This window comes from Megalobrama amblycephala, linkage group LG9 (genome assembly GCF_018812025.1).
Source record: "Megalobrama amblycephala isolate DHTTF-2021 linkage group LG9, ASM1881202v1, whole genome shotgun sequence".
Classification (NCBI taxonomy): Eukaryota; Metazoa; Chordata; class Actinopteri; order Cypriniformes; family Xenocyprididae; genus Megalobrama; species Megalobrama amblycephala.
The window spans coordinates 22849507-22917288 of NC_063052.1; the positions used below are offsets into that span (position 1 = coordinate 22849507).

At 38.8% G+C, this 67782-nt stretch overlaps 1 protein-coding gene across 2 annotated transcripts; it reads left to right on the forward strand.

The window, feature by feature from the left end:
- Positions 1 to 7802: 7802 nt before the first annotated feature.
- On the forward strand, positions 7803 to 56510 carry cratb (carnitine O-acetyltransferase b). 2 transcript variants are annotated; one of them, XM_048202181.1, is made up of 15 exons: positions 7804 to 8286; positions 8523 to 8738; positions 9294 to 9412; positions 9870 to 9923; positions 10219 to 10384; positions 28271 to 28445; positions 28752 to 28842; positions 28988 to 29075; positions 30129 to 30229; positions 31783 to 31902; positions 51812 to 51934; positions 52032 to 52167; positions 52264 to 52326; positions 52402 to 52539; positions 55710 to 56510. In XM_048202181.1, the coding sequence occupies exons 1-15, from the start codon at positions 8236 to 8238 to the stop codon at positions 55911 to 55913; spliced, it is 1845 nt and encodes a 614-aa protein (XP_048058138.1). In that variant the 5' UTR covers positions 7804 to 8235; the 3' UTR covers positions 55914 to 56510. The 2 variants fall into 2 exon arrangements, with proteins under 2 accessions (XP_048058139.1, XP_048058138.1); XM_048202182.1 differs by lacking the exon at positions 30129 to 30229 and having other exon boundaries at positions 7803 to 8286; positions 31787 to 31902.
- Positions 56511 to 67782: the final 11272 nt, after the last annotated feature.

The following is a 67782-nucleotide window of genomic DNA, read 5'->3' on the forward strand; positions in this document are numbered from 1 at the left end:
GCAGTCGCCCGTCAGATTCTCCCACCCTGAGCAGCGTCCCTCAGCAGATGCAAGTGACCTCGTCTCATTCGGTGGATCGGATGAAGAGCCGCTAGACGACTCCATGTCTCTCGCGGCTTCCGAAGCAGAAGGCTGGGCTGGCGAGTCGGACGACCCCGCCCCCCCGCCTCCGCTGGAGCCCATTCAACACGGCTCGGGCATGGACGCCAAACTTTTCCGCGTTCTCTCGAAAGCTGTGGAAGAGCTAGAGCTGGATTGGGCTCCGCCGGAAGAGCCGTCACGGAGCCGCCTGGATGAGTGGTTCCTGCCGGGAAGACGCCAGGCCCCTTGCCAACGTGCTGCCCCGTTCTTCCCCGAGGTACACGAGGAGCTGACAAAGTCATGGCGCGCCCCCTACTCTGCCCGCCTGCACACCACGCACCGTTCAGCCCTGGATGAAGCAGTGGCAGCTCACCTCTGTCCTCCCGCGGCTGTGGGCTGGAAAACAAAGAGGGCCCTTCCTTCAAAGCCCTGCAGGACTACCTCCACCCTGGCTTCGCGAGCCTACGCCTCCGCAGGCCAAGCTGCCTCGGCGCTCCACACCATGGCCATATTTCAAGTGTTTCAAGCCAAGCTTCTCCGCTCAATGGACGAGTCCGGCTTTGATGCACCCGCCTTCAGGGACCTCCGCAGCGCCACTGACCTAGCTCTGCGAGCCACGAAGGCCACAGCCCAGGCCATTGGAAGGTCCATGGCCAGCCTGGTGGTTTTAGAGCGCCACTTATGGCTCAACTTGACCGAGATCAAGGACGCGGATAAGATGGCCTTTTTCTCGACGATTGGCTCATTCTGGCCCACTCGCGAGCAGAGCTAGAACTTCACAGATCTGTGCTCCTCAGCCATCTAAAATGCCTGGGACTCAGGGTCAACCTGTCCAAGAGCTCGCTGCTTCCCAGCCAACATATTTCGTTCCTGGGAGCGGTTTTCGACTCTGTCCGCATGACGGCAGTAGTCTCGCCAGAGCGCGCTCTGGCCATTCAGCAGCTCGCGGCTTCCGTCACAAACAAAGCCTACCTTCCTCTGAAGCTCTTCCAGAGGTTATTAGGGCTGATGGCTTCCGCCTCCCCAGTTCTACAGCTCGGCCTTCTTCGGATGCGGCCTCTGCAGTACTGGCTGAAGTTTCGGGTCCCCCGCCCACGCCTGGCGGCATGGCCGCTTCTGTCTCAAGGTCAATCAGGCCTGTCTATCAGCCCTGAATGAACCCCGAGTGGTTCAAGCGTGGCATACCCCTTCAGGCGGCGTCGCGAAGGACGGTGCTCTCGACAGACGCATCCAACTCGGGTTGGGGCGCTCTTTGCGAGGGCAGACCGGCCTTTGGCTCGTGGTCACACGAGGAGAGCCATCTTCATATCAACTGCCTCGAGATGCTGGCAGTGATACGTGCCCTTCACTTCTTTCAGGCTCACCTGACGGGACGCCACGTCCTAGTCCAATCGGCAGCATGACTGGAATGGGCTCTACCCAGGTTTCTGTCGCTCAGGGCGACACACATTCCTGGAAAAACCAATCTGGGAGCAGACATGCTGTCTCGGAGCAATGTCCCCTCAGACGAGTGGATGCTCCACCCCCAGACGGTTCTCAGGATATGGGAATTCTTCGGGAAGGCAGAGGTCGACCTCTTCGCCTCAGAAGACAATTCTCATTGCCCAACTTATTTCTCGAAGAAGGACGACGCGCTGGCCCACCATTGGCCCAGCACCCTTCTTTACGCGTTTCCCCCAATCGCTCTGATTCCTCAGGTTATCAGACGAATCAGGGAAGACAAGCACAGAGTCCTCCTGGTGGCCCCGCTCTGGAGGAGCCAGGTTTGGTCCTCAGAGCTGTTCAGGCTCTCCACAAGAGCCCCGTGGCCCATTCCTCTGAGACGGGACCTCCTCTCTCAGGCGAACAGGACGATTTGGCACCCACAGCCAGAACTTTGGGCTCTGCACTTATGGTCCCTCGATTGTTGAAAAAGGCTTCAGTGACGGGGAAAAAGGGAGACTTTTCCCCATACGCAGTACTCGTTCCGTATCTCAGGGAACCGAGGTTACGTTAGTAACCGAGTACGGTTCCTTTCCTCGCGTCTCAGCTCCACGCTTTCAGGATGCGAGGGAAGGACGCAAGGAAAAGATGTGAGGACGGAGGAATTGAATCAAGTGAAATGATATATCCTCACTCCATTTAGCGTCACCTCAAAGCGTCATCAGCTGCACTCGAGGGATCTACCCATATGTTGTTAAAAGTTTGGTTATTTAAAAAAAATATAATAAATATTAATAAAGCAAGATGTCCCATTGAAATATGTGAGATATAAAGTTTATTTAAACTGTAAAAGTAAAGCATACATTAAAATTGTTGTTGACAGATATAGAGGAGATGTATGCGTGCGTCAGGTTTCTCGGCGAGAAAGACTTCCGCAAAGGATGCACCTGTGTATCCTCGCTCATGACTCCTCAGGAAGCCTCCTCACTCCTCGTTCCTCTTTACCGACTCAAAAGGCCGAGTCGGTAAAATGATCCAAACTTCCCATCACTACGAACCAGTCAGGCTTCGAACGTCATCAATGACGTCACTGATCTAAAGCGATACAAGTTTCGATACGCGCTTCACTGAAAGCTTCCGGGATTTCTCGACACGCTCCGAAGCCTCGGCACAGACCGTAACATCACTAGTTTCAGGGGATATTATCAGATACTAGATTAGATAATAGATTAAAACAGCTTATTGTAAAAACTATTAATGCAGTTTTAAATGCTTCTAAACGGGGTTAAATACAACTTTGGGGCTTGTGGTGGGTGAAAGTGGTAAAATGAGAATATCCTTATTAAATGCACAACCCAGTTGAAAAAATACTATAGTAAATAAATAGTAGGCCTATAGTGTTTTTGAACCATACTATAATAAATTGTAGTCTACTGTATATATTATAGTATTTACAACACTTTGTTAATGAATGCTACAGAATACTGCAGTATAGTGAACTGATACTGTAATACTGTAGTATACTTTAGTTTTTTTACTACAGTAAACTCTAGTGTATACTGAAGTATAATATACCCTATAGTTGTAGAAAACTTAGTACAGTATTGGGTAGATTAATTTGTTTATTACTATAGTTGTTATATTATCATAGCAACTATAGAATTACCACAATTAAATAATTCAAGTACTTTACTATAGTATGGTTCAAAAACACTATAGTATTTACTATAAATTACTATAGTATTTTTTCACCTTGGAATAAAGAAAAAAATCCTTATTTTAGAATGTATATTTGAGAATGTATACATTGTTATTCTGTTGACTGTCTGTTTATTATGTGTCAGCTCAGCTGATTTTTGGATTGATGGGGAGAGGGAAGTTTATAAGTGAGATTTAAAAACAAAACAATGCTTAAAAGCAGCAAAAAAAAAAAAAATCATACTAGGCTAAATGGGAAATCATACTAAATATCAAAACTGTATATTTGTTACATGTGCACTGTTTTGGACTTGTTTTGGACTTGTTGTTCCATTTCCCGCCACTAGTTTATCACCATGGTTACTGAGCACTCCATTCATCACATTCAGCTGTGTCTAATCACCCTCCTTGTTATCCCTTGTATATAAGCCCTGTGTTTCTAGTCTTGTGTTGTCCGGTATTGTTCATGTGTAGTTTGGTGTATGTTCCTGTATTCTCCTGTGGATATTCTAGTAAAAGACTTGTTATACATTTCTCCTCGTCGTGTGCTTTATACACCAGCTAACGTAACAATATTATATACTATTACTGTATTTAATTTCTACCGGTTTTGTCTCCTTTTATCTTGCTTTCAATACAAGCACAAAGGGGATTCAAATCCTGAAGACTCCATGCAATGATGCTTTACCCTCGCTGCCAGTCTCTGCTCCTTGGATTTTGCAAGCTTTTCCTTGCTCCTTATTTTTAATAAACCTTTAATAAACATGAAAAAGTACCCAGTGTTGGTTTTTGTGAAAAAGGGCAGATACACCTGTATATGATTAACACACCACTTAGCACACAATCTTTAGTTCTATTTAGATTGCTCCTGCTGACTAGAACATATTTTCTCCTTTCCATGTCAGTAAAACATGCATTCATACTGCTTTCTCTGAACAACTGGATCATCCTCATACAGCACTGCAAACCATAGCGGAGACTACAAGAACATGTAGGAAAGGACAGACAAAATGCTTGACATGCAGTTCATTAGAAATGTATAAATCCATTGTACTGAATCAGTGCAAAAGTCAATGTGTGTGTATAATCATGTTTTGTTTTACAATTGAATATATTGCATATTAATTTATATAGTAATAAGTGCATAAGGATTATAAACATTAAGTTTAATTAAATTTCACTTAATTAAATTTTACATTTCACTTGTTTGCAGTGAGTTTTTTTTATTTTAGACAATCATCTGTTACCTGCAGGTCTCATGTCCCTGTGAAACCATAGTGAATATGACATGATTGCCCTTAACTAACATACAAGTTTAAAAACTTAAAAATACATCAAAACAACTGCAACACGGTCTTTAACCAAGGTAATGTTAGCCAGAAATATGTTAACAAGGCAGGCAACACTGGTTGACCACACTAATCCTCAAATATTAGCAGGTTTTTATCTTTTGAAAACAACATTGCTGTAATTACATACACATACTACATTCACATGTCTGTGTATTACATAAATATTGTAAAACGATGCATTTATTGACTACAAATTACCAAAAATCACGGTTCAGTCTCTCTAACCCAGTGGTTCCCAACCACATTCCTGGAGGTCCACTAACACTGCACATTTTGCATGTCTCCTTTGTCTGACACACCCATTTTAGATCTTTGAGTCACTACTAATGAGCTGATAACCTTAATCAGGTGTGTTTGATTCAGGAGACATGCAAAATGTGCAATGTTGGTGGGCCTCCAGGAATGTGGTTGGGAACCACTGGCTGCGTCCGAAAACTGGAAAATGCTGCCTTCTGAGGACACATTTCAATGTAGTAAGGCATCAAGGCACGTCCGAATCCAATGTTAGCTTCACTTCCTGTCTCATAAGATACCTTCCTCAGATCGCTTTTTGAAGGAAGCATGGATGTATCCTTAGCTGCCTTTGATATCCCACAATCCTGTGCTTTCCATTCTGTGACTAGAAAAATAAAGATGGCGTCCGAAAGTTGCATTTGCTGCTCAGTTTGTGTATAAATGTACGATTTTGACCAACATATTTCAATTTGGATATCATTTCTATCGAGAAATTACTACTGTAATAATAAATATTTGTTTAGTTCTCACCAAAGCTCGCGCTATATTGATGTAGGTCATTAAACTGTTACGCTGCCTCAGAAGTCTTTTTTTTTTTTTTTTTTGTGAGGTACCTTCATGCACAAACGCTGTGGTACAAGTCATTAGGCTTGTTCGACTTGATGCAGCGCCGCAAAGACCGATCGGCGGCTGACTTGAAGCAGTGCATGACGGTAAGAAATGTTGTCCGACTTGAGACAGTGCTGACGTCATGTGACTGTGACGTATGGCTTTAAAGTACCGCGAGAGCGATTCGAGATCAGCCGCCTGAGGCAGCCAGCGCAGTTTCTCAAGAGGTGTGTTCGACATCGGCTGCAGCTGGATGTAACCGATCGGCGAGATTAGCCGCGTGCAGGCGGGGAGGAGCTGAAAACGGAGACGTGAAGTCGGACACTTTCTGCTTCCCGTAGTGACGCTCGCACTGCGTTTGCATCGGTTTGCATACTTTATCACAGCTGAAGTGAAATAAATGCAATATTTGACTAATACACTGATGTTTCAGAGACCTTTTCATTCAAAACTTTATGTACTGCTTACAGCGTCTGTTTTTACAAGAATAAAGTTCAACATAAGAATATGTTATTTAAATAACAATGTAGTGGGGTCTTTGTTTTTTATCCGTTTTATTTTGATAAACATGACACAATACAACATCGCGACTACATGAAAAGAGCTTTAACTGTTATAAAAACACAGATTTTTGAGCATTAGTGGAGCTGAAGGCGTGACAATAAACAGAGAGTCGAGTGGTTATGACGCAATCGTTAGCCTATTTTTACAAAAACTGTTTCTACGGGGCCATAATGTAACATAGAAGGTAATGGAGCCCTTTATACATTGTCGTGTATCTTTAGAAATAAATAATGGACAAATGGAGTCTTTAAACGCCTCAGATGTAAAGTTATTCGCTGTCAAAGTGACGCCAAAATGAATGGGAGTCAATGGGATGCTAACGCAAGTGAAGTTCTGCTACAAGATGGCGGCACGCGGCCGACTTCAACTTCCGGTCGACTTCCTTGGGCACTGGTGAGCTCGAACACACCTAAGAGGAGCTGCACGAGCGCTGATGACGACACAGCTGTTTCATGATTGGCCGGATTCACCGCATGACAACGATCACGTGTGTTTCATGTTTATTGTCACACCTTTAGCTCCACTAATGCTCAAAAATCTGTGTTTTTATAACAGTTAAAGCTCTTTTCATGTAGTCGCGATGTTGTATTGTGTCATGTTTATCAAAATAAAAAGGATAAAAAACAAAGACCCCACTACATTGTTATTTAAATAACATATGCTTATGTTGAACTTTATTCTTGTAAAAACAGACGCTGTAAGCAGTACATAAAGTTTTGAATGAAAAGGTCTCTGAAACATCAGTGTATTAGTCAAATATTGCATTTATTTCACTTCAGCTGTGATAAAGTATGCAAACCGGTGCAAACGCAGCGCGAGCGTCACTACGGGAAGCAGAAAGTGTCCGACTTCACGTCTCCGTTTTCAGCTCCTCCCCGCCTGCACGCGGCTAATCTCGCCGATCGGTTACATCCAGCCGCAGCCGATGTCGAACACACCTCTCTTATAAGACAGCGAGGCAGCAAAACAGCTACCTAGGTTTTCGGACGCAGCCACTGCTCTAACCCTATCATTTTGAATTGCCGCCGAAGCCCTTCCTGGAACTATCTGAAGTCTACGCGAATCACGTGACGATCAAGCGTTTTGAACTTTTGCAACTCTCTCTATGGCTCTGCGTTGCACGAGCGCCCACTGCTGACGGAACTCGTGCATATGGTTTAAATGAAACGCATCAAACTCTTGATCACTTGAAATTCACAATGGAGCTGATTTATTATTCAAACAACTTTTGTACTTATGAATTTGTTTTATGCACCATTCTATATGCTCATTAGTCGTTGAAGAAAATATATACAATTCTATAGGCACATGCTGTTAAAAAATTACACAAATGAAACAATATAAATAGTATAAACTTTGACTGTGAACATAAGGTAGCTACAAGTATTATGCGATTGAATCTCAACACAATATTATACGCTATATATTTTAATTCTCAAAATAGTTAATATATCATACACTTTTTCCCTCTTTTTTATTGCATGGAACACACAGAACAGAAGAATAAGAATACTAATATATCATACACTTCAGTTAAGCGTGATCTGCTGTGATGTCACAATCAAATTTAATTGTGGGGAGCTGCTTGAAGTGTTCATCGGAGTAGACTCGATCGCTCCCTCGGTCAAAATCGAGGGGACGAGGGTCTGTCCATATAAACTTCCCTCCTCCACTTCACGAAGTGGAACGCACAAATGGCGACAGTGATTCCTAGTGTTTAGTGAAGTTCACGAGTGCTTGTCTAAAATTGGAATGGAACGCAGCCCCTTCTTGAATGATGACGCAGAGGAAACTCTGACCAATAAGAGGACAGTTTTACTCTCATGTGACTTACATAAACATTTAGGTATGTTGCCTTGTTAAAGCGAATCAAACCAAGAAGAAAATGCAATATTGTAACAAATTAAGTCCCTGTTTTCGACAAAAGTAAGCCATCTACAAACGCCTTTAAAAAGAATCTGAATAGGCCTTGGCTAGTTGTTTTTGCGCACATATACGAAAGGATACGGCAGTACACACTAAACACTGCACACGTGTTCTAGCGTCCACACCCAAAGTGCGTGCTGGAGATCACGAACTTCAGCCGAACTTTGACGACTCTTAACAGACTAAACACATCAACTGCCACAATAGTTTACTGCCGTTTTCTTTTGGGCCGAAGAATAACTAGTTAGTTATCTTGTAATATCATTGATGACGATTCAGAGTCTTCGTGACGTTCGTGCTTTAATTACTAGTTTGCTATTCCATCGTGAGCAACGAACAGCGTAGAACAATGATTTTAGAGAGAATACCTCCAAGAATATGCTCTTTATTAATGCACAGGGTAAGTGTTGTGTAGTATTGTGCATATCATTCTAAGCATTTGTTTGTTGTGGGTTAGCACATGCACGTTTGACGTTATGAAGTATAAAACATTTATTTATTAATATACACATGTAAACTTCTCTTCCTCCAGAGTAGAGGGGGTTTACAAAACGTATAAGAGAAGTGACTCTTAAGTATATTTTAAGTGAAAACTCAAGTTCCTCACTTTCAGTCATCATGTGTCACGTTCGTCAGGCTGTGCTCAGACAGGCCCACTCGGCGGTTCCGCCGCAGCCGGTGCCTCCGCTCGGCCAGACGCTGCAGCGCTACCTAAGGGCTCTGGAGCCGCTCTTACCGGCAGATGAGCTCGAACACACCCGCAGGATCGTGCAGAAGTTTGGATGCACTGGAGGTCTAGGCGAAAAACTGCAGAGGGAGCTGATCAAACGAGCAAAGCATTCACACAACTGGGTGAGAATAGCACCAAATACCGCAGCGACACAGTTTAAATGTACCTTTTTCATACGTTGGCGCACAAAAATAGTATCTTCATCTAGTAGTGGCAAGTTTTTTTGGGGCATTTACAATGGACACATGGTATTCTTGAAGTACCATGGTATTCTTGAAGTAGCCTACCATGGAAATACCATGGGGCATTATTCTGATTCTTCATGGCTATATAACAAAATATCATAGTAATATCATGATTTTGGGACAGTATAGTACGGTGGTACTGCAACTGCACTACTTTATGTAAGGGTCATGTTTGTTTGTTTGTTTGTTTGCTTGCTTATAATGTGGGCCTTTCATTTCATAAATTGTGGATCCTCATTTTATTTCTTTGTCTTAACTCTTCCATCCAAAAATCAATTAAATTATGGGTTTAAGCATCCACAGGCAGTGTCTCAAGGCATCATAGCCTTTTGCAGCAGTTTTGACTCTGATTGTGTATACTTTTAAGGGTGAACTAACAGGCTGGTTTGTTTGTTTGATCTGGTGTGTTTTGTGTGTCTTCACTTTATGCAGATCTCTGATTGGTGGGTGCAGTGGGCATACCTGGAGTGCAGGCAGCCTTTGGCAGTGCATTCAAATCCAGCCATCTCTCTGCCTAAACGTGACTTCACAGACTGGAGAGGTCAACTAGTGTATGTGACAGCCAGAATCTACACACACACACACACACACACTCACTCACTCACTCACTCACTCACTCAAATAAACACCCTTACAGAACCATATAAATGTCAAATTGTGCTAAAATAATTTATTGGACAGTAAGTTCAAAGCATTTAAGTTGTTTTATCTGATATATTGAAGACATCATTTAACCACCCCACACTTTTAAACCAATGCGCTTACACCCCAAAAAACAACCTGTTGTCTTTTCTATTTCTTTTCTCCAGCTTGCTTCCTAATCCACTGGTCTAATAAACCTGACATTGTATATATTACAAATATTGTTGGCTCTTTGTCAAATTGCTTTATTCCTCTTTTGTAAGTCGCTTTGGATAAAAGTGCCTGCAAAATACATAAATTAGTATTAGGGTTGCATATTTAATTCATATGCTTTATATCTATATGTCTATACTGTTTCTTGTGCAGGTTTGCATCAAAGTTAATTGCAGGAGTGTTGGACTTCAAAGCTAAGGTGGACAGGTTTGTCTCATTAATTTATGTCTGGCGTCTATGGACAACATTACAGTACAGTGGCATTTACACATTCATGTCCAAGCACCTGTGCTAATTTAATCGCTAACCTTGAACTCATGCTTGTCTGCATGCTTCAGTCAAGTAGTGCCAAACACCAGAGATTAATATCAGGCTATTATTTTTGAATATATCAAACTGTTGCTGTCTGTACAGTACCTCCATATGATTATCTTTATCTTTTTTTCTTGATTTCCACTTGTCCTCTCTTGCTCTCTCTTGCTGTCTTTCTTCCATCATCCAGTGGGAAGCTAGCGGTAGAGTATATGCGCGGACAGCCACTATGTATGGAATTGTTTCCTCAGTTGTTCTCCTCCTGTCGAATCCCAGGACCCAAACATGACCATGTGGTTCACTACGGACGTCCACGGCGTGGCCCAGCTCACATTACTGTGGTCAGGAACTACCAGGTAACCTACATTTCGTAAGATGATATGATCAAAACATATATAGTCATGATTCTACAACTTCCATATGTCTTTGTTTTTGTCACATATCTGGACAGGGCAGGGGCAATAGGATATCAAAAATATCACACAAGTATCCCGATGTTGATTTCAACAGTCAGATTATTGACAGTATCCAGGAAATTGGCAAATGATAAATCTAGGAAGTTGCCAGATATATTTTACATAGCCCCAAATTTACCATGCACATATTTATTTTATTTTATTTATTTATTTTAATGTTAGTTAAAATAGTTAAAGGAAAACTCTAAAGGTATTATGGCTAATACGCTGATTGTGTCTATTTTCATTATACACACACACACGCAAGAGCATGAATAAAATATTTTCTATAGTAGTTAGCCTACAGCCTATTTAATTTTAAATTAAAACGGTTCAAAAAATGTATGCGACTGCTGTGGTAAAAGATGCATTCCCTGTCAGACATAATTTATCTCTATTTTTGTAATTTTGTCAAACATTATTTCTTGATTACACATCTTAATTTAATGTATTTATTATTCCTAAGTTAAAGAGATAGTTCACCCAAAAATGAAAATTTGATGTTTATCTGCTTACCCCCAGTGCATCCAAGATGTAGGTGACTTTGTTTCTTCAGTAGAACACAAATGATGATTTTTAACTCGAACCGTTGCCGTCTGTCAGCCGTATAATGCGAGTGAATGGTAACACAATTTATAAGAGTCAAAAAATATGCATAGACAAATCCAAATTAAACCCTGCGGGGTTTAATTAACTCTGACAACGGCAGTAATGTCTAGCACTCATAGAAGTATATGCACGAGACATCACTGCCGTTGTCAGAGCGCGATCAGACCTCACTAAGCGATTGCTGAACGCAGTTGGACATAGTGGTGTATTAGAGGTAAAAAATGATATAAATACTGTTCGGTTTCTCGCACAAACCGATCGTTTCGTGTCTTAAGACATCAGTGTGCCGCCATGAGCCGCAGGGTTTAATTTGGATTTGTCTATGCATATTTTTTGACTCTTAGAAATTGTGTTACCATTCACTCGTATTATAAGACTGACAGACAGCAACGGTTGGAGTTAAAAATCATCATTTGTGTTCTACTGAAGAAACAAAGTCACCTACATCTTGGATGTGCTGGGGGTAAGCAGATAAACATTAAATTTTCATTTTTGAGTGAACTATCCCTTTAATGTTGCAAGTTAAATTTTTTTTTTATTCATGCTATTCATTTTGTTCTGGAGACGAAAAAATTAAACTGCATCCCTTAAATTCAGAATAGGCAGTGATTTCTCCTGTTTTAAAAACAGTATCAAGTAGTGTTGCACAATATACCGGTACTAGAAAGGTATCGCGATACACTGCTTTTAAAAATGGTCTGGTTCTTCATTTTATTAGTACGGGTACTTTGAGTGCCAGCTGTATTTCCTAATGTGCGACAGCAGGGGGCAGTGTGCGTGCAGCGCGCTGCTTCTAAGGCAAATTGAGTGAGTGTTTATTCCTCTCAACTGCGCAACGGCTTTTATGGTGACGGAACAAGAGGTATGGTTGCAAATACAGGTGCTCTTGCAGACCGTCCACAAATTGTTGAGAAAGCAGATGCACGAAGTGAAATATGGCATTATTTTACTTACATTGCCGACAGCCAGGGCAAGCCCACGGACATCACAAAGCCCGTCTGCAAAAGATGTTACAAAATAGTGCAAGCGAAGGGAGTCAAAAGAATCTTGCCGTCAAATATCCCGATTTGTACAAAGAATTTAAAGAGCGGCAGGTTAGTGAATGTGATACCAGCATTATGTTTATGCTCTCAAACATTAAATGAGTGTTATTTATTTATTTTACTCATGCAAGCAGACCTCCGCAAAGAAGTGTATTATTGAGTCTAAAATTTAATAAGTGATATCTGGTTGCAAAAATAAAATTAATTTAAAAATACATAAATATGTGAAGGGTATATACAGTTATTTTAAACCAATTTATGCTTTAATAACATTGCTCTAATTATTCACAGTAATATAATTTTTACAATAATCTTACTGTCAAAAACACCTAAATGTATAAAAAAAAAAAGCATAACAGCAAATAATTTACAATTTTATTGAGCATGAAAATAATAAACATAAATTATATTAAAGGATTACTCCACTTTTAAATAAACTTTTGCTGATAATTTACTCACCCCCATGTCATCTTTCTTTCTTCAGTCGAAAAGAAATGAAGGTTTTTGATGCAAACATTCTAGGATTTTTCTCCATATCATTCATTTCAATGGGCACCAAACGGTTGAAGGTCCAAATGTTTCAGTGCAGCTTCAAAGGGCTTTAAACGATATCAGACGATGAATAAGGGTCTTATCTAGCGAAACGATTGGTCATTTAAAAAAAAAAAATACAAAAAAGTTTTATAAGCACAAATGCTGGCCTTGCTCTTTTCTCCGATGCGCATTCGTGACGTCACGTAATACGCAATTACGTTGAAAAGGTCACGGTTGACGTAGGCGGAAGTATCGAGTCAGTGTTTACATTACAAATGTGCGGAAGGAGGATTGTATACACATATTCAAATGTCTTTGTGTCAGTTTATTGTTTAACCCTTTGAGCGGTACGTTCCCACATATGGGATGTTTATTTCTGTGCCCCTGGCCGTACGGTTCCACATATGGGATTTAGAATGTTCAGCGACGTCACATAACTGCTAGCTCTGGCTGCGAGACGGACGTGCGCTCTCTTGTCATCACAGCTATGCAGTGTTTTCAGCCACATAATGTTTCTTTTAAGGTTTCAGACATTTAAATACGCATAAGCACCATTAAACAATACATTTGGCGTTTATAAAATACACACTGATGTCAAACGTCAGTGGAAGCATCAATAAACAGTGAATTCAAATATAATTTGCCGACATTTATTCATATCAGACACACATAATGGGTCAAAGTAACTATAAAGTTTACTCTCTTATTCTTCCAGTTCACCAGCCACTTACCTGCATATATTTCAGGAGAAACTGATGTATTCACCTGCTGTAAATCAGACTGACAGAACTCTGTGAACTGCAGTGCAAACTAAGATGGCGGCGCCCATCTCGCATTATAGATCAAGATTAAGATCATTTATAAAGGTTTTTAAATGACAAAACACACTCACTCACACATATTTGAGAATCGGAATATCATATAGTTGAAGACATGTAAGCAAGTTTGCGAATATTTTAAATAAAGGAAAAACAAAATAATAGTGATCCATCTCTCATACAGTGTTACTGTGGCTACGTTCAGCGCTCGTGACACGCACGCGTCGCCATGGAAACAATAAGGGCAAACGTTCTAAAATAAGGGTCGTCTTAAAAAAAAAAACTCACTCTGGCGGTCAGTTAGAATTTTTTAAACTCACGCTTGAAAGGTGTGCGTATCCTGGGTGTTTTAATATTAAAAAGCCTAAAAGAAATTTTTGTCAGGAAAGAAATTTGTGACTTTTCAGAGATTTCCTATACACAATCCTGAGCAAAACTGAAACTGTGGTTGCTACGCCTACGTCAACCGTGACCTTTTCAACGTAATTGCGTATTACGTGACGTCACGAACGCGCATCGGAGAAAAGAGCAAAGCCAGCATTTGTGCTTATAAAACAAACTTTTTAAAAATTTTTTAAAATGACTGATCGTTTCGCTAGATAAGACCCTTGTTCATCGTCTGGTATCGTCTGGTGTCGTTTAAAGCCCTTTGAAGCTGCACTGAAGCTGCCATTTGGACCTTCAACCGTTTGGTGCCCATTGAAATGAATGATATGGAGAAAAATCCTACATCAAAAACCTTAATTTCTTTTCGACTGAAGAAAGAAAGACATGGACATCTTGGATGACATGGGGGTGAGTAAATTATCAGCAAAAGTTTATTTAAAAGTGAACTAATCCTTTAAAATCCTTTAAGTCTAGCTCTAACTTCATGGCATCCAGAATTATCAGCCTGCACACTGGTGAAGAAAGAAGTTCTGTCATATGTTATTTATTTACTTTTCCTGCTGTTTTAGGTTTTTGCCATAGTATCATTTAAGTATCGGTATTGTGATATTTAAGTTGGGTATCGTATCGAAGTCAAAATTTTGGTATCGTGACAACACTAGTATCAAGTAGTCTTCTGTTTTGATCTGCATTTTAATAAAAGTTAAACAGAAAAAATAAAATGGTAGCAACCTATATGCACCTGTTTCTGAATATATATTGATTTAAATAGTCTACAAAATGAATAAAAAAAACAAACAAACAAACAAACATGACAATTGTAAGTTTTTTTATATATATATATATATATATATATATATATATATATATATAATAATTACACACACACACACACACACACACATATACATGGGTGACATTTCAAATCAAGTCTTTTTGTACCTGCCTCAGCAAATTATTTGCAGAAATTTTAAGCAAAGAAGTTTAGGTTTACTTGTTTATTTACTCATTTATTTAATAATTTATTTAATTTTGTTAAAACGAGAAAAACGGCACAAAATGTGAATCATGTGTCCATCATTTTGCAAGCAATTGTTGATAAAGAAAAATCTATTTTTTTTTCTGCATCGCTATATTTAAAATATTTCCATTTTAAACCATGAAGGTGAGCCAGTGGATATCATAAGCAACGTGCAAACTTTGCATGAGAGTTATGCTGGTGAGAAAGTCTCAAACGGCAGCCAATTATTCACTACAGAAACTTAAAGTAAAAACTGACCAAGCTTTTGGCATCTGTCGCTGCATTAACAGCGCATATTCTCTTAGAGATGATGAGAGATGAATCTTAATTTATTTTCTTAATATTTCTCTTTCATTTATTTAGTCAAAAAATAAGCATTTTCGTGAATCGAGAAGTATTTTGTATTAAACAAGTTGTTTTTGAAATGAGGAGTAAGCTATCAAATTAATATTTTATTATTCTCACAGCGCATCGGTCAGTTATGCAGTGATTCGCTATGAAATTATTGCAGGGCAAATTATTTGTAATATTAATTTAATAATAAAAGTAGCCTAAATAATAATGTTGTTGTTGTTGTTGTTGTTGTTATTAATAATAACAATAACAATAATAATAATTATTATTATTATTATTATTATTATTATTATTATTATTTAATATACCCTGCGTGCCTGAAGGGCTAAATGGTGTCCACCAGGCACTGCATCAATGCTATTTACTCTCTTTATCCAAACCACATGAATGGGCCGTTCAGTGTTCAGTAGCCTACTGCTGCAATGTCTGAGAGTCTCTCGTGTCTCATTGTGTTTCTCATATGTTTTTAGTCAGCGCAAGCAAGAAAAATTTCTTTCACACGATGCGGTGTTCATCACAACAGTCAAGAATAACTTAAAGAGGTTGCCAACACTTACTAGACTGTGAACTAGATTTGACTCTCCCTGAACAGTGGGTTTTTCTTGCTTGTGCTCTTAACGGGCTATTCATGTGGTTTTGGATGTCACTCAGGTGGCTCTGTGGAGGCCTGACTAAAGCACAAAGTAGCTATACTTCAGCCATCCACTTTCCACAGCGGTCCATGCACTTTTCTTGTAATGCAGTTTTCGTCATTAGGAGGGTCCTTGGACGTCTACACATCTGTCCGCATGCAGCCCAATTTTAGTGACCAAGCAGATGGTGTACAGCAGTGCATGTGTGACTCAGACTTGAGCACTTTCATTTTATGAATGAAAGTAAATTGAAGTATACCGGGGCCTACTGCTCTAAATTGTAGCGGACCTGACGGCTCATGCGAGTAATCCACACTCGTAATTTCTCTCTCTCTTGTTAATTCCTTCGAATTCATAAAAATAAGTGAATTCTTACCTCGCTACTAAAATAGCAAACGGAAATTACTGATATTGTCCGATATATCTGTTCAGTCAGATTTTGCGCTGCAAACATCCATGACAGCTTTTAACTTGTATATGCTGGCAAATAACCATGGCTACACATCATGAATTATAAAATAATTTTAGTACAGCCATTCAAATCCCGAGGGTCAAGGCTAATGTAAATACAGATATCGGATACCAGTTGTGAATGTAGACAGGCGGGAAAAAATCGGATATGGTCAAAAGATCAGATCTGTGCACTAAGGCTTTCAGTGTAAACGTAGCTTAAGATGGCATAGTGAACTGATTTGCCTTGAAAGGGACCGCTAAGGTAGTGATCCTAAATCTGGCTTGTTTCTATCTTTGTACCACCATAATTTATCACAGAGCTGGGCAGTTTTTCAGATTTTTTTTTCAATGAATTCAAATGTAATGTTTTGCCTCGATTTTTATTATTTTTAAATCGAGAAATCTTGATTTTGAATAAAAATATTAGCAAACATTACATTTAGACATGTTGTCAATACTGCATTGATGACCATTAAAGCTGGGGACATACCTAACGATTGTAAGTAGGATTATGAATGTAATTTGATACTTACGACTGATCGTGCCCAAACGCGCCGAGTCTGTGCCAGTTGCATTTAGTCTGTGTACACAGTCAGCATTTAAAATCATATAGTGTTTTCAGATCAGTCTTAGAATATCAGCTAGTCGTTAAGTGACCCCAGCTTAAGAGAAGAAAATTATCCCACCACATGATGGTGCACCTAATTAACCGCTCTTGTGTGACGTTCTATGAACGTAGAACACATTGCTAGTCTTAGCGGCTGTTCACTGAGAAATGCGTTTAAAAAAAAAACGAGATGTGGGCAGTGGAATGGGGAAAAAAAAAGTTAATAAACGAGAGCTGAACTTTTTTAAACTTGACCACCACGTTTTTTAGAATAGCGTTTCATGGATGAGAAAAGAAGCAAGACTCAAGTGTCTGCCAAACAGCCAAACATGTCTGCCAAACATAAAAGCAATAGGAAAAAGTGCAATGGAATGCAAAAACATGTTTGCTTGATGGTGACAGGCTGAAAGGTTCTGTTCTGTTTTTACAAAGCATTTGCTGTTAATAATAGCCTATTACTAGTGTTATTTATTGCTATCACTTTTTGGCTAAGAAATATTTAGCATTTTTCTTATTTTATATTTTTTCTGAGTATATAGGATATGTTTAAGTACAACATTTGCCTTCATATTTCATTCATATTTTCTGCAAAGTTATTTAACAAATAAGCCATTTGTTTTACATTTACAGCATGTTGACTTCAGGTGTGGTGCACTTGGAATATAACATTTTTAATCAGATGGTTAATAAAGAGAATGTTGAATCATATTGTAGTTACGTTAAGTTGACTAGTTAAACATAAACAAAAAAATCGAAATCAATATCATGAATTGGTCAATTGTTATGAAAAAATAGAGATTTTTTTTTTTTTTTTTTTGCCTTATCACCCAGCCCTAATTTATCATCATACTTTTTCTTCTGTTGAAAAGCTGTGGAAACACAATAGTTAATTCACTTGGAGCAAAGGGTAATACAAAAATGATTTTTGCTATTGTCAAGGTTTTGAAGACTTTGTTTTTTTTTTTCCTTATTGCACACAGCCAACATACTGTCGAACCAAAAATTATTCAGACATTTTTTGATATTTTTGATATATTTTTACTAGTGGGTGCAGGACACTCTAGTTCATTTATGTAAGTGAGTATAGCAAAATAAAGTAAACTGTATCATACATAGGGTATCGTTAAAAATAAAGTAACGATACCCTGTGTGTTTATACCCTATGTGTTCATAAAATACAGCATTTTAGTACAAAACTCACAATGGCTGATATGGGAAAAATTATATAATTCGACTCAACCTGAATCTAATGAGACCAATTTTATAATTTTTGGGCAAATCATTCAGGAGTTACAAGCAAAAATAGCAATTTTTCATATCTCCAGACTAAGTGGCACTGCGCCGAAATGCAGCATATAACTTCAGGTCATGCTTGTGATGACATGAACCAAGTTTGTCTGAATATGATAAAGCGTTGAGGAGATACAGCTTTACGTCTGTTTTTGCAAGCGTTACGTAAAATTTGTTTGCGCAGCATGGTCTGAAGATATGATTAAATTTTCGTGAAAAACAGAGAAAAGGCCTAGGAGGAGTTAGAAAAAGTAGGTTTTTCAGAAAATTCAAAATGGCGGAAAATTTTCACGATGGAAATTGACGTCATATGGTGCAATCAAATCATCTTGAACTAAAGGAATCAGAGGAAAAAAAGAATGGTAGCACTTTCTATTTATGAAAACCTATTTATGAATCTTTTGTATCATAAAATCAACTGAATAATTTTCCCTTTTACCATTTATAGACCTATTTTAGATCCCTAAACCATACCCAAACCTGAACCATTTTATAGAGAATATAAGAGTACAATGTAATGGACAGAAATGTGTAGCAAAAAAAGAAAAGCATAATAGACAAACAATTGTAATCATGATAATTTATTTATTGCAAACATTTCAGTGGTACCAAAAGTAGTTCAAATGACACTGTGTTGCAGTCGCAGTCTTCTCTGGGCGTATATAATAGTTTTGTATGAGGTACAGAGCAGAATTTAAGTTATTATTCCATGAAAATCTTATTTCCAACCACTCGGTGAAGGCGCGCATTTCTCATTCAAACCAAATCATGGCAGGTCGCAATCTGTGACAAAGCATACGACAGCCAATGAGCGTTTGATTTCACCGTCATAAAACGTGTCGTAAAGCTTCTTGATGCGGAAATCCAAAGTTAGCGTGGGATTTTTGATGTTTACGGCCGCTGTTTAGGACGGAGATAAGGATCGTTGGGAAAAAAAGCCTGAAATTGGATTTGTTCTTGTAATCTTATGAATTCTAAAGACTTGGATTACAGCGAACGAAAGAATGTCTTTTGTGAATTAATGTAACGTTTTGGTGTATTTTATGGTTGTACAAACAAAATAAATATTACATGATGATGTTTAAGCGATTACAGAAATGTTACTCATGTTAAGGTATTAAAGTGCAGGCTTGTTTAACATGTAATCCTTCAAAACAAGCGCAGCAAAAGTCACGAACAGAGTGAATGCTATTTCATATTAGAATGAGTAAACTGCATTTAATAAATGCAACTGAAAGTATGTATATACCTTCAATAGAATGAAAACATTATTGCCACAAGTTTAATATTTGTAAATAAAAAATGTCTACACATTTGTACATCTGTAAAGTTAATTCGTAAGTAGTGTACTTTTTTTAATGCTGTCAATATGTAAACAATTAGTGAAATTAAATGTGTGTTTGGTAGAACACTTTATGTAAAAACATTTCAGATTTATAAGTGATATACTTCAAGTAAGTTTACGTGCAGTATTGTTTTCTCACAGAAGTGAGTACACCCCTCACATTTTTGTAAATATTTTATTATATCTTTTCATGTGACAACACTGAAGAAATTACACTTTGTCACAATGTAAAGTAGTGAGTGTACAGCTTGTATAACAGTGTAAATTTGCTGTCCCCTCAAAATAACTCAACACACAGCCATTAATGTCTAAACCGCTGGCCACAAAAGTGAGTACCCCCCTAAGTGAAAATGTCCAAATTGGGCCCAATTAGCCATTTTCTCTCCCTGGTGTCATGTGATTCATTAGTGTTACAAGGTCTCAGGTGTGAATGGGGAGCAGGTGTGTTAAATTTGGTGTTATCGCTCTCACTCTCTTATACTGGTCACTGGAAGTTCAACGTGGCACCTCATGGCTAAGAACTCTCTGAGGATCTGAAAAAAAGAATTGTTGCTCTACATAAAGATGGCATAGGTTATAAGATTGCCAAGACCCTGAAACTGAGCTGCAGCATGTTGGCCAAGACCATACAGTGGTTCAATAGGACAGGTTCCACTCAGAACAGGCCTCGCCATGGTCGACCAAAGAAGTTGAGTGCACATGCTCAGCGTCGTATCCAGAGGTTGTGTTTGGGAAATAGACGTATGAGTGCTGCCAGCATTGATGCAGAGGTTGAAGGGGTGGGGGATCAGCCTGTCAGTGCTCAAACCATACGCCGGACACTGCATCAAATTGGTCTGCATGGCTGTCGCCCCAGAAGGAAGCCTCTTAAGATGATGCACAAGAAAGCCCGCAAACAGTTTGCTGAAGACAAGCAGACTAAGGACATGGATTACTGGAACCATGTCCTGTTTTCTGATGAGACCAAGATAAACTTATTTGGTTCAGATGGTGTCAAGCGTGTGTGGCGGCAACTAGGTGAGGAGTACAAAGACAAGTGTGTTTTGCCTACAGTCAAGCATGGTGGTGGGAGTGTCATGGTCTGGGGCTGCATGAGTGCTGCCGGCACTGGGGAGCTACAGTTCGTTGAGGGGAACCATGAATGAGCAGAGCATGATCCCCTCCCTTCGGAGACTGGGCCACAGGGCAGTATTCCAACAAGATAAAGACCCCAAACACACCTCCAAGACGACCACTGCCTTGCTAAAGAAGCTGACTGTAAAGGTGATGGACTGGCCAAGCATGTCTCCGGACCTAAACCCTATTGAGCATCTGTGGGGCATCCTCAAACGGAAGGTGGAGGAGCGCAAGGTCTCTAACATCCACCAGCTCCGTGATGTCGTCATGGAGGAGTGGAAGAGGACACCAGTGGCAACCTGTGAAGCTCTGGTGAACTCCATGCCCAAGAGGGTTAAGGCAGTGCTGCAAAGTAATGGTGGCCACACAAAATATTGACACTTTGGGCCCAATTTGGACATTTTCACTTAGGGGTGTACTCACTTTTGTGGCCAGCGGTTTAGATATTAATGGCTGTGTGTTGAGTTATTTTGAGGGGACAGCAAATTTACACTGCTATACAAGCTGTACACTCACTACTTTACATTGTAGCAAAGTGTAATTTCTTCAGTGTTGTCACATGAAAAGATATAATAAAATATGTACAGAAATGTGAGGGGATTACTCACTTCTGTGAGATACTATAACATTATTTAATAAGTATCACAATAAAAAAAGTTCAAAGCATTCATGATATCTTATGGATGTTTAATCCTAGTACTTACAAAAGCATATAGCTAGCGAAATCAAAAATGTTAAAATGACTTGGTTAATTCATGAGCATCAAAAGAGACAATCAAGCGTGAATACAATGGATTTAATACATGAATATAGGAATACATACAACTAACTCGAAGCGAAGAATAGATATATACAGAATGAAAGACGAGACGTCCGGGAGATACGTACGTGAGACAGTGTTAATTTCGTTAACGAAAACTATGACAAAAAATGTTCGTTGACAACCTTTTTTTCCATGACTAAGACGAGACGATGAGAGATGACACCAATTTCATTTAACGATAACGTGACTAAAACTACACATGCAATATCGTTGACGAAAAAAGACGAGACTGAAATGTGGCTAAAAAAAAAACCCTTAACCAAAATCACTCTTTTGAAATCACTTTTTGTTTTTGTCGAATAAAAGAGACAAAACATTAGACTGTCTTTATGAGCGGTCACGCTTACGGTTGCCAGATTTCCAGAATTTAAACCCCCAATCAGAGCTTTTCTATTAAAAGAACACGTTTTACTTAATCTTTGCTATCTGGCAACCACTCTCTACACTGAAGCACGGATGATCTGAAAACACAGGCAAGTAAGCGATCTTCATTTGAGATTTTCTACTTAAATTAAAGTGTCTATATTGCGCTTCTTGTTTACTGACTGATGCAGAAACTTGGGAAAATGAGATCCAGGGAGTAGATAAAGTTGATGAAAAATTATTTATTCATTGCAATTAAATTTAGCCTCACACGCAAACTTTAATCGATAATGAAAATACTTAATAAAACCAAAAGGTAAAATAACCATCATAAAGGAATAGTCAATAGTTAATAATAAATTTAGAGTATTGTAAAATCCAGAGTATTGTATCTAATAGATGAAAATCAAAAAAAGAATTAAAATATTATACATTTGCAGATAAGAGAGAAGAAACAGAAGCCCAGGAGAGTAAAGGAGAGAAAAAAGCTGAATTATCAATGACCCGGTCAGCTTTATACCATGAGCATATAGGGAAATTTACATCCCACACAAATTGATGTTTTTGTTCTAAAAGAAAAGGTTAAATGGTTTTACCCATTAGTCATAGACTGGTCCAGTGTCAAAAATAGATATGAGTTGTTTTGACCCCCTTTGGGAAGTTTGCAAATCTTACCCTTTTAAATGTCATCAGGAATAATAACAGACATATTTTGATCAGATTCAAATAAGCAATAATTCTGAAAAACATCACTTCTGCAGTACTTGGCAGGCGTCCAATGTCTAACCACAAACGTGTCAGCGTGATCTGTCACACTGGAACATTTGAAGAACAATTGAACATAACAAGCATACTCTTAAATATAAAATAAGAATAACCATAAAGGTACAATAACAAGTAAATACTTGAAAATATGATAAGAATTAATATATATATAAAGTAGAAGTACATGAATATATGAAACCAAAAGTAAAACTGATAAATAATAAGCCATAAATGATTAACATAAATATGAATAAAAATGCATGAATATGAATATTGACCATTTCGGATCCACCATTGACTGAATCTGGGACCAAAGTGCAGGCTGATCCAGCAGTGGCTCTCAAACTGATATACGCGAAAAGTGCCGTCCATTTTATTCTACTCCACCTTAAAATAACATGAAAACTGAACATGTATTTCTAACAGGTAAAATGTATATACATGACATTCAATCAAATTACCTCATCTTTCGCGGTCAAAATTGACTGCACCCACACAAGTCAGCATCACGCTACATTAGTGCTGTTCTCGACAATATAACGTTACCTTTGTGAAAGTGGGGTTTAGCACTTACTAGCATGAAGAACAAGACACAGACTGCATGTAGATTTAAGATTAAAACTCTCTTCAATACAAAAACATACCCTTCTGTGAGTCACTGTTTTTAATGTTGATCATATTATACCAGCAAGAATATTGCCCAAATATATAATTTCCCGAATATTGATTTTATACAGTTCAACAAACAAAAGGGTAATATGTACATTTTAAACGGTATTGTCAGTATTTTTGCTCTATTTGCAACGAAAGCCACAGCAGAACTGCAGCACACAAGCTGTGTTTCGTGAACGAATCTGTGACTTTGAACGAATCGTCAATGATTCACTGAACCATTCATAAATACAGCCGCTTGCTTTGTTACTGACCCTGCATCCCAGTGTGCATACTATCCATGCTATCCGCCCTAAATAGTATTGAATATTACTAGTGTCATAAACTATTTAGTATGGATAGTATGCACATTGAGACACAGGCTAAAAGAATGAATGAATGACTCAATGATTCACTCATAAAAACAGTGACTTACCGCCACCTACTGGAGGTTAATGTAATATTTAAAAGTATTACTTTGTTTTTATCATCATTGTATTTATTGCATATATAAAAATATATATATATTTATATATATATATATATTTAAGGCATTATTTATTTTACAAAGGTAATTATTAAGGTAAAAAAAATGCACTGGAAAAATCGATTTAAGAAGGCAAATATTGTCCCTTAATGGAAATGTATAACTGCAGTCTAAGTGGAAAAGAGAGGGTGCACATAAGGATGTTAAATCCCTCAGGGGGTAACACTCTAGAAAGTTTGAGAACCACTGAAAGAGGATATGTACATTTGCACTGCTACTGCTAATGTGAGTGCAATGTCATTACAGTCTCTTACCTTGATTCAAATTTAGATGAATTGGTCTAAAGAGAAAAATTATGACTATTTTGTCTAAAGACTACATATAAATAGCTATCAAAATTAATGTTGGTAACTGTAGTTTGACTGAAAGTAATGACTAAGACTTGACAAAAATGTGATGACTTTTTGTCGACTAAAATGAGACTAAAATTGAAAGACTAAAATGACTAAAATGTGACTAAGACTAAGGAGCATTTTCGTCTTAAGATAAAGACTAAGACTAAATCAAAAATGGCTGCCAAAATTAACACTGACGTGAGATGGAGAGAGACAATCAAGAGACAATAGACCAGGCATGTTGTTGTCTTTTAAGAACAAACAAGACAAAACGCCTCCTTGGATGAACCAGCCAATGGCAAGTGTGATATTTTGAGCAGGGAGAACATTTTCTTTGTCTTATTTTATGACCTAATTTGCCTGATTTATGATGGTGTCCGATTTGGGTAGTTTTTACTAGGGGGTACTTGTGAACTTACAAGGGTAAATAAATAACTGGTTGTTTCAATAAGTACTGTACAGTGTACTGTACTATGTCTATAAAGGGTAATATTTTATGTATTTGAGGTCTGTGCTGTGGGAACGGTGACGAGAGAGAGGGCAAAAAGTTTTGCAGTTTAGCTCAGTATTGCTGTCTAATCAGCCAATATTGTCTTCAATAACCCGCATAGTACTTTATCTTTTATAACATGAGATTTTGACCAAATGTTGATTTTCGTAAAAAATGTTGCAACAATATGATTATTTTTATGTAAAAATTTACAGTTTTGGACATATAAGGTAATAACAAATAAATGTAAAAAATCCCTTATCACAACTACAATCCAAGAAAAAAAAATAAGTGCGGAGCATGCCCACGGCCCACGGCCCACGCAGTGTTCTCACCTTTTCTTCCCCTTACCTGTTTGCATCTCTGGTCTGCAACTTCACATCTTTGCAGCATCCCAATGGCCCTGTTGAGGTCAGAATCCTGCAATCTAACTAAATGTGGCATTTTAAATGCTTTCTGGCCTCAAGTGAAGCTTTCAGAGTTTAAATGATGACCATTTCCCAATTACGGACACCTGTGACAGATCAATTGGTACCTAATGACAAACAATCATGTCTGGAGACCATCAAAAGCCACGAAGGATGACATTTCATTAATGACAACATTGACTAATAACAGACTTACATGTTATTCATGAATTGTGAAAGAAACACATTATAGTTTTAGAACAACTTTGATTAAATGTTTTTATCCACTTCAAATGTTGACTAGTGAGTGTAGAGTAGCGACTGATGAGGCACACCCAGAGCTTACAGACACACGTCCAGCATTATTGACTGCATCACATTATTTACATTTGGTAAAGGCTAGTTCCACTTGTTTATAAAAAGGCTTACATAATACACATTCTTTCCTGTCAAACACACAGAGTGTTCAATTGTAGGCAGTCCAAAGCACTCATAGGACATAACACGCAGTGAAAATAAATCTGTTATATTCTTAGCCTCTAACTCAATCACTTGTCGCCTGGGTCGAAATTTGTTGTGTAAGCCAGTGATTTATATTGTAGAAGAATGCAGATACCTGCGAATACACTGCAAGTAAGTGTAGTTACTACCAACTTCATTTGACAATGAATAAAATTAAGCTTTTTTTTTTTTGTTTGTATTACATTTACATTTATTCATTTGGCAGACGCTTTTATCCAAAGTGACTTACAAGTGAGGAATACAACAAGCCAGTCATCATGATAAGGCAAATAGACACAAGAAGTGCTCACAATACAAGTTTCGGACATTGCTCAGAGTATCATAAGTTACAATAGAGAGGGATTAAAGGGATAGTTCACCCAAAAATGAAAATTTGATGTTTATCTGCTTACCCCCAGGGCATCCAAGATGTAGGTGACTTTGTTTCTTCAGTAGAACACAAATGATGATTTTTAACCGCTGCGGTCTGTCAGTCGTATAATGCATGTCAATGGGAATTCCATCTATAAGAGTCAAAAAAAACATGCACTGACAAATCCAAATTAAACCCTGCGACTTGTGACGACACATTGATGTCCTAACACGAAACGATCGGTTTGTGTGAGAAACCGAACAGTATTTATATAATTTTTTACCTCTAATACACCACTATGTCCAACTGCCTTGAGCATCCGGTTGGTGAGGTCTGAATGCACTCTGGTGCCGGAAGTGATCGTTCACACTCATTGACATATACACGCGAGAGATCACTTCCGGCATCAGAGCGCGTTTTCAGACCTCACCAACCGGATGCTCAAGGCAGTTGGACATAGTGGTGTATTAGAGGTAAAAAATTATATAAATATCGAAAGATGGTTTCGTGTCTTAGGACATCAATGTGTCGTCACGAGCTGCAGGGTTTAATTTGGATTTGTCTGTGCATGTTTTTTTTTTACTCTTATAGATGAAATTCCCATTGACATGCATTATATGACTGACAGACCGCAACGGTTGGAGTTAAAAATCATAATTTGTGTTCTACTGAAGAAACAAAGTCACCTACATCTCGGATGCCCTGGGGGTAAGCAGATAAACATCAAATTTTCATTTTTGGGTAAACTACCCCTTTAAAGGAAGTGAAAGGATCACAGATTTGAAAGAAATTTTTCCTAGCAGAAAATAATAAACGAAGTAACTGACCCAGAACAGATATTAAGCAAAACACTTATGCACTCTTGCCATCACCACTCCCAGCTTGCTACTCCTGGCCTACTCTTTTATCCAACACTGCTCATGTAGTTTGTGCAATGGACTGGCTGAGGTTAGCTGTATTTCTGATTGCCCCCCTGTGATCTACGTTTTACATATAATTTCTAATGAAATATGCTCATAACGTTTGTAGTAGACATGAATGAATTAATGTGTTTTTCATGTGATCCTGGTGAATTATTGGTAACAGGATTATTAGAAGAGTAATTATTATTTACTATTAATAGTACTTACTTTTCACCAGTAGAGGCATAGAGAGGGGTATTGATGAGGAATAACTGAGATCTGTTTGGAGTTTCTACTTTGCACGGAGCCTAGAAAGTCGCCTGTAGGAGAAAAAACAAAAATTAAACTCAAATCTGTGGCCACAGTTTTACAATTTGTCCTCTTAGTTTATAAACCGTGCTCACAGATTCTTCTTTTTTTTTTTTTTTTTCTTGGTTTAACAAATCATGCCCATGGATTAGTAAACTGTACCTAGTCTGTCCAGTCAAACCGTGACCACACTTTTTCAATCCGTTCCCATGGGTTTACAAACTGTACTGACGGATTTGTGGCACCTCCCTCATTTTAGAAATCTGTGCCAACTGATTCGAATGTATTCTAATTGCCAGAACTCAGTTCTTCATGTTGTGTTGGAAATGCTCCCAGATTTAGTAACCAAAATACTGGTGCTTCCTCGTTTTAGCACCACATCTTATTCTGCAGCTGCAATGATTGGCTTGCCTTGACAGTCAGACCGACTCATTTTGGCCAGCTTATGGCCCTTTTATAGAGTACACATTCTTTCACCATATGTTGTATATGTTGTTGTTGTTGTTGTTGTTGTTTTGTCTATGTAAACATGTCACTGTGAGGCATTTTTCTGTTTTTCTGTCACCTGTCTGACTTTGTTGGGTGGGCATAAATGTGCCAGGGCTTCAATTCATCTTCTGTGCCACATTCAAAACTCGTTTTGCTACCTGACCTAATAAGGAAATCTCAGTAAAATGTTTTAATAATCATGAAAGATTATAAATGTAAAAATTCTGTGGTCAAAACTAGTATATGATTGGACTTCAGTTACAGGCTCTTAGCTCCACATTGACCATTGATTCTTTTGGATTAATGAATTAATACTTACGGAGTAATGCTTACTGGTTTTAGCCTTGCAACATACCATTAGTTACATATCCTTATAACACTAATCTTAATGCTAAAGTGTTAAATAATTTCAACCATTATTTCAAAATTATTTTCCATTACAGTAAGTTTACAATTCATATACTGAGGAGATATTAAAAACACTGTTATCACTTGATTCATTTTAGTTTCATGGAGTAACTCACACATTATAATTTAAAAGTATACTGTTTCTTTAAAAAAAGCAAATCTTAGTGATTACAAACATGTAGTTGGTAGTGTATGTACTGTATGTGTTTGTGTAGTTTTTTCAGTTGGATGTTTACAACAGTGATGGAACACCATTGACAGAAAGTCAGATCCATGCCCAGCTGTTGCGGATCCGCTCTCAGTCGTGGAAAACCGATAAGGAACCAATGGGAATTTTGACCAGCGAGCATCGTCACACATGGGGTCAGGCTTACACTCGCTTGCTCAAAGGTATATCTGTCCTGCACACTGAACTACTATTGAAGATTTGTTGTTATCTGACTTTGCATGTTTCAGAAAGCATTAATTAGAAAAATGTTGAGAACACAACAAAAGGTTGTGGTTTTATACTGTTTAAGAATAGTGTTAAAAATGACAGTGTTCTAATGATCCATTAGCAAGAGTGATGCACAATAACTATTGTTACTGTATATATGAGGTCAGTCGTTGCCTTCGTTCATATAGCCCATTGTGGCTTACAGGTAGATTCAATTTCACTCTTTACAATCTAGTTTTTACTTTTTTTCCCATTTTCAGATAAAATCAATAAAGAATCTGTGAGGCTGATCGAGAAATCGATCTTTACATTGTGTTTGGACTCTCCAGTTATGAGGATTTCTGATGAGAAGTAAGAATTGTGTATACGTTGATTGTGATTGAAAAGTTACTAGAGCTAAGCAGTGTATTTTCTTTTAAATGATTTTTAATAATATCGTTTACATCTTTATCGGTGATGGTTTGATGTTATGCTAAGAATGTTCATTGATTGGCAGGTATTCTAGTCGAATGGCAGCACAGATTTTGCATGGCGGTGGGACTTATTCAAACAGTGGCAATCGCTGGTTTGACAAGACACTACAGGTGACCTATATGTCAGAGGCCTGTTCATAATGCTCTGTAATTTAAACTAGGACTGTCAGAGTTGATGTATACAATTGATTATGTTTAGCTTAAGTAACTTGAGCTGCCACTCTAAATCCTCCAATTAATAAAAAAAACAAAAACAAATTTAAATAACTTGCTCATCTTGACATGATGCCTGGATAATTCTGTTATGTATTTTTTGTTTTTAATTAATTGGAGGCTTCAGAGCGGCAGCTCAGTTGTATCCCTTATACACACATACACAAAAGTTGCTATAATAGAGCTTGTGTTCATGAATAAATGATGGAGAATGACCCTTTTTCAGGTAATTTTGGGATGATTAACAAAGTTGTGTATGGTGAATTGTGAATTAAATATTTATTTGAAAATCAAAAAGTGAAATACCATAAGGGGCCGTTCACACAGAACGTGTTTTTCTATTCCAATACGCTACTTTCCCATTGTTTTTCTATGTAAACACGCGCTTGACGGACATGCATGACCATTACAGTCGCGTCTCGCGTTTTTTGCAGCGCCTCGCACAAGCGCCGCGTTTTTAAGATGCCGTGTCAAGTTAAAAGAATTTCAATTTTTACATGCAGCGCCACTCATCAATGTCAGTTCCAAAACATTGGACCAATCAGAAGAACTCGGAGGCGGGGCAAGCGTTGCGAGCTTCTGTTTACAGTACCAAGTTGGCATGACAACTGTTTTATTTGACTGCAACATGGCAGAGGCGCTGCTCATTATTATCTTATTTTCTTTTTTTCCATGTCAAAACTGGTATCTATCAATTCTGCTATTTGGCTATTTCTATTATTTCCGTTATTGTCGTTATTGCGTCACGTCTCAAAAGCGCACCTCGAGACCCTCACGTTCTAAGCTGCGCTTTTTTTAAAACCATTCCTGAGCGTTTTTAGACGCAAAGACGCGTTCTGTGTGAATGGCCCCTAATTCATAGAAATGTTGAAGACTAGTGGAGAACTGCATCTTTACACATGTAAGATCCATAAAGTGGATGTTTCTTTCTTTGTTTTTTTTTATGTTCAGTTTGTTGTGGGTGAGGATGGGTCATGGGGTCTCTTGTACGAACATGCAACAGCCGAGGGTCCGCCTATAGCCACATTGTTGGATCATGTGCTAGAATACTGGTATTTACAAAAGCTTTACAAATGCATGCCTTTAAGAAAGACAAAAACACAGATAAAAACTTTTCTATCATTTATTATCTCTGTATTGCATTATTAGTACTGATAAAGGTGACATCTCGCCAGCCAATTATTATTTTTTTTTTTTTTTTTTTTTTTTTTTTTTTTTCAAGGGTGTCACACCTACTACCGTTTTTGGATGAATTTACGCCCTTTTTTGTCTGAGGTCTGTGAGGAGTGGTGACATATACAGCCTCTTCAGTGTGAAATGAATCTTATTGGGCATTGGCCACATAGAAGTGGGTGATATTACCAAAATCTTGTATCACGAAATGAGTAATTTCATTTTGTGATAATATGTATTACAATATTTTTGCTTTTAAATAAGGTTCATGATATCAGGATTTTTTATACTATTGAAATTTAATACTCTTCTCTTCAAGGGGGAGAAGAGAATTATTAAATTTCATATTTTTCCCGATGTGATCCATCAGCTCCAGTCAACTAATTTGGAGCGGTTAATGCCCGGGTATACTTCATTTCCCACGTTCCCGTCCGTCTCGCACACAGTTGAGCGTGCAAGTCTTTCTAAGATACTCCTTTGCCCCCTAAGAGCGCAAGCAAATAATATTGCAATTCATTTGCCCCACAAATCATAGCGCATCACCGCATAACCGACACACGGTGAGGACAATAAAATATTAGTTAGATAGCTTACTCCTCATTTAAAGAACAACTTATTTAACACAAAATACTTCTCGATTCACAAAAAATACTATTTTTTTTTTCTCACAATGGACCACAAGAGAATATTAAAAAAATAAATTAGATTAATCTCTCATTGTCTCTAATAGAATATGCGCCATTAATGCAGCATCAGATGCCAAAAGCTCAGTCAGTTTTTAATTTCAGTTTCTGTAATGAATAGGCCTAATTGACTAGTTTGAGACAACTTCACCCGCATAACTCTCACGCAAAGTTTGCACATTGTTTGTGTGATATCAACTAGCTCGCCTTCATGGTTTAAAATGGAAATATTTTCAATGTTGCGACGTGTCATTTTTCTTTATCACCAGTTGCTCGCAAAATGATATATATATATATATAATATAATGATCAATGTTATATTTACAATATGTTTTTGTAACGTTGATCATTGTAGCCAATCACAGACATATCTGTTGAGCATGTGAACACAATGGCCAATCAGAGGTGTTTCTCTCAGAAATAAGCTGCTTATTGCTCTTGAACAGTTTAATATCACTTGTTTAATCGCAAGGCTTATAATATGTTAAAATTGATAAGCTTTTGTGAAAGCACTGACACATGAACGCGATAGAGATGGTAATCCAAAATCTCTACCAGTTGACAAATTTCTACAGGTTTATCGTGTCTACTGGTATATCACCCACCCCTATGGCCATGTCCCATGTGCACTCTCTTCCGTGAATATTTAAATAAGGTTGACAATTTTAAATTGACTGAAAAATCGGCTAGTAAGATGCCGGCCTAAAAAGACGTTTGTTTAACATAATTGACATGTGTTTCTCTGTTAGTAAGAAACCGGACAGAGTGCGAGCTCCGTTGATTCCACTGCCCATGCCCAAGAAACTGTACTTCTACATCAATTCTGAGATCAAATGGGATCTAGAGATGGCCAAGCAGAATCTGGATATGTGAGTTCAACTGCTTATTATTGTTTTTAACTGCACTTTTTATGGTTAATTTAAAGGGCCCCTATTCGAGGCATTAGGATTGGACTTTGTGCTTTGCATGTATGCAGAACTTTTTTGAGCTTGAACAGCAACATTACACACTAAAGAAAGTTGAACATGCAAAAAAGCATAATAGGTTCTCTAATGGTACACTGTATCTTTTGGCCTTCTAGTGGTTAGTGGTTTTGCTGATTTGGTAGTGCTTTGACTCTGCCTCATTTTTCAAAAGAAAATGGTTATCCTACTGCACATAAAACATTTACTTCTAGGCTTAGAAGATATAGCCATTTAGATGGAAAGGATCTCAAGCTGACCAGCTGAAGATGTTACTTTAAGTATACCCATTAACAGACACGCTACTTTCTTGCACAATAAATTCCAGCACAGCACTACAACAATGAAATGCCCATTAGATAATGGTTTACAATGAACTCTGTTGGAGAGCTATACAGGTCCTTCTCAAAAAATTAGCATATTGTGATAAAAGTTCATTATTTTCCATAATGTAATGATAAAAATTAAACTTTCATATATTTTAGATTCATTGCACACCAACTGAAATATTTCAGGTCTTTTATTGTTTTAATACTGATGATTTTGGCATACAGCTCATAAAAAAAACCTCAAAATAATTGCATATTTCATCCGACCAATAAAAGAAAAGTGTTTTTAATACAAAAAAAGTCAACCTTCAAATAATTATGTTCAGTTATGCACTCAATACTTGGTCGGGAATCCTTTTGCAGAAATGACTGCTTCAATGCGGCGTGGCATGGAGGCAATCAGCCTGTGGCACTGCTGAGGTGTTATGGAGGCCCAGGATGCTTCGATAGCGGCCTTAAGCTCATCCAGAGTGTTGGGTCTTGCGTCTCTCAACTTTCTCTTCACAATATCCCACAGATTCTCTATGGGGTTCAGGTCAGGAGAGTTGGCAGGCCAATTGAGCACAGTAATACCATGGTCAGTAAACCATTTACCAGTGGTTTTGGCACTGTGAGCAGGTGCCAGGTCGTGCTGAAAAACGAAATCTTCATCTCCATAAAGCTTTTCAACAGATGGAAGCATGAAGTGCTCCAAAATCTCCTGATAGCTAGCTGCATTGACCCTGCCCTTGATAAACCACAGTGGACCAACACCAGCAGCTGACATGGCACCCCAGACCATCACTGACTGTGGGTACTTGACACTGGACTTCAGGCATTTTGGCATTTCCTTCTCCCCAGTCTTCCTCCAGACTCTGGCACCTTGATTTCCGAATGACATGCAAAATTTGCTTTCATCCGAAAAAAGTACTTTGGACCACTGAGCAACAGTCCAGTGCTGCTTCTCTGTAGCCCAGGTCAGGCGCTTCTGCCGCTGTTTCTGGTTCAAAAGTGGCTTGACCTGGGGAATGCGGCACCTGTAGCCCATTTCCTGCACACGCCTGCGCACGGTGGCTCTGGATGTTTCTACTCCAGACTCAGTCCACTGCTTCCGCAGGTCCCCCAAGGTCTGGAATCGGTCCTTCTCCACAATCTTCCTCAGGGTCCGGTCACCTCTTCTCGTTGTGCAGCGTTTTTTGCCACACTTTTTCCTTCCCACAGACTTCCCACTGAGGTGCCTTGATACAGCACTCTGGGAACAGCCTATTCGTTCAGAAATTTCTTTCTGTGTCTTACCCTCTCGCTTGAGGGTGTCAATGATGGCCTTCTGGACAGCAGTCAGGTCGGCAGTCTTACCCATGATTGCGGTTTTGAGTAATGAACCAGGCTGGGAGTTTTTAAAAGCCTCAGGAATCTTTTGCAGGTGTTTAGAGTTAATTAGTTGATTCAGATGATTAGGTTAATAGCTCGTTTAGAGAACCTTTTCATGATATGCTAATTTTTTGAGATAGGAATTTTGGGTTTTCATGAGCTGTATGCCAAAATCATCAGTATTAAAACAATAAAAGACCTGAAATATTTCAGTTGGTGTGCAATGAATCTAAAATATATGAAAGTTTAATTTTTATCATTACATTATGGAAAATAATGAACTTTTATCACAATATGCTAATTTTTTGAGAAGGACCTGTATATGGCAATTTATCTGTTTAATAAAGTACCTTACTCACCTGTTGAGAAATAAAAACACCATCTCTGCATTGCTTTTAGAACATTTCACCATCTTCAAATTCTCTTTTACAAGCTCTGTCACATTCTCTTTTTGGCCAGTAGACTCTCATCTTTTCGGGTGTTTTTTTTTTTTTTTTTTAATGAATGCAGTGCTTCCCACAGGTTTGAAATATACTTGCAGTGGTAGCCGGGTTGAAATTCCTTACTATGGCTTACTGTTACTATGGCACAAAAACTTTTTTAACAATATTTTTATATATTGAAAATCACACAATAACTACATAGGCTACTCTTACATTTAATTACATATTAATATTATGCATTATGCATTGTAAATTATGCTAAATTAAATTAAATTTAAATGGTGGAGTTCTCCTTGCTTTGTCATATAGTGAATGAGACATATTTTACTAATATTAGTAAAATCTATATATTGATTAATGTGTGTCAAATAATGTTCTTAGTCTTTCTTTTGTGTGTGTGTGTATATGTGTGTGTGTATGTGTGTGTATGTATGTATATATATATATATATATATATATAAACACACAAATTTCTCACTCTTTGTTAGCAAAATGGCTAAAATCATTTAAGTTCTTTTTTTTCCTCATTAATGTACACACAGCACACCATATTGACAGAAAAACACAGAATTGTTGACATTTTTGCAGATTTATTAAAAAAGAAAAACTGAAATATCACATGGTCCTAAGTGTTGAGACCCTTTGCTCAGTATTTAGTAGAAGCACCCTTTTGATCTAATACAGCCATGAGTCTTTTTGGGAAAGATGCAACAAGTTTTTCACACCTGGATTTGGGGATCCTCTGCCATTCCTCCTTGCAGATTCTCCCCAGTTCTGTCAGGTTGGATGGTAAACGTTGGTGGACAGCCTTTTTTAGGTCTCTCCAGAGATGCTCAATTGGGTTTAAGTCAGGGCTCTGGCTGGGCCATTCAAGAACAGTCACGGAGTTGTTGTGATGCCACTCCTTCGTTATTTTAGCTGTGTGCTTAGGGTCATTGTCTTGTTGGAAGGTAAACCTTTGGCCCAGTCTGAGGTCCTGAGCACTCTGGAGAAGGTTTTCGTCCAGGATATCCCTGTACTTGGCCGCATTCATCTTTCCCTCGATTGCAACCAGTCGTCCTATCCCTGCAGCTGAAAAACACCCCCACAGCATGATGCTGCCACCACCATGCTTCACTGTTGGGACTGTATTGGACAGGTGATGAGCAGTGCCTGGTTTTCTCCACATATACCGCTTAGAATTAAGGCCAAGAAGTTCTATCTTGGTCTCATCAGATCAGAGAATCTTATTTCTCACCATCTTGGCAAACTCCATGCGGGCTTTCATGTGTCTTGCACTGAGGAGAGGCTTCCGTCGGGCCGCTCTGCCATAAAGCCCTGACTGGTGGAGGTCTGCAGTGATGGTTGACTTTCTACAACTTTCTCCCATCTCCCGACTGCATCTCTGGAGCTCAGCCACAGTGATCTTTGGGTTCTTCTTTACCTCTCTCACCAAGGCTCTTCTCCCCGATAGCTCAGTTTGGCCGGACTGCCAGCTCTAGGAAGGGTTCTGGTCGTCCCAAACGTCTTCTATTTAAGGATTATGGAGGCCACTGTGCTCTTAGGAACCTTAAGTGCAGCAGAAATTTTTTGTAACCTTGGCCAGATCTGTGCCTTGCCACAATTCTGTCTCTGAGCTCTTCAGGCAGTTCCTTTGACCTCATGATTCTTATTTGCTCTGACATGCACTGTGAGCTGTAAGGTCTTATATAGACAGGTGTGTGGCTTTCCTAATCAAGTCCAATCAGTATAATCAAACACAGCTGGACTCAAATGAAGGTGTAGAACCATCTCATAGATGATCAGAATATGAAATGGACAGAAATGGACAGCACCTGAGTTAAATATGAGTGTCACAGCAAAGGGTCTGAATACTTAGGACCATGTGATATTTAAGTTTTTCTTTTTTAATAAATCTGCAAAAATGTCAACAATTCTGTGTTTTTCTGTCAATATGGGGTGCTGTGTGTACATGTGAACTTAAATGATTTTAGCAAATGGCTGCAATATAACAAAGAGTGAAAAATTTAAGGGGGTCTGAATACTTTCCGTACCCACTGTATATATTCAAGTTTCAGTCCATATATTCAAACTTTCATTCCACATATTCAGAATTTCGTTCCATATATTCGGACTTTCATTCCATATATTTAGATATTCATTCCATACATTTAGATTTTCGTTCCATATATTCAGATTTTTATTGAATACACTGTGTGCAGAATTATTAGGCAAGTTGATTTTCTGATCATTTTTTTTTTCCCAATCACATTTTACCAATTCCAATCCACATCAATCTTAATAACTACTATTAATATTGTTTTTAATCATTTATAAGTGATATATAATTGTTCATGAAGGCTGGAAATGAAAAATGCCTTATATTCAGGTATGCAGAATTATTAGGCAGGTTTTCTTTTACAGGCAAAATGAGCCAAAAAAGAGATTTAGCTCAAACTGAAAAGTCAAAAATTATTAAATACTCATGAGAAGGATGCAATACTAATGCAATACTAGAAATTGCAAAGTTAAAGCATGACCAAGGGACAGCAAAATGCTCATTGGGTCAGCGGGGTCATACAAAAACAGGTGGAAAAGAAAAGACCCGTTAACTGCAAAATAATTAAGAATTAAAGTCCCTGTAAAGTCATTTTAAAGTATGTGTTCTGAGTTTGTCACACCGCAGAAAAATGTGTTATTAACCACCCAGCCAAATTTGAATGATTAAAAAAATCTGCAAGTAAATGAAATAAGTCATCAAAATCTCGAAAAAATAGGCAACGCTCTCTGCTCTCAAACGCTGGGGGCGTGTCCGCTGTCGGCGCTGAAACCACACCCACTCGCGAGAGCTGCCATCTCATCAACTGACTTGTCTAATGAGTCAAACATACTGATGCATATAAACAAAAGAATCACGTTAGAGGGTTACAAATTTTAGTAGTTACTGTGGACTACCTACTAATCATAACATAAGCAAACTCGGCAACTTGCACTCACTGGTGGGCACGAACTGCCGACTGTTGTCGAGTCGACAAATGACGGCGCTGCGAGATGGGAGGCTGAAGGCCGGGACGGGAGAGACTGTCCGGCCCCATATATCATCGGTTATCGGTGGGACGGTAGGAAAGCCGAGGTCTGTTCAGACACATTCACCAAAAACAGTGGATTATCTGTAAATCCCAGCTGTCTGATGAAAGTTTGTAAAAATATCCGGTGTAGAACGATCACTTTAGAATCCTTCATATCATCATTTTAGGAAATTTAAATAAGGAGACCAAGCATGTTGTATATTATAACAACCATGTAATATGCATTTGCGTGACGAAGGCATTACTAGCTAAATGTGCAAAGGGCTATATAACTGTAATGACACTCGAGATTGAGCGAGTGAACCGCTGTAGCGTTAGAGGCGGCGCCACGCTCGGTGCGTCATCGACAGTTATATAGTGTTAGGGGAGGGGCTATGCTCGGGGGACTATGTGCGTCATCAGACCCCCGTTTTAGCTCCGCCCAAAAAATCCTGAGCAGAGACTTGGTGAAAAACTGTTTAACGCTCTAACTTCACAATTAAGCATTACACAATTCACAGTCTTTGTAATGTGTTTCAGCAATACATTTGTAACATTTATAAAGTGTTTAGAAAGAATTCTCAGAATTGACTTTACAGGGACTTTAAGGTGAAGAATTAAGTGTGAAACCATCAGGAACCCTTTAGTCTCCAGCGCCACCATTTTCCAGAACTGTAACCTACCTGGAGTCTCCAGAAGTGCAAGGTGTCAGGATCTCAGAGACTTAGGTTAGCTAAAGAATCCTTTAATTCATTTCCAGCCTTCATGAACAATTCTATATCACTTATAAATGATTAAAAACAATATTAATAGTAATTAAGATTGATGTGGATTGGAATTGGTAAAATGTGCTTGGAAAAAGAATATGATCAGAAAATCAACTTGCCTAACAATTCTGCACACAGTGTATATTGAATGAAAATCTGAATATATGGAATTAAACTTTTTATTGATATATAAGTTTCAAATATATTGAAACTTTCATTCCATATTCAGACTTTCATTCCGTATATTCAGACTTTGATTCCATATATTCAAGTTTCATTCCACATATTCAAGTTTCATTCCACATATTCAGAATTTCATTCCACATATTCAGAATTTCGTTCCATATATTCAGACTTTCGTTCCATATATTCAGACTTTGATTCCACATATTCAGAATTTCGTTCCATATATTCAGATTTTCATTCCATATATTCGTTTCATTCCATATATTCAAACTTTCATTCCATATATTCAGATTTTCATTTAATATATACAACCAATCATATTATAAATACTAAAATTTCCTGAACGGCATGCCATAAAATATATATATATATTAGTTGTGGTTTAGAATTATTGGCACCATTGATAAATATGATCAAAGATGACTGTAAAAATAAATCTGCATTGTTTATCCTTTTGATCTTTAATTCATAAAATTAGCAAAAATCTAACCTTTCATTGAAGGAAAAGAATTGAAAGTGGGGGGAAAATCACATTATGAAATAATGTTTTTTCCAAAACATGTTGGCCACAATTATTGGCACCCTTTTATTCAATACTTTTTGCAACCTCCTTTTGCCAAGATAGGAGTTGACACATTTTTGTGTTGGTTTTGATGTTTGTTTTGGATCATTGTCCTGACAGTCCATTATTGGATTTCTAGCAGAAGCGGTCAGGTTTTGATTTTTTCTTATCTGTGGGTATTTGATAGAATCCATGATACCATGTACAAACCCGATTCCAAAAAAGTTGGGACACTGTACAAATTGTGAATAAAAAGGAACGGAATTAATTAATTTACAAATCTCATAAACTTATATTTTATTCACAATAGAATATAGATAACATATCAAATGAAGTGAGATATTTTGAAATGTCATGCCAAATATTGGCTCATTTTGGATTTCATGAGAGCTACACATTCCAAAAAAGTTGGGACAGGTAGCAATAAGAGGCCGTAAAAGTTAAATGTACATATAAGGAACAGCTGGAGGACCTATTTGCAACTTATTAGGTCAATTGGCAACATGATTGGGTATAAAAAGAGCCTCTCAGGGTGGCAGTGTCTCTCAGAAGTCAAGATGGGCAGAGGATCACCAGGATCCCCAATGCTGCGGCGAAAAATAGTGGAGCAATATCAGAAAGGAGTTTCTCAGAGAAATATTGCAAAAAGTTTGAAGTTATCATCATCTACAGTGCATAATATCATCCAAAGATTCAGAGAATCTGGAACAATCTCTGTGCGTAAGGGTCAAGGCTGGAAAACCATACTGGATGCCCTTGATCTTCGGGCCCTTAGACGGCACTGCATCACATACAGGAATGCTACTGTAATAGAAATCACAACATAGGCTCAGGAATAATTCCAGAAAATATTGTCGGTGAACACAATCCACCGTGCAATTCGCCGTTGCCGGCTAAAACTTTATAGGTAAAAAAAGAAGCCATATCTAAACATGATCCAGAAGCGCAGGCGTTTTCTCTGGGCCAAGGCTCATTTAAAATGGACTGTGGCAAAGTGGAAAACTGTTCTGTGGTCAGACTAATTAAAATTTGAAGTTCTTTTTGGAAAACTGGGACGCCATGTCATCCAGACTAAAGAGGACAAGGACAACCCAAGTTGTTATCAGAGCTCAGTTCAGAAGCCTGCATCTCTGATGGTATGGGGTTGCATGAGTGTGTGTGGCATGGGCAGTTTACACATCTGGAAAGGCATCATCAATGCTGAAAGGTATATCCAAGTTCTAGAACAACATATGCTCCCATCCAGACGTTGTCTCTTTCAGGGAAGACCTTGCATTTTCCAACATGACAATGCCAGACCACATACTGCATCAATTACAACATCATGGCTGCATAGAAGAAGGATCCTGCTACTGAAATGGCCAGCCTGCAGTCCATTTCAGTCCAGTCCACTGCAGATCTTTCACCGATAGAAAACATTTGGCGCATCATAAAGAGGAAGCTGTGACAAAGAAGACCTAAGACAGTTGAGCAACTAGAAGCCTGTATTAGACAATAATGGGACAACATTCCTATTCCTAAACTTGAGCAACTTGTCTCCTCAGTCCCCAGACGTTTGCAAGACGTTATAAAAAGAAGAGGGGATGCCACACAGTGGTAAACATGGCCTTGTCCCAACTTTTTTGAGATGTTGATGCCATGAAATTTAAAATCAACTTATTTTTCCCTTAAAATGATACATTTTCTCAGTTTAAAAATTTGATATGTCATCTATGTTGTATTCTGAATAAAATATTGAAATTTGAAACTTCCAAATCATTGCATTCTGTTTTTATTCACAATTTGTAGTGTCCCAACTTTTTTGGAATCGGGTTTGTATCTGAACAAGATGTCCAGTGCCTCCAGCAGAAAAATAGGCCCACAACATTAAAGATCCAGAAGTATATTTAACCGTGGACATGGGGTACTTTTTATCCATGTGTGCACCAAGCCCATCTGGTGGGTTTGCTGCCAAAAAGCTCTTTTTTTAGTTTCATCTGACCATAGAAGCCAGTCCCGTTTGAAGTTCCAGTCATGTCTGACAAATGAATATGCTTGAGATTGTTTCTGGATGAGAGCAGAGGATTTTTCTTGAAACCCTCCCGAACAACTTGTGGGGATGTAGGTGCTGTTTGATTATTTTTTTTTTTAGGCTTTCTGAGACTCAAGACTCAACTTATCTCTGCAATTCTCCAGCTGTGATCGTTAGAGAGTCTTTGGCCACTGCTGATGAAAGCGATCTTGTATTTGTCCTTTTTACAGCTATGGGAATTTTCCATAACATGCAGTGCTAAAACAACTTCCTTTGCAAAAGTTCCTTTCAATTTAGAAGTCTCTTGTGACTCACTGACTCATTCACCTGTAAAGTGTTGCCGCCATCTAATGGCGTATTAATGTAACTTTCACTCAATCCATATTACGCACTAATGTACATATTTATATAAAATAATATTTTTTTTGAACGACAAATAAACACAATTGTACAGTTTAGTCAAACGTAAAGCACTAGTTATTAAAAAAAAAAAAAAAAACTATCGGTCACCCTTTACGCTTGTATGTGGGTTTTACAAATATTTAACGAATGAAAAGGATTTTAAAGAGCTTGTGACAAAACCTCGTATCTCCATTGGATCCTCAAACTGTCAGTCAAACCTCATAAATCCGCCGCACCTCGTGAATAAAGTGTTGCAGTTTGGACATCTTGTCTATGCAATGCAAAGGTAAATAAAGATCTGATGTTTGAAAAAAAAAAAAAAAAATGTAAAGCATTTTCTTTACTCAAAAAACACTGTTTATAAAGTTTAATGTTTTACGTATTTGAAGAGCAGAGAAGAGTCTTCGTCTGATATTTCCCGTCTAGTTGTAGCCAATGCTATGCTATAGGATTTATGGTAACGTTTATTATTATCAAATCTAACATGGCACAATTCGACTTGCTCTGGAACAAATAATAGATTATTAAGACCAAAGATTGCCGTTTTATGTACTCAGATTAAATTATGTCTCATTTTTAACCACTATGAGAGCCAGCAGTAAATCCCTGAAACACTGGCCAAGATGAAGCTGTTCTCAGCGGGTACACAAGCACTGAATGGCCGTTGACGGCCTGGAGCTCGCATCTCCGAAAACGTCAAAACAAATTGTAAAATAGGCGCTATTATTAAATATGAGTCACATATTTCAGGTCTAAACAACTACATTCTCATCTAAACTACTAAAACTACAGTTCGTGGTAGAACAAATGTAGTATTCTCAAAAATTATGGTGGATTTGATCGGCCGCCATGACGGTCACTTCTAGCGGAGTGATACAAACGGTGAAAAGGTAGGAGTGCTGTTATCACTGAAATATCGCACGGCTATCAGCCAATCAGATTCAATAACCAGACAGAACTGTTGTGTGTGTGTGTATATATATATATATATATATATATATATATATATCAGTGGGTACGGAAAGTATTCAGACCCCCTTAAATGTTTCACTCTTTGTTATATTGCAGCCATTTGCTAAAATCATTTAAGTTCAGTTTTTTTCCTCATTAATGTACACACAGCACCCCATATTGACAGAAAAACACAGAATTGTTGACATTTTTGCAGCTTTATTAAAAAAGAAAAACTGAAATATCACATGGTCCTAAGTATTCAGACCCTTTGCTGTGACACTCATATATTTAACTCAGGTGCTGTCCATTTCTTCTGATCATCCTTGAGATGGTTCTACACCTTCATTTGAGTCCAGCTGTGTTTGATTATACTGATTGGACTTGATTAGGAAAGCCACACACCTGTCTATATAAGACCTTACAGCTCACAGTGCATGTCAAAGCAAATGAAAATCATGAGGTCAAAGGAACTGCCTGAAGAGCTCAGAGACAGAATTGTGGCAAGGCACAGATCTGGCCAAGGTTACAAAAAATTTCTGCTGCACTTAAGGTTCCTAAGAGCACAGTGGCCTCCATAATCCTTAAATGGAAGACGTTTGGGATGACCAGAACCCTTCCTAGAGCTGGCCGTCCGGCCAAACTGAGCTATCGGGGGAGAAGAGCCTTGGTGAGAGAGGTAAAGAAGAACCCAAAGATCACTGTGGCTGAGCTCCAGAGATGCAGTCGGGAGATGGGAGAAAGTTGTAGAAAGTCAACCATCACTGCAGCCCTCCACCAGTCGGGGCTTTATGGCAGAGTGGCCCGACGGAAGCCTCTCCTCAGTGCAAGACACATGAAAGCCCGCATGGAGTTTGCCAAGATGGTGAGAAATAAGATTCTCTGGTCTGATGAGACCAAGATAGAACTTTTTGGCCTTCATTCTAAGCGGTATGTGTGGAGAAAACCAGGCACTGCTCATCACCTGTCCAATACAGTCCCAACAGTGAAGTATGGTGGTGGCAGCATCATTCTGTGGGGGCGTTTTTCAGCTGCAAGGACAGGACGACTGGTTGCAATCGAGGGAAAGATGAATGCGGCCAAGTACAAAGATATCCTGGACGAAAACCTTCTCCAGAGTGCTCAGGACTTCAGACTGGGCCGAAGGTTTACCTTCCAACAAGACAATGACCCTAAGCACACAGCTAAAATAACAAAGGAGTGGCTTCACAACAACTCCGTGACTGTTCTTGAATGGCCCAGCCAGAGCCCTGACTTAAACCCAATTGAGCATCTCTGGAGCAGTGTTGGGCACATTACTTTAAAAAAGTAATTAGTTATAGTTACTAGTTACTTCTCACAAATAGTAACGGAGTTAGTAACTGAGTTACATCATTATAAAAGTAACTAATTACCAGGGAAAGTAACTATTGCGTTACTTAAAAAAATTAAAATGTCAAATAACTTAATGCCCCCAATATTAAATATAAGTCTAAGAATAAATTATTCTTGAACCGACTCGTGACTCATGATCCGCTCTTTCTTATGAAATTTCTCTGTAATGTACATAACCTGTTGGTAGCCACTAAAGAAAATGTAGTTTCATATATATGTTTAAATAGTCCTATGTTATGTTTTAAATTAATTTACTTGATTATGAAAAGTGAACACCATGAGTAAGATGCATCATAAAAAGCGCAATATATCGGGAGTCATGGAGTGGGTCAGACATGATTTTAAACACTTCATTAAGTTTTGTTTGGTAGAAAGCCTTCCTTTAAAGTGAATTTCGTTTTGTAAAAATTGTATCTTAATTTTAATCAATGCTTCATTAACCAGTTGCCTGGATTTAATAAATAAAAAGCAAATATAGCAGACAATATAATCATGGCAGGCGCGGATGCGATCACTGGCGCGTGAACTGGAGCGCGTCTTACAGGCTAGAGAACCGAAGCTCAGCGGCTGCTTGCCTCGCAGACAAGAGAAATATATCTATAGAAAGCTTGAAATATCTAAAAACGAAAAGAAATAGGCTACTCTGATTATGTAGCCTAATCCAAATGAAATGTACATTCTCTCTCTAGGCGCGTCCAGTATATGCGGAGATGATGAGAGTCTGCAATGTCAACTTCATCTTCGCAGCCGACACTGATTAAGAAAACATTACTTTATTAATAAACAATTAAAATGTCTCCTTGCTGTTTTTTGTCATATTCATAATTATTACTTTTGCCGGTTCTTTATGGCAAGCTTTATGCGTGCACTGGAGTGCATAGCATAGCCTATATAACATAAACGCTCATTATTAGTTTATTCTCTCCAGTATTTAAGAAATTAAATTAATATAAATGTGATTAGTCAACTAATGGCTTAAATGAATAACTACTAGTTGACTAGAAAAACTTATATTTCCGATCCAGCATGTCACAAAGGGTATTTTGGTTTGAGCTCGCGCTCAGATCGCATGCTCACAGACACACACAGAGCATCGTTCATTATTATCAGTTTAAAATTAGCCTATATTTGTGTAGGCTATGACTAACCGCAGCACACACCAGAGAAAAATCTTTGCAGGTCCTGTATGGCTGAGAGAGAGGGCTACTCGGATGAAAACTGCATCAGTGAGCTCAATTATAGTAACGCAGCATTTTTTTTCCCAGTAACTGTAACGGCGTTGTAACGGGAGAAAAAGTAATTCGTTTGATTACTCGTTACTGAAAAAAGTAATGGCGTTAGTAACACCGTTTATTTATAACGCCGTTATTCCCATCACTGCTCTGGAGAGACCTAAAAATGGCTGTCCACCAATGTTTACCATTCAACCTGACAGAACTGGAGAGGATCTGCAAGGAGGAATGGCAGAGGATCCCCAAATCCAGATCTGAAAAACTTTTTGCATCTTTCCCAAAAAGACTCATGGCTGTATTCGATCAAAAGGGTGCTTCTACTAAATACTGAGCAAAGAGTCTGAATACTTAGGACCATGTGATATTTCAGTTTTTCTTTTTTAATAAATCTGCAAAAATTTCAACAATTCTGAGTTTTTCTGTCAATATGGGGTGCTGTGTGTACATTGAGGAAAAAAAATGAACTTAAATGATTTTAGCCATTTTGCTAACAAAGAGTGAGACATTTTGTGTGTGTGTGTGTGTGTGTGTGTGTATATATATATATATATATATATATATATATATATATATATATATATATATATATATATATATATATATACACAGTGCTCAGTATAAATGAGTACACCCCCTTTGAAAAGTAACATTTTAAACAATATCTCAATGAACACAAAAATAATTTCCAAAAAGTTTTATATAACATCTGTTTAACTTATAACATGAAAGTAAGTTTAATAATATAACTTAGAGAACAAAATTTTCAGTTTTACTCAAATTAGGGTGATGCAAAAATGAGTACACCCCACCGAAAGTCTCTGGAGCAAAGCTAAATTTTAGACTACAAATGTCTAATTTAACAAGAATTCAACCACAGGTGAGTTTATTTATTCATTACACAGGTGATCCAGCAGACAGTTGACTATAAAAGGATGTTAAAACCCCTTCCCATTTCATGCTGTCAGCAATGGCATCACAAGGAAGAGAAATGTAACAAGACCTGAGAAAGAAAATTATTTATTTACACTAGAAAGGTGAAGGCTACAAGAAGATCAGCAAAGCTTTACTCAGTCAGAATACTGTAGTGGTACAAAAATGTAAAAAAGATGGAACTGCAACCATCTCACAGAGATGTCCAGGTCATCCATGTAAGTTAACACCTTGACAGGAGCGTCTTCTGATAAAAAGGGTTGAAGAAAGTCGGCATGCAAGTTTACTGCAGTCATCTAAAGAAGTAGAAAGCCAAACTGGGGTGACTATTTCCTGTGACACAATACAGCGTACACTGCAGAGGAATGGCATGCATGGGTGCCGTCCACGAAAGAAGTCTTTCCTAAAGCCCAGGCACAAAAAACAAATACAAAAACCACCTAGAGTTTGCCAGGGCCCATGCTGACAAAGATGAAGACTAATGGGACTCTGTACTCTGGAGTGATGAGACCAAGACAAATATTTTTGGAACTGATGGCTTCAAAGCTGTAACGTTGCAAAGGTGGGGAATACAAAGAAAAATGCATGGTGCCTACAGTGAAACATGGTGGTGGCAGTGTCCTTATGTGGGGCTGCATGAGTGCTGCTGGTGTCAGGGAGCTGCATTTCATTGATGGTATCATGAATTCACAGATGTACTGCTCTATACTCAAAGAGAAGATGCTACCATCACTCCCTGCTCTTGGTCGTCGTGCACTTTTCCAACATGACAATGATCCTAAACACACATCTAAGGCCACTGTTGGATTTCTGAAGAAGAACAGGGTGAAAGTGATTCAGTGGCTCCTGATCTGAACCCAATCGAACACCTATGGGGAATTCTGAAAAGACAAGTTGAGCATCACTCTCCATCCAGCATCCAGTCTCTCTAAAAGAGGTCATTCTTGAAGAATGGAAAAAGATAAATGTTGCAAAAAGATAATGTTGTTTATTCCATGCCTAGAAGACTTGGCGCTGTCATTAAAAATCATGGAGGCCAGAAAAACTACTAGATGTAGTAGTTTTTTGTTGTGGGGTGTTCTCATTTTTGCATCACCCTAATTTGAGTAAAACTGAAAAATGTGTTATTTATAAGTTATATTATTAACCTTACTTTCATGTTATAAGTTAAACAGATGTTATATTAAACTCAGTCTTGTCAACATTTTGGAAATTGTTTTTGTGTTCATTGAGATATTGTTTAAAATGTTACTTTTCAAAGGGGGTGTACTCATTTACGCTGAGCACTGTGTATGTATGTGTGTGTATATACAGTCAGGTCCATAAATATTGGGACATCGACACAGTTCTAATCTTTTTGGCTCTATACACCACCATAGTGGGTTTGAAATGAAACAAACAAGATGTGCTTTAAATGCAGACTTTCAGCTTTAATTTGAGGGTATTTACATACAAATCAGGTGAACCACCACCATGCTTCACTGATGAGGTGGTATGCTTTGGATCATGAGCAGTTTCTTTCCTTCTCCATACTCTTCTCTTCCCATCACTCTGGTACAAGTTGATCTTGGTCTCATCTGTCCATAGGATGTTGTTCCTATTGATGTTGGATGTTGTTGGATGTTGTTTGGCAAACTCTAATCTGGCCTTCCTGTTTTTGAGGCTCCCCAATGGTTTACATCTTGTGGTGAACCCTCTGTATTCACTCTGGTGAAGTCTTCTCTTGATTGTTGACTTTGACACACATACATCTACCTCCTGGAGAGTGTTCTCGATCTGGCCAACTGTTGTGAAGGGTGTTTTCTTCACCAGGGAAAGAATTCTTTGGTCATCCACCACAGTTGTTTTCCGTGGTCTTCCGGGTCTTTTGGTGTTGCTGAGGTCACCGGTGCATTCTTTCTTTTTAAGGATGTTCCAAACAGTTGATTTGGCCACACCTAAAGTTTTTGCTATCTCTCTGATGGGTTTTTCAGCCTAATGATGGCTTGCTTCACTGATAGTGACAGCTCTTTGGATCTCATATTGGGAGTTGACAGCAACAGTTTCCAAATGCAAATAGCACACTTGAAATGAACTCTGAACCTTTTATCTGCTTCTTGTAAATGGGATAATGAGGGAATAACACACACCTGGCCATGGAACAGCTGAGCAGCCAATTGTCCCATTACTTTTGGTCCCTTAAAAAGTGGGAGGCACATATACAAACTATTGTAATTCCTACACCGTTCACCTGATTTGGATGTAAATACCCTCAAATTAAAGCGGAAAGTCTGCAGTTAAAGCACATCTTGTTCGTTTCATTTCAAATCCATTGTGGTGGTGTATAGACCTGATATATATAATGTATATAATATATATGTGTATATATATATATTTGTATATATATGTATGTGTGTGTGTGTGTGTGTGTGTGTGTGTGTGTGTGTGTGTGTGTATATATATATATATATATATATATATATATATATATATATATATATATATATATATATATATATATATATATATATATATATATATATATATAAACACTAACAATATCAGTACCATAGTGAATTAGGATAAGACAGACAAAACATATATATGTGTGTGTGTGTGTATATGTATGTATATATTTGTATATATATATATATATATATATATATATATATATATATATATATATATATATATATATATATATATATATAATATGTATATGTGTGTGTGTGTAATAAATAAATAAATATATATATATATATATATATATATATATATATATATATATATATATATATATATATATATATATATATATATATATATATATAAAAAATAAACACTAACAATATCAATACCATAGTGAATTAGGATAAGACAGACAAAACAAAAAAAAAGGTTTTGGAAGAAAGATTGATGTATTGACTACAGGGGGGCTCCAGGAACGTGGTTGAGAACCTCTGTATTAAAGGGTTAGTTCACCCAAAAATGAAAATTATGTCATTAATGACTCACCCTCATGTCGTTCCAAACCCGTAAGACCTCCATTCATCTTCGGAACACAGTTTAAGATATTTTACATTTAGTCGGAGAGCTTTCTGTCCCTCCATTGAAAATGTATATACGGTATACTGTCCATGTCCAGAAAGGTAATAAAAACATCAAAGTAGTCCATGTGACATAAGTGGGTTAGTTAGAATTTTTTGAAGCATCGAAAATACATTTTGGTCCAAAAATAACAAAAACTATGACTTTATTCAGCATTGTCTTCACGCCACTGCTTTAGAGTAGTATAGCATCCTTCATATCTCCAAAGAGTCAGATTTTCAACGATCTGCAGTTTCAAACGATCTGCAAATCCAGTGTCAAACTGGGCCTTGTTTATAAAACCATAAGCACCAATCCGGAGGGCTCAAGCAGCCACAGAAAAACACAAGATATTCTCCATTCATTTGAACTAATAAAAAAGTGATTGCAACTTTTAGACACAACTTTATCCTTATTTTGATAGTAACGCGGTTTCTATGGTTATTTTAATGACAAATGTCGAGAGTGCATCAATGTAATGCGTGAGCACAAATCTCTCAGCTCCACTTAACGCTGGGTTCTTTGTAGGGGTGGGATGGTTCGCTGTAAAAAATCGAACCGTTCGGTTGTCCGCCCACGGTTCGGCACGCGCTTGCACCATGATTCATCCCAGATCTGACAACGCATCTATAATATGGTTTGTTAAAAACAACGTGTAAAACAGACAGACGGATTTGGCTAATGTATGTTTCAGTCGATGGATATGCATTCTAGTTTCCCAATACATTACAACAGCGATGATAGAACCTGGACAAAACAGTCACTTGTTGTAAACAAATGTTAAATGACGTGCCAAAAGCTCTCTGACCAGTCATTTACGCCATCATCACCCGGGTGAACATCTCATGTTGCTATCTGTGTTTAAACTAAACTCATTTAAACCTTGCCAATTTAAACATTCATCTGTAAGACGCGAAAGAGAACTCGCGCTGTGAGTAGATTTGTGTGTGTGTGTGTGTGTGTGTTAGGGCTGCACGATTAATCGCATGCTATTCTCACGCGCATTTCGTCAGTAAAGCCGGTTCCCTGATTACCGCTAAATCGCCATCACCTGTTTTTAAACGGAGCGCCTTTTAATAGACGGAGCCGTAGTTCACGGACAAGCCACGCAATATCGCGTTCATTATCGCAGGCGATTCATCTGCGATATGAACGCGATATTGCGTGGCTTTTCAGTGACCTACGGCTCTGTCTATTAAATGCCGCTTCATTTTAAAGCAGGTGATGGCGATTTAGCGGTAATCAGGGAACCGGCTTTACTGACGAAATGCGCGTGAGAATAGCATGCGATTAATCGTGCAGCCCTAGTGTGTGTGTGTGTGTGTGTGTGTGTGTGTGTGTGTGTGTGTGTGTGTGTACTCAGCCGAAGCGTGTACAAGGAGAGCCAAGTCACAGCGCCGCAAATACTCTAGCGCAAATTCTCTTTCAAGTCTTGCACCTAAACGGACAAATTCACACAACAAATTATGTCAACATGCCCATCTTAGCGAGTATCCATAGTAGGTTATGTCTTAAGAGAAAAACGAGACAGACAACGCATGTGTATCAGATGCATGTGGATCTTTGAATTATGTCTTAAAGGGACAGTAGTCTAATATTCCTGCTCTATCCCCCTGGTTTCACAGACAAGGCTTAAGCTAGTCCTAGACTAAAATGCTGTTTTGTTTGAGCTGTTTTAACTGAAAGTAACTTGCACTGACATATCTTAAAATATGTCAGAGCTGTTGTTTTGTATCAAGATGCACACCAGTAATGTTTTTTTCTAGGGTATGTTTATGTAAGCTACTTAAATACCTAAATTGAAATAAAGCCTAATCCTGGCTTAGCCTAAGCCCTGTCTGTGAAACTGGGCCTATGTGTTTTAATGTTAATCAAACGACAAAAGACGAATAAATCACTCTTGACTGAATAGCTTTTGTAACTTCAATAATGTTTCATCTTTATTTAACTATTCAAAGGATTTATATGCAATGTTACGTTATATTTGATTACTTTATTCAATTTCTGTACCTGAAAAACCTGTAAAGCATTGTTTATTTTATTTGTATCTTAGCTTTCATGTACTTATTTGTGCTGTTTCTTGTAGTTAGATTATTTGTTTTTATTTTCTTTATCTTTATTTGACAATTGTCCTATTTTTTTACTGAACATAGCACATACCGAACTGTACCAAAACCGTGACACTCAAACGGTGATACAAACCGAACCGTGAGAAATCTGAACCGTCCCACCCCTAGTTCTTTGGGAAGCAAGGTTATCTTTCCCTCATAACCAAAAACACACTTCTTTGGAGACATTGTTGATTTTGTGGTCTAAGAACAAAGTGATAAATCTTTCTTGAGCAAGTCCTTTGGAGCGCTGCCGACACTTCCATAACCCAAACGAAGCTCTTGCTCTCGCTCTGGTTGATGTGTGCCTGTGCTCTTCCGGGAGAAGTGCCCATACAAGGAATTCCACGCTTTATTACGTAATACTCCATCATACGTCCAACTTGTTTTTTGAAACTTTGGCCATGTTTAGCAAGAGAATCCAACTCTTTAACAGAGTAAATAAGTCAGAATGCATTAAATAGCATTACACATTACAGCTGTGTATTGTCTGTATAGTGGTGGTAGGAAAAGCTGTACCTTTATAATCATTTTAGTGATGTGTATATTAGGAAGTAGAAAAGATCAAGCACTGAAACAAAGACTATAGAATAACACAAGATGCGTCACGCGTATTGTTTTGAATTGGGAGAAAGTGCAAAGCACAATATGGTGGAATAAGTCCCACCTTCTAAATAAGAGCCAATCGCTGATTGGTAAAGTCATCACGTCACAGCAGTGGTCGTTAGAAGCTCTGGTTCCTATAGAAACAGTCAGATGCACGCTTTCTTATAGAGACATGCACTTAGGACACTAGGACATTTAGAAACACAATTTATGAGACCATTGTTGTCAGATTTCATTGGTGATTTCAAATAAGAAATTTAATCAAGCTTGGCAAACAGCTTTGGAGAATTTGATGTTTCCCCATTCAAAGAGATAGGAGCTGCACTTGCATGCCCAAGAGGAGTTTCAAAGTTAGCCGCAGAGTGAAATGACTTGTCTTAAAGGGACTTTGACTGAAAGTGGATACAATAAGAATACTAATCTGTATTTTTAAAACTAAATTCTTCCCTTAGTCTCATCAACGATTTGGACATCACATGTTTTAACTTCCAGCGCTTTGGAAAAGAGTTTGCCAAACATCTCAAGCTGAGTCCAAACTCATTCATCCAGGTGGCAATTCAGCTGGCCTACTACCGGTAAGGCTTTCAGAGATTTAAGCTGTTCTGTCATCCAGTAATGACAGATAATGAAATTAATTAATAAAGTGTGCGTTTGGTCCCTTTTTTTTGCTAGAGTTCACAATGAAGTGTGTGCGGCCTGTGACATCGCCTCTCTGAGGATGTTCAGGGGAGGACGAACAGACTACATCCGTTCTCCGACCAATCAGATGCTGAGCTTCATACAGGCCTTTGATGATTATGCAGTTTCTGTGAGTAATTAGGATGGTGGAGAGGAGACCAAATGAAATGTCACATTAACAGGTAACACTATTCATTACATGTGTGTCTGTTTGCATGTGTTTCAGAGAGAAGCCAAGGTGCAGCTACTGAGAGAGGCTGTTGATGCATACAGCATCCTCACAGAGCAGGTGAATAACCAACAGGTTTGCATGTGGAAGATTCTAATTTATGTTGACTGCATAATGAGTGCTATTTTTGATCAGTCACTGATGGGGCAGGGTATAGACCGCCACCTGTTGGGTCTTAAACTTCAAGCCATTGAGGAGGGATTGAGCGTGCCCAGAATTTTCATGGACACGGCCTATGGACTTGCGACTCACTGGAAACTCCGAACAGGACAGGTAACTTTTTAAGACTTCAAATTAACGTTTTAATTACATTCAAACATAAATTGCCTTAAATTGTTTTCAGATCGTAAATGTTAATGATTTATACCAAACAATACAGTAATATTTAGTATGAATGTTGGCATAAATTATATTTTGAACAGAAACAATGCAATGTAAATGGGTAGATAGGGCCATGATATATCTTTATTGTGACCATTTATTGTGATGATGTGGAACTTCCATGTGTCATTAATCAAAAGCTAACCTGACCTAGTTTGGATTTGTATTGATGTCACTTGAAGATCAGTGTATAAATAACAGAATTTTACATTTTTTGTGCCCTATCTCTTTAAGAGTGGCAAGGGGGTGTATGGGGTTGAGCCATTTCATTCTTCTGGTTTAAAAAAAATAAATAAAAAATTGAAGCAAAGTCACACAAAAAAGGGGGCTTGGGAGGAGTTAGACTTTATCCCAGTGTCTTGGGTCATAGGCAGGGAAACACCATGGACAGATGTCCATCACAATTGTTTTAGGGTCATATAACAACTAAATACAACAAAATGCCCCTCTCTCTTTTACTTTTACTTTTGTCTATACTCTTAATGTTCATTCATCCCAATATTGAGAGTGTTATAGTGTGTGCACACCAAATTACACAGATTACTCACGGGATTATGACTTGTTTTTTGCATAACTTGCACAAATAAAAACTGCGCGATGAGGAGTATCTTCACACACATTAACAACAACATTCATCTAGTTCAGCGGTTCCCAAACTTTTTTTCCTGCGCACCCCCTTCTATGTCCCAACCGGGTTGGCGCACCCCCAATCCCCACTTCAAAATAAACAAAAAAAAAAAAAAACGCAACAAAGCTTTGTTTTATCACCATATAAAGACTCATGTTTAATCATGCGCAAATAACCAGAACACGCATGACAATAACAACATCAACAAAGTTTCAATATTATGTAACAAAGCTACGCACAAGCTTCCACTTTTAAGAGGACAAGTGACAGACACAGGCTTAGTAACAGAAAGCACGGTTATTTTCAGCCGCGTAAAAGAAACATTGCAGCAGCTAGAACTTCACTGCACAACACGCACTGAGACTTCGGGCAATCTGTATCCAGGCCCGGCGCCACGAGGGGGCAAAAGGGGGCATTGCCCCCTCAGTTTCAATTTGTCCCCATTCACCCGATCGATTTTAACTTTTTTTAACGCCGGTGTGATGAGAACGTTCAATACGCCACTGCTAAATTCAAACCTGCTTTCCCGCTGCTAGCGCTGAGCCAGAGATTGACGCGCTCTGTGCTATTCATATTTCACAACTATTCAGTTTTCAACCACATGTTTATTTGGGGTTTCAGACGTTTGAATGAGGTATAGGCTATATATAAAAAAGACATTTATAGTTTGTTAAATGTAGATTCCATACACTCATATGGAAGCTGCGATAATCCTTTAAATTATAATTTGACGAAGTTGTTTATTCATATCAGATACAATGCGTATGAAAAAAAATGTACTCTCTTATCCCAGTTCACCAGCCACTTACGTTTATTTCGGGAAAAATGGATGAATTTATGTAATGTAAATCCGACAGATCCTCTGTTTTATCAACTAACCTGATCAGTAAGGCGTTTAAACAAAACACATTCACTTCCACATATTTGACAATCGGAAAATATCATATAATTCATGATATAGTTAACAAGTTTGTGAATATTTTAAATAAAAAAGGAAAAACAAAATAAACGCGATACCTGTAGCTTGGCTGCATGACGCGTCGCCAAGGAATGAATGTAAATAATGTTCTAAAAAAACAGGGTTTCCCAAACGGGGGTTCGCGAGGGAATTGCAAGTTGATGACAAGCAATTAATTAAATTATAATTAAATCATTAAAAATCAAACAAATAGACTAAATAATATTCAAATAAAAAAAATCTAAATTTGGCAACAAAACTTAATATTTTATTTCTTTATTCTGCATGTGACCATTCAGTTACAGAACTGAACGCGTCTGCTCAATTCAAAGTGGGCTGAACGGGAGTCGCACCTCACTTTGCCCATTTCGCCTCACCTTTGACTGACAAGATGATGGAGGAAAATTTAGTTTCAAAGAGAAATGTAAAAGCGCCTATTTAAGCGAGTTTGTCATTTGTACTGTTTTGTTGTTGTGCTTTTTATTAAGAATAATAATGAACTCATTATTAATGAACCCATCATTAAAATGCGTTCACGGGCGTTCATAACCGTGCGTGTCCACTGGCGTGGTGCCGTTATGAATGGCCATGCGCTCTCCCGAGTCTCAAACGAGTTGGCACGCATATAGCCTAGCCTGCAGTGCATAAAAGAAGAGCAGTGTGTAGAAGAAGACAGCAGCTGTCTTCTACGTTTCTATCAAAAACTAATAAATTATAGTTTTTTATTTAAAATAAAAGCGATTACAAAGGAAATGTTTACTGTTCATGTTTTTTATTGTATGGAAAAATCCCACTTAAAAAAACAGACCGGCATTACATTTTTCCTCTCACGCACCCCCTGGTGGCAGCTCGCGTACCCCTGGGGGTGCGCGCACCACACTTTGGGAATCCCTGATCTAGTTCATAGTAATGTAAAACTCCTAGGTAGAATCAAGTCCAACTTCCTTGCTTGATTTTTTTCAAAGAAGTTGTGTCATAAATTTCTGGGTGCCCTCAGATTATAATGCTCTCCTCCATTTCCTGATACATCCAGACGTGTCAAACCAGACGTCTCAAGTTCTTCGCTGATTGGCTTGGGTGACAACGCGTCGTGAATCTACCACTTGAGTTGAAATTTTTCAACTTGCACGGAAGACGCAATTGAGGTGAATATCGTGGCAATTGCGCCGCCCAGTTCACATCATTCACGTCGTCCGCCGCTAATTCGCATCTTTGCATTTACTTTGTATGTAAATCTACTCACGCAAATAATTAAATCAGATTTTGGTGTGCACACAATACACACTAGAGGTAAGCTGTGTTTTGGATTGTTGACAATGACGCCCTACCCTTTTACCATTCTTTAACTTTTCAAAGCTTTCCATGCCCATTTAAATTGTTTGATTTACACAGCAGGCCTAAACGGTGAGAAAACCATAATGAAAACGTTGAAAGAACTTATGTTATTGTTCTTTGTTCACATCATCCTCCTTGCAGGTACCCACCATTACAGACAGTGTGATGTGTTTTGGACCACTGGTTCCAGATGGCTATGCAGTGTGTTACAATCCACAACAAGATCATGTCCACTTCTCTATAACTGCTTTCAACTGCTGCGAGGAAACTAACGCAGAGAAACTGGTTCTCACACTGGATCGATCACTCTGTGATCTCCAGGAGTTATTTCAGCCCTCTGTATAGCACAGTCTAGACATCCAGAGACTAAAAGTCAGTTTTAAAACTCTGATCCAGCATTGCGGCAGATTCAGGAACTTGCGATTAACAGAATGTACTCCTGAAAGTGCCAAGCTTTGTTAAATGACTGGTCTTTGAGCAAGTGTAAGTGGTCTTGATGGAAGTTTGCATGAAGTATATTGCATTTGAGCACTGGGATGCAGGTGTATATGTATGATGGACCATTTGCAAATAAGAAATGCATGTTTGCCATTATTGGTATTATAAGAACAGCCATAAAAGCTTTAGCTAGTAATCTAATGCTGTGGACTTGGGTCCCTCTGCAGCTTTGTCAAAGATCATGGAGTTTATAATAAAATTTGATTTCATGTAACATGCTACATACCAGCAGTTATATTTGATAAACATTTTTTTGCTTGTAAAATGTGCGCTTTGTCAGCAATTGACCAAATATTTAAAAGTAACACAATTAGATTTGTGTGAAATCATTGACTGTTACAAAAGCTGTGTTATCAGTACTGTTAAAGCACATAGAAGATGTTACTCATTATGTCCTTAATAAAACATGTTTGTTATCTGGTAATAAATTGAGTACATTGGTAACGTATGCGTTTTCTTTTAGAAACTTTTGCCAGAGATCTACACATTTCCTCTCATTCAAGTTAACAAATGTTCTCCATGTTTGACCACAAAGTAGTTAGTTATTTTTTCTTCAGAAAGTTTGAATCACATGGAAACAATAACTTTTTTTTTCACAATAATATATACAGTGACAAAATGTATTTGGATACAAAAGCCACTCTAATAGTGATGGGGCTTAAGCATTTAATTAAGCATTTAATTTAAAATTGTTCTATTAATATTAACTTTAACTAACTATCATGTGCCCCAACAAATACTGCAAGTAGAACATAAATCAAGCAAATGTTTTTTGTTTTTTGTTTTAAATTAATTGTATTAAACAGTAAAGAACCCTGTTTGCTTCCTACAATATTAGGGTTAAGTCATTTACATTCCAGTTCTGTGGACAGTTATAAAGCATATTAAATTACATAACTGGAAATGTCTCGTATACCATATGCAATATGGTCAACAAAAATCACATTCTAGTTCTATTGAACAGACAAAATTGATTATAGAACACAAAATTTAATTTGTCAAATTATATCTTTATACAAATACTGAAAGTGACTTTCCTTTTGATGTTTTTTAGTATGAAAATATTGCCCACCTTTCTAAGATCAGTGCCTGCACTATATGGTCAGATGGTGTGTGTGGAGAATACCAATGCTATTCATCTGCTCGGCTTTGGTAGTGGATTGAATGTCTGTTTTTAGTCCAAAAGTATGAGATGGCTTTAATGTATTCTGATCAAACTTTACCTCAATTTTAATGATCAGTGCATCAATTATTTCTTTACAGTTCTAGCTGTAAAACCCCTTAGCTGTACTGAACCTGTGGACTGTTAAATGCTGCATCAGTTTCGTTTGGTGGTGAAATAACACATGGTTTTCCAGAGGGAGCACAATGATTTTCTTTGTCCTTTGTAAACTCCTGCCATGCTTGACTAAAAACATCCATCTTAGCGGATCCATCATAACACTGGCCACATAGATCAGAGATTTCAAAACTGAATTGAATGTAACATCCTTGATATCAACACAATAGAAGCTTGTCAGAGACAAATACACTTTGCCCTCAATGAGGATGTGAAGCAAAATGGGAGTATAGCTTAAGTGGAGTAAATCAGGGCCACTTAAAGAAACAAGCTATTTTGAAGAATATGGGTAACCAAAGTTTGTTGAACCTCCCCATTGACTTCCATAGTATGGAAAATAATACTATGGAAGTCAATGAGGCCCATCAACTGTTTGGTTACTGACATTCTTCAAAATATAGTTTGTGTTCAGGAAAAGAAAGAAATTCATACAGGTTTGGAACAACTTGAGGGTGAGTAAATGATGACAGAAGTTTCATTTTTGTGTGAACTATCCCTAAGTCCTAAGTAAGGACTTTAAACACAGCTCACTGTACATTTGGGCTGTAAATCGGATGATTAATCACAATATGATCTGATATCGATTCTCATAGCCATTTGCCGATATCTCAGAAAATGATGTGATACGATTATGATTCGATTCAGGGGTATATCAATCAATATAATTAAATTAATTTTATGATATTATATGCCTATTTTATAACCCCAGTTACATTTTTACTCACAATTGCAATCGAAATGTATAACATGAAAAATTCTCTGAAAATTGTACATCCTTTACACCAACTGGGTCCACAAAAAAAAAGTAATCTTGGGCACATGCAGGGCTCCGTGCTAAAAATCTTTTCTACGGATAAACCGAATTACAAGAAGTACCACAAATAAATACAATAAAACAAAGACACAAATTAAAAATTGTGCTTTTCAGTATTAGTAAGCACAGAAAACAAGTCAAGTTACTTTTATTTATATATCGTTTTTTACAATGCAGATTGTTTCAAAGCAGTGATAAAAAAAAATAATGCAACAAAGTTTGTTTTCGCTGTACAGCAGCTCTAGAAGAAAGTAGTATCATTGTCCAGCTTAAGTAAGATCAGTGTTGATCCATTTTCTGATGTAAAATCATTAAAGGGATAGTTCACCCAAAAATTAAAATTACCCTATGATTTACTCACACATCCTAGGTGAATATGACATTATTCTTTCAAATAATGTCCAGGCTAATCCATGTTTCATAATTGGATTGGATGGTGGCCCAAAATTTGAAGTCTAAAAAATTGCACCCATCTGTGGTGTGGAGACAAATGACTCCCCTAGAGCGGGCTGAGGTAAATATTGGTAATCCGATTCCTTTTCTTCCTTCACTTGCTTAACCATTAAGATCTGGTCTTGTCAGGACGAGAAACACATTGCTTAATGAGATTAATGTGCAGGATTCGGGAAGGATGGCCTTGGCCGGATATTGAAATTTCATAGGTGGTCATTTGAGCACTTCGGTTTGGAACGACCCTTCAATATGGTGGCCATGGTTATTTTCACTCCGAAGTGCCCTTTGGAGGGCGATCCAGTTTGGAACGCACTGAGCATGTGCTAACATGAGCTCTTGAAACCCCGCCCTCTGCTTAGGAGCAGAAGCTCATTTGCATTTAAAGAGACAAAAACAGAGCATTTTTGCTCACCCTCAAAGAGACAAATTTAACATGTTATAAAAAAAAGATCTGTGGGTTATTTTGAGGTAAAACTTCACATACACACTCTGGGGACATCAGAGACTTATTTTACATCATATAAAAATGGCATTATACCACCCCTTTAACTTCAAACGGATCCTGCCATTTCACCAACAATTTACTTTCCTGACGGCAGCTTCGCCAATACCTTTTCACCATGTTTAAAACTTCACACACAAGCAGACTGATTATACCAGGTACCATGTCACTCAGTGCATTTACATGGAGCATTGTAATCGGTTTAAAAGTCCAATCTGAATGAAAATGCTCCATATTACGGTGACCGGGAGGGGACATGTTCGGTTCACTTATGCCGAGTTCAGACTGCACGATTTTAGCCCCGATTTTGGCTCGCCAATAGGTTTTGAGAAATCGCCGACAAATGCCCGAAATCACAGGCAAATCGGTGCTCGTTCACGCGAGTGACAATCACGCAGTGTGAATGAGCAAAGACACGATCTGGGAGAATCGCCGACGAGTCGCCGACGCCCGTGAGATATTTGACATGCTAAATATCCGGACCTGTCTGCGATTCAAAATCCTGCTGTGTGAAAAGTGTTCTGACTGAAAACTACATCGGCAATGACTGACAGCCAATGAGAGAGCAAGATACAGAGCAGCGGGGAGTTTGGGGAGGAGTTATAGACCACAACATCAGCAGGCATGGCTTCATTCACATAAACATTACAATTCTATCAAACGGAAACAAAACACAAACATTTGCTTGACCATCCACAACAGCAGCACATTGAAAAGTTATGTATTTACCTCCAACTCTCGTTGCAGAACACAATCCACAGTCTCCCCAACCATTTCCTCCTCCATATTCTTCTTTTCTTTTTCTTGTATTCGCTGCAAATCAGTGCACAGGCAACTCGTATTGCAAGCTTCTTGCGGGCTACCGTTTTTAATAATAATAATAACTCCGGTCCTGCACGCGTGATATCGCGTTGTTTCCTTGTCACATCTCGCGTGTGTTTGGTTGTGAAATGTAGTTTGCTGCGTGCCAGACAGAGTTGTCGGCGATTCTTTCTATTGTAAAGTCATGCAGTGTGAAACCTTCTGTCGCCGATCCATCATGCAGTTTGAACACAGCAGCGACTGAATGCTGGCCAAGATAGTCATGCAGTGTGAAAAGAACAGTGACCCGACTACTTTGAAAATCGTGCAGTCTGAACTCGGCTTTAGTTTTGTCGTGGCCACATGATATTAATTCGTGGGAACGTGATAAGGATGTTGTTACCTCGACAAAATTATCTCGTGGCCACGCGATGTAAAGTCATGGCCTCGAGATCATATGTTGAGGGAACGACATCTATTTCTCATGGCTACAAGTTAAATGTGTAAACAACCTGTGCAACCATAGCAACCTGGAATCAGAAATGGATAAGATTATAATAGCTAATATTTATTTTTAATAAAGAAAAAGCACAGAATTAAGAAATTATATTAAATGTCACAGAACAGAAGGCAACAGACAGGTAAGTAGAAACATAGAGTTTATTTCACAGATGATATCGTACAACAGGATCTGGATTTTGCAATGGTGTGTAGTTATATGAAGACTTAGCTGAGGAATAACTGGGCTTTCTCTTGCAGGTGAGACACGGGCAGACTGGACAGGAACACAGAGGGCTCGGAGCAGGTGACAGATGACTGGAGACTGGATACGCAGAGTCATGTATGTCCACAGTTAAGTGACTGGTAGGAGTCTGTACGTGTAAGATGAGACCAGACGCTGTAGTGAAGGCTGTGCAGGTTTAAGTAGGGTGCGTTGATGAGGAGGTGCAGGTGTGGTGGATCAGAATTCCGGGGAGAGTGAACAAGTGAGCGGATCTGGTGATGATGGGCTGATTGGTGTACGGGATGGTGGTGTTCCCACGCCCTGCGTGGGGAATGTGCGATGACGGGGCCTACCTCGACCTCTAGGTTCTGGATGGTTTGGATGATCTGCGTGGAATTGTGTGAGGAGAGATGGATACAGAACATCATCTCGAGCAACCCATGATCTTTCTTCAGGGCCATAGCCCTCCTAGTCGATGAGATAATCTAGTTGGTTGCTCCGTCACCGCGAGTCGAGGATGGAGTGGACCGATGACCTCTTCGTCTGCCAGCTCAGGAGGAGGAGGTACCTCATCACCACCAGATCCTGTGAGGGGAGAAGACAAAGGGTCAGTGAAGGGTTTTAGCAGGGAGATGTGAAATGAAGGCGAAATTCTGTACTGTGGTGGTAAGTTGATCCTGTAGGTGACTTCATTGATCTGCCTCTGCATCATAAAGGGACCTACATAACGGGGACTCAGCTTATGGCAAGGCAGGCAGAGACAGATGTTTTGAGTAGATAGCCACACTTTCTGACTGGGTTGGAACTGCAGAGTGGGTGCTCGGCGGGTGTCTCCGCACTGCCTGCTGGAGATGCATGTGTGCCGAGTCCCACACCCTCTCACTCTGTTGGAACCAATGATTGACAGCTGGAACCTCCGATGGTTCACCGGACCAAGGGAACAGAGGAGGTTGATAGTCGAGGATACATTGGAATGGTGAGAGTCCGGTGGGAATTCTGGGCATATTCCACCCAGGGGAAGCTCCGACCCCGGTGGTGGAAGCCATCCACCTCAACGATGAATGGAAGATCTGGGTCAGGATGAGCCAGGATCGGAGTGGACTAGAAGGCTTCTTTCAGGTGGTGGAACGCTTCGATGGCTGCAAGGGTCCAGGACAGAGACTTGGGCCGGTCCTTGAGAAGAGATGTGAGGGGTGAGCAGATCAGACTGAAGTTGTGAATGAATCTCCTATAGAAGTTCGCAAAACCCAGGAAACGTTGTAGTTCTTTGACACTCCTGGGTTGTGGTCAGTTCTGTATAGCTTCCCTCCTCTGGTCCATCTGGATGCCGTGATGGTCAATGACGTAGCCCAGAAAGTGTACAGAGGTGGTGTGGAACTTGCATTTCTCTAGCTTTAAGTACAAGTGGTGTTCTCTCAACTTGGTTGATGACCTGCTTAACGTGATGTCGATGCTCCATCAGATTCCGAGAATAGATGAGGATATCATCGATATACACTATGACAAATCTTTGGAGGAACTCCTTGAACACTTTATTCGTGTATCCTTGGAAGACTGAAGGTGAGTTGGACAGGCCATACAGCATAACCCAGTATTCGTAGTGCCTAGATGGAGTGATAAAGGCAGTCTTCCACTCATCTCCTCGGCAGATGCGAATCAGATTATATGCACTCCGCAGGTCTAGCTTCAAGAAAATGTGAGCTCCGCGCAGCTGTTCCAGAGCTGCTGGGACCAGAGGAAGAGGATAGCTATACTTTACTGTCTGAGAGTTGAGATGACGATAATCAATGCATTGCCGCAAGTTTCCGTCCTTCTTGGCCACAAAGAAAAAGCTGGAACTGTTGTTGTAGCACCTCCTGGATGTCCTCCTCCATGGCCTTCTGCTCCGGGATGGATAATGGGTAAATTCTGCCCTTGGGCAGAGTAGCCCCAGGTAGCAGATCAATGGCGCAGTCCCATGGCCGATGAGGAGGTAGTTTAGTTGCCAATCGTTTGCTGAACACATCCTGGAATGCCCGGTACTCAGAAGGGATCGTCACTTTGCTCTCAGTTTTTGGACTTTCGATGGAGGTGGAACAGAGGGGAACATCAGGTTGAACTGGACTGGACTTGGCCTGAGAGGGGAGAGCTGGAACCTTAGTGACAGGAGATAGGCAGTTCAGAAAACAGGATTCACTCCACTTCAAAATCTCCCCCATGTTCCAGTGAACTTGGGGTTGGTGTTGTGACATCCAAGGGCTTTCCAGAATGATGTCAGCACTAGAACCTTCCAGCACCATGAACGTGATCTTCTCTACGTCAATGTGGGGAGAAGTGACTGATGCGACCACGGCCCAGCGGCTTTCTTTGGATGATATGAATGGTTAATTCCTGGGAGCAGCGTTTCCTCCTGACATGGAGTTTTTGGAGTAATTGATGAGAGATGAAGTTCCCCACTGAGCCGGAGTCGATAAGGGCTTGCACTGAAACACAGATTTGTGGGGTTAGAACATGTACGGTAGTTCTGGTTAGAGGAGCAACTTTAGGAGGAAGGTGAATGGTACTCACCACTGGGCGTGTTGGATGAACGGGACAGGTGGTGAGAATGTGTCCTTTTCCCCCACAATACAAGCACAGCTGGTTGAGGATCCTTCTTTGACGCTCCGCGTGAGTGAGATGATACGAGTCGACTTGCATAGGTTCTGGTGCTGGATGGGCAACAGTTGGAATGGAGGATGGAGGATTTGCAATGGGTAAAGGTAGTGAGCAAGCCGACAAGCGTTGGGCAACATGAATAGTCTTCTGAATGAAGTTTTATAATCCCATAGAATCATCGTAAATTACCTTGAGTTGACGTATGTCATTGTTGAGTCCTTGTTAAGTCCTTGTCTGAACACAGTGCAGTCTCGTTCCAACCACTTGACGCTGCCAGAGTGCGGAATTGTAGAGCATAAGCGCTGACAGACTGATTTCCCTGACGTAAATTATACAGTTGATCATGCACATAGAGTTCAGATGCAGTTGACCAAATACCTCCTTGAAATGACTAATAAATGCTGTGAGTGATGTGGTTACCTGGGCGTTGGAATTCCACAGGGATTGTGCCCACTGAAGTGCTTTACTAGACAGCAAGGACATAACAAATGCTACTTGAGCTCAGCCATTAGAGAATTGTTACAGTGAAGTACAGTGAGCATTGGAGAATGAATCCGTTGCAATCCTACGCCTCACCGGTGAATGACGCTGGTCGGGCCATGGGACTGGCAGAGGCAGTAGGAGAAGCAGGAGTGGATGGTGTGAGAGACTGACAAACTGCTTGGACGATGTCTGCAAATGGATCGGATGAACGATCGCTTCCAGGGCTTGTTGCACTCTGCATTTTGAGGTCTGGTCTTCTGTCACACAACAGAAGGCAACAGACAGGTAAGTAGAAACATAAATGGAGTTTATTTCACAGATGGTATCGTACAACAGGATCTGGATGTTGCAATGGTGAGGCAGTTTGACAGAATCATATGAAGACAGCTGAGGAATAACTGAGCTTTCTCTTGCAGATGAGACACGGGCAGACTGGACAGGAACACAGAGGGCTCGGAGCTGACGACAGATGACGGGAGACTGGATATGCGGAGTCAGGTAAGTCCACAGGTAAGTGACTGGTAGGAGTCTGTATGTGTAAGACGAGACCAGACACTGGAGTGAAGGTTGTGCAGGTTTAAGTAGGGTGCATTGATGAGGAAGTGCAGGTGTGGTGGATCAGAATTCCGGGGAGAGTGAACAAGTGGGCAGATCTGGTGATGATGGGCTGATTGGTGTACAAGATGGTTGTGTCTCTGTGACAATGAACATATTGCATTATATTGTATTGTGCGCGATGTTGCTTAAACAGCATTCGAATTAAGTTTGTTATTATTAAATAATAATAATGACAAAAGAATAGCCTATGTAACAGACCCGGCGCCAGACACAAATTCACGGACGGGCATTACATTTTTTTCAGGGGGGCACAAATGAGATCAACCTCACTGCATAATAACATTAATTATGAATTAAATACACACAAAAAAAAAAAACGAGGAAGAACTAAACACACGTCGCAGGGCTCGACATTGCCCGGGACAAGTTGATTTTTTTAAAGGGGCAAGTGAAAGAGAATTTTAATTGCCTGGCCTGATTAAAACGCCAATAACAAAAAAATGACTAGGGAATCACCAAAACACGATAATGCTTCTGCATTCATTTAGTCTAAGTGGCTTAGTGCATAATAATATCTATATTATCGATAGAGCATATTATCGATAGTGCATAATAATATATAGGCTGATGTAATGTACTGACGCTAACAAAACGTTGCGCTGTTGATGCGCTCACGCTGCCTCTCGAGGAGAAATCGAAACAAATGAGCGCAGCAGAAACAAAGAAACTCAGTTAACATCCTGCCAGTAGCGTCTCCTGGCCATACATTTAGGTAGGGCAGATTCTGGCTCTTAGCGCTAGTTTATGATAAACATTTTGTAAGCTTTATATCCTAATCGCTGAACACATCAGACACACTTTGGCAGAATTCGAATGTCCTTGCGTTATTCAGCCCGAGGGTGGCGCTCTAATGATGTTTGACAGACTTTAGTACAAACAAACGCATAAAATCTGAATTGCCTCAATGTAGTATTTATTGTGTCCGAATGGTGTTTTAGGATGTTACAAGGTAGGCTATGTAGGAATTGTCTATTCTCAGAAAAACATAAAACAAACACAACAGAACTACTAAATTATATATAAAAGATATTCACATGAGCATGTTTAAATTAAGGTTTATACTCTCATTCATTTAATACGCTACTCCACATTAAGAAGAACAGACATGCCATCTAGTTAGTTACTGACCTGATACAGACACATATGTGAAGCAGACTGATGTCGTCTTGGTCTCGAGCGAGGTTTACGTAAGGTAACGTCACATAGAAATAAGCGGGGCAGCCAGAAATCTACTCTCTACGAGAGGGTGCTGCAGTTCCATTTTACACCACAGATTTACATTGGAAATTATAACTATAAACAAGTAATTAATATGAATTTACTTACATTTTAGACGCAATATTGACTGTTTTTGCTCTGTTTTAGCAGCGAAAATAGTTCAAACTAAGATCACAGCAACACTCGGGCTTTCGCCTAGCATTACCTCACTGATCTCTCCTGCCAACTTTGGTGGTCTTTGATTAAAGAAACACCGTATATCCTCAGTCACTGTCTCACAAGATAGTTCAGCATATAGATGTTTAAAAAATGACAGCTAACGTTAAGCGGCAGCGCTATGCTTAGCACACAACCAAACATTTCCACGCTCACTATCGACCAACCAATCAAATAGAGAATACAATTCTGACGTCACGCCGCGTTGAGTTCTGGGTAACTTCTTTGTTTATACGCCATCTTGACAGGATCGCGCAGCCTTTCCGTCATTGAGTTTAGTTCAGTAATTTGTTTTCTGTCATGATTGTGAAAAATTTCACCATTGTAAGTCATTAATGCTGCATCAATATTGGTGATAGTAACTCTGATAATCGTTCTGAGAGAGAACTGGACAAAGAGCAACGTTTTTTGCCTTTTCTACGTGTAAAAACAGCAAGGGAAGCAGGTCGAGGAGATGACGAGAAGACGCAGGATGGCAAATCTTTTAGTAATGGCACTAATTAAACCCACTGCATATCACTCAATGAAAGAATCACATTGCTGAGTGTTTTTTGAAATTTTTGGTTTAATAATTAACATCCCAGCTAACAAAAAAAGGTCCCCAGAACGTCCCCTGAATGGCCTCTGCGAACGTCCCCCGAACGTCCATGTGTAGGGTCCTCTGGCTGTCCCGGGGACGTCCGCAAAGACGTCCTCCGGACGTTCACGGGGACGTTCACAGGACGTTCAGCGGCCATTCGGGACGTTTAGGGGACTTTCGATTAAGTCCTCTTATTGTTTTTTATTTTACTTCTAGGTTAACAAAAGAACACAAACACGTTGTAAGGAGAAAAATACATTTATTTATTTATAATAAATGAGCAGTTTCATAATTGTTGTGCTCTTTCTGTGTGTGTGTGTGTTATGCAGTTGTGCACGCGCGTCTCTCGTTGTCAGCTGTGGTAGTCCGATGGCAGTTTTTTCGATTGCTTCTAACCTAAAACGACAAAATGAACACATTCAATAATGTTTCAGGTATCGTTTGTCTATTAAGAAACATTTGTTATTGACAATTTGGATTCGTGAGACCAAGATTAGCGTACATTTGAAGATAGGCCGTAACGGTCAGCCGCGACGGACAACAACTTCAGCAAACGTTTGTAAATGTAATCTTGTCATATAATTTAAACTTTACAAGATAAACAGTGGTTATGGTAGCTAATGTCTGCTAAACTAAAATTTAAAATACCTTTTCGACCGACGAAAGAGAAAACTCAAGGCCTCATCTGAGAAAATCACCGGCAGGACCGTTAACCGTCGACGCAGCCGAGCGTTGCCATGGATACATGCGCGTAACCTAAAGAATGACGTCACTCGATCGTCACTTGCTTGTATCTCACAGTGTGGCTATATTACACTTTTTGCCACATGCTATACCTTTCTTATGTGTAAAAATTAAAGTATTTTTTTTTAAAATAACTTTTCTTTAATAAAACCATGTTTGACAGGTATTTATGGGTATAGGAATTGTCTTACCTGTGTTATTTTCCAATTTCTTTGCCAGCAAAGTGCTTTTCCATTCTTCATCTTTTCTTTGGCTGCATTCATCAGTTGAAGTCAATAACATTATTTTAGAGCTCCAGTTCAGGGTGATTGGGACACTTTTTACCATTGAGATGACTTGGATAAAATGTCCCATTCTTATATTATCCCACATCTTATATTCAGTAGCCTACTATTGGGGGCATCATGATTTTGATGTTTAAAATGATAACTGCTGAAAGCACACATGATCTGATGACATCTTTAATTAGTTAGTAGGTTGAAGTTACTCCATTATTTTTTCCCATAGGCTAACATGAAAGTTGTTCATTTTTAATATTTACTTGATTTTACAATGAATGGGTCATTCTACAGAAAAGTCAACTTTTCTGT

What these genes read in the sequence shown, in the direction of transcription:
- cratb (XM_048202181.1), top strand. Translation starts at nt 8,236, where the DNA reads ATGATTTTAGAGAGAATACCTCCAAGAATATGCTCTTTATTAATGCAC. An exon ending in CAAAGCATTCACACAACTGG is followed by an intron (nt 8,739 to 9,293) that starts GTGAGAATAGCA and finishes CACTTTATGCAG; the next exon opens with ATCTCTGATTGGTGGGTGCA. An exon ending in GATCATGTGCTAGAATACTG is followed by an intron (nt 30,230 to 31,782) that starts GTATTTACAAAA and finishes TTTCTCTGTTAG; the next exon opens with TAAGAAACCGGACAGAGTGC.